This window comes from Aquarana catesbeiana, linkage group LG06 (assembly GCF_042186555.1).
Source record: "Aquarana catesbeiana isolate 2022-GZ linkage group LG06, ASM4218655v1, whole genome shotgun sequence".
NCBI classification, from domain to species: domain Eukaryota; kingdom Metazoa; phylum Chordata; class Amphibia; order Anura; family Ranidae; genus Aquarana; species Aquarana catesbeiana.
In genome coordinates, this window is record NC_133329.1 from 39434298 (window position 1) to 39506386 (window position 72089).

General features: G+C 44.3%; 1 protein-coding gene across 1 annotated transcript; it reads right to left on the reverse strand.

Annotated features, from left to right (window-relative positions):
* Nucleotides 1–4944: 4944 nt before the first annotated feature.
* LOC141148328 (interferon-induced very large GTPase 1-like) lies at nt 4945–59306 on the reverse strand. The gene is made up of 3 exons (XM_073635655.1): nt 59228–59306; nt 20234–20544; nt 4945–10668 (listed from the first exon to the last, which is right to left on the reverse strand). Exons 2-3 carry the CDS (start codon nt 20523–20525, stop codon nt 5960–5962), a joined length of 5001 nt encoding a protein of 1666 aa, XP_073491756.1. The 5' UTR covers nt 20526–20544; nt 59228–59306; the 3' UTR covers nt 4945–5959.
* Between the last annotated feature and the right edge of the window lie 12783 nt (nt 59307–72089).

Sequence of the window (72089 nt, forward strand, 5' to 3'; positions counted from 1 at the left end):
ATTCCTGCGTTTAATGGAAGGTGCATTAGGTGAAAGTCGCACAACTGGCTCCTTTCCACTGGCAGCATGACTTTGTCCCAACACAGCCTTAGCATAATTCCTAACTGGAACAGATGACACATTAACTGGCTGCATAGGAACCTCTGAAAACTGGTTTGGTAAATCACCCACCACTTGATCCTCCCTCCTCCCCTCCAGCACAACAGTCCTGCTCACCATAGTCCCAGAAGTACTACAGATACGTGAATAATAAATGATGTGCTCAAAAATAATCCAAGCAGTCCTCTATTATGACATGTGATGTCTATAAACAGAGGAACTTGGACGTGTGATGTCCAAAAAAAGAAAAAAAGTCATCAGTGCCCACCAGTCACCAGTGCCGTCTCATCAGTGGTCATCAGTGCCACTTATCAGTGCCCATCAATGCTCCCTCATCAGTGCCACCTGATAAAGCTTTGTGAGAACCCTGGATATACTGTACATGGTGTATGGTTTTGCTTTTTTTCCTAAGACTCAAACATGGTGTTGGTGGCAGTACCTTAATCCAAACCAAGCCTGTAAATTGATTATCTTATACATGTAGCACCCTCCTAGATAGGTGCTAGGATTAGGTAAATATAGTTCTGGCTCACTGTATTTCAGTGGAGCTGTGTTTTTGTTTTTAGGTAAATTTAGTTTGCCTCACTGTAATCAGTGCAGCTGCATGTGATAAGTTAGGTCTTCTCAGTGTTTCAACTGCTGCTGGTTTGATTGTTTCCTCTGTTTTGCAGAAAGCAGTAGAATCCTCTGAAACATAGGTGTGGAGCAATACAATTAGCAGTATGGATATTTATATAGCCCTGGTCAATCCCAAGGTGGGTGGCCCTGAAGGCTGGTGGGAGTGTGTGTAAATACCCTGAGACACAGAGTTTCTGGGTCTTTTTCTTCAGGAGAGAAACACAGCCCGGAGGGCTTGCTGCTCTCCAGGGCAGTGCTGTCATGTGCTTGCTGTTTGTGAGGCCTCAGGTGGGCGACTGGAGAGACTGTATGCTGAAGCTACAGAGAGCTGACTGAGGGGCTGTCATCTGAAGATCTAGTTTGGTATCACTGGAGAAATGGGTCACATGGATGTTGGCAGGAGGCAACTAACTTTCCCTGGAACTTGTGAGTACAAACTGCTGAGAGAAATCGTAGAGAATTTTGGGGCTGCTGCCACTCATCTGGTGTTAGTCAGCTGTGCGTTTGTTTAAAGGGGACATCGACTGGTGTCCTGAGGAGCTCAGTCTATCTAGTTCTACCCTTTTAACTGCTTCTACTACAAAGTCCACAGTTTGCTTGTGCAAGGACATCTGCTTCACTTTATTCTAGAAAGGAGTTCACTGTCCTCAACCTGTACATAGTTCTTTCTTTCGGAGTATCCCACTCAATTCCCTCAACCCTATCCCAGTGACTCCAAAAATAAATAAAATCAACAAGAACAAAAAAGAACACAAAAGAACACCCCTAGACTGATTTTTGAGACAAAGTGTGACTGTGATTGTGTGCCTGACTTTAGGGCAATCTACTGGGAAAAGAAACCGGGCAATTTCCAGTGGCTCTTTCAGGGGTAACGCTACATAAAATACATCTTCCCAATCACAAGAAGGAGGTCATGGAGGACAACAGGGTAACCTCACATTATCACTGAGCTAGAGTACTGCTAACACTTGCTCAGCTTATGCATCTACCTCAGTCAAGGCCTAGATGGTTGCAACTAGCGTTTACCTTCAGCGTTTTGCTTAACCACTTGCCGACTGCCCGCCATCCTTATACATCAGCTGTTTGAAGTGGAATATCGTTGTTATGGCAGCAGCTAGCTGCCATAACCCTGGTATCCACTTCTTCAGCGGGCGGTCGGCTTTCAGATAAAAGTGGTCTCAGTGGCGGATTCAACACGAGATTGCTTTTATCAGTGGCGGGAGAGGGCCCCCCTCCCGGTGCCCTCCGCCGCTTACCGGAGCCGCCGGCAGCGGCGGAGGCGATCGGATCCTGTCCCCTCTGAGGTATGGAGCTGAGTGAGGGGAAGATAGCCCCCACCCAGCTCCATACGATTGCAGGGCAGAAGCAACGTCAAAACGTAACTTCCGCCCATAGCTCTTTTTTTTTCATACAACATTTTTTTTTGTTTTTTTGGGGTTTTTTTAATTGCATTTTAGTGTAAATATGAGATCTGAGGCTTTTTGACCCCAGATCTCATATTTAAGAGGTCCTGTCACGCTTTTTTAATAGTACAAGGGATGTTTACATTCCTTGTAATAGGGATAAAAGTGACACAAGTTTTTTTTTTTTTAAAGAACAGTGTAAAAATAAAAAGTAACATAAATAAGAAAAAAAACAAAATAATTTTTTAATGCGCCCCACCCCGCTGAGCTCGCATGCAGAAACGAATGCATAAGTGAGTAACAACCGCATATGTAAAAGGTGTTCAAACCACACATGAGGTACCACCGCGATCGTTAGAGCAAGAGCAATAATTCTAGCATTAGACCTCCTCTGTAACTCAAAACATGCAACTTGTAGAATTTTTTTAACATCGCCTATGGAGATTTTTAAGGGTAAAAGTTTGTCGCCATTCTACGAGCAGGTGCAATTTTGAAGCGTGACATGTTGGGTATCAATTTACTCGCATAACATCACCTTTCACAATATAAAAAAAAGATTGGGCTAACTTTACTGTTGTCTTATTTTTTAATTTAAAAAAGTGTATTTTTTCCCCAAAAAAGTGCCCTTGTAAAATCGCTGCACAAATACGGTGTGAGAGAAAGTATTGCAACAACCGCCATTTTATTCTCTAGGGTGAAAAAATATATATAATGTTTGGGGGTTCTAAGTAATTTTCTAGCAAACAAAAACAGATTTTAACCTTTAAACACCAGATCTGAAAACGAGGCTCTGTCCTTAAGTGGTTAAAAAGGAAAATTACATCTGCCTTTCCTTCAGAGCTAAGCATCAAGTTGAAACCAAGGAGGCAATGATGCCATATGAAGATATCCAACATTTAGAATGAGATGAGATATTTTAGGGGTGATACGCTGCTGCTGGGGAAGAGGTGCAGAGAGTGGAGGAGAGACCTTTTTGGTGTTTATAGAGTTATATATAGTTGGAAAAGGTAGTTGGGGAGATCTTGATGCCAAATCTTGACCTTTACTGAGATGCAGTTTGGAGTCAGCTGACCGTCAGTAAGCAAGGAACCTGAAAGCAAGGAGGAGTGGAGGATGTTGAAGAGGGGAGATGAACTGCAGTGACATATTCAAAATGCATTAATTTGTCAGAAGCAAAACTACTTATTTTATCAGTGTCTCCAACACAGTTCATTCCTCTGCTGCCTCTTATTGTCAAAGAATTAGATGTGGAGCAGCTTGCTAGTTGTCTGTTGGGATCTCCGGTCTTGTTTTTTTCTATATATTGTTTAAATGAATAGAGTCAGACACAAACCCAAACACCACATATAGACAGAGGATAAGCTGAGACAATTTTGTGTTGTCAACAATGTACCAACTGTTTGGCGAAGGGTCTGTTCTAGCATAACTGTGTCCCCGGGCACAAAGCCAGCTCCATAATGGCATAATTTGACCCGTTTGGTGTGGAGGAACTCCCTTAACTGCCCTTAACCCTACTGGACACCTTTGTGATGAATTAGAACTGTTATTGGCGACCAGGTTTTCTCATCTAACATCAGTACCTGACCTCACAAATGCTCCTCTGGAAACAATTTCCCCCAGACACACTCCAAAGTCTTATGGAAAGCCTTCTCATTACAGCAAAGGCGGTTATAGCCTTAAAGTACGGGTTGTGGGGAGGGTGAAATTCCATACTTGTTTTTTTATTACAGGAAACCTCTGGACAACCACCAACATGAAGTTATTCATAAAGCAAACAATCTATTTATAGTTCCATGTTTTCTCTTCAGATGAATAAATTATATTCCATAACATTTTGGACCCATAGGAGGAAACAAACTCCTTCTCTAACAAAGTGAAAATTTGCTGCAGGCACACAATAGCTATTACATATTACCAAGTTTCACCCAACCCTGGCCCTCCCAACCAACCCTAAAATAGAAGTTAGCTCTTCAGTGCCGTGAAGTGATCGTTTTGTGTTTTTTCTTTAAGCCATAAACCAATGACCCACCAAACCCCATTTTGTATCAGGGAAGAATGTTTCTCTCATTGCTGAATGAATGCAAAGCCTTCTCTCATTGGATGAAGTGGAGAGGTGGCACAGTGATATCACAAGATACACTTCATCAATTTAGTTCCATTTAGAGAACACTTTGCATTTATTCAGAGGATGCAGAGCATTCTCTGAATGGTTCCCATACTGAGCGTCCAGCCTCCTGTGTTCAGTTTGCAGCAGGACAGCCAATCAGTCCAGGACCCAAAAGCAAGTGGAGATCATTGGAGTAGTGGTGTCTACTTGTGATTTCCAGCTTCTAGGGGCATCAGTCAGGTACTCTATATATGCATAGTTACATTGATCCAAGCTGGTCAATGTAACTATGCAAAAAATATCCATACCTGGAATTCTTCTTCTTTTGGTTGCTCTTGCAAAGACCTTCCGTGTGCACCTTCCTCGAAAACAGCCATTTTCAGGGTTCTATGCAGCCCTAGGATTCCCCCTGAGGTTTCGAGGGATTCTTTTAACTGTGAATACATGAATTTTTATTTGATGGTGTCTGCATAGTTACAGGACCAACACCACTTGGCAGAGTCAGTGGCATGGCACCAATTGCCTTTTCAGCTATCTGTAAGGGTGGCATTCTGACCTTGACTGTAAGGGGGCATTCTTCTCAATGGCCACCAATGTAAGGGTATTTTTCCACTGACCTTCAATTAACTGGTTTTAGCAGGGGTTCCGTTAGACCTGAAAATTAATTCATCAGTTCCTTTAGGGTAAAGGGGTTGAGAAAGGCTGCTCTAAAAGATAGTTATCAGTTGGGGCGGTTACCATTTTTGTTAAGTTGATCTGATCTGATTAATGTTGGCAGATATGTACGTCATTCTGATCTCTTCTACTTATTTCATGTTTTTCTTTGTTTTCTTCTTTTCATGTTTAACTTTATGGAAAATCAGTTTGCAAATGTGTTTAGCAAGTTTTATTGGTTAACAATGTATAATCTAGTTTGTACTGTATCTATTTTCAGTTATAACCGATTCCTTTTTTTAGAATTTATTTTGTAAATGGCATATTTTTGAATGAATGAAAGATTACATCTTTTTAAGTAATACAAGAACTTGATTATGGAAATTAATAACTATTAGATTAGCTTGCCTTAACATTTTATTAATAATCAGTCACATAAATCAGTCACATAAAAAATAAATTTTTCAATTGAAAAGTAATTAAGAAACAGCAAAATACCTTTTCTTACTAAACAAATTTCACTCATAGCGCACATTTTGTATTCAAATCACTTGTATCATTTCATTTTTATAGCAATGAAGATAGTCGGGGTTGATTTACCTAGAAATTTAGGCTGTTCATTTTTGCTTTAGGGAGGTGCACATTGCAAGGGAATTTTCCCCAGAGGTTTACCAGTGTTCTGTATGTTTCACAGTGACTAACACTTGCCATAAGCGGCAGAGAACTCACATTTCAATGGAGCAGGCCATTCAGAAAAGGGTGGGGGCAGAGCTACCTGTACTGCAATATGACATAGTAAGGGGTCTGTTAGAAGTGGACTTTTTAAGACTTATAATTCTAAGTCTCAGCTTTTAACACAGAGTTCTTTCTGGTTCTCCACCAGTGGAATAGGATGCTCATATGAAGATCTAGGCTCGTTGATCAGAGCCTCTAATTATTAAGAGGTACAAGTCAGTAGATGTAGGCAACTATAAAAGAAGCTGGAAGATTATAACGCGTTGAAAAATCAGTTTTAATACATGTAGCAGGTGGACAGCCTTTTACTGTTTTATAAATTGTTGTTGATAACATTGGGATGTTAGTCCATGTTGAACACTTGCAGTAGGTTGTTAAGAGCTTGAACTTCTGTGATTTTCTCCCAGTCTTTTGGTAGTTTGGCGGGTTTTGCTTTGTATTCTTTTGCAAACTGCTGATTAAAATAAACAAATATAAATTTCCAGTAATCTGAGCACTCAATACTGGGGTCAGGCTGAATGGTCCAATCTGGATAATATGTAAGGTACTCTTTGTATGGGTGCCATTTCCCTTCTGTATCTGAATTCCGAAAGTTGCTTGTGGATACAACAAGTGTGGAACAGATGTCCGTTGATAAAGTATCATCACTTTGCCACCTATATTGTCCCAATCCTGTTGATCTGTGGATAGATGCAAAGTGATACTTATGTTCTCCACCTCCTGCTTCACAAGGGACTTTACAGAATGGACACTGTTTGCCACAACCAATCACCTTCCTGAGCAATTCATCCTGAGGCTTCAATGTCACTTTGGAAAGTACAGACTCAATATCTAAAGATCCAAATTCTGTTAGAATTTGTTGCTCTGTCAATGGTAGGAAATGTTGAATGTCAGATGAAAACTGCTTAACTGCAGTTGTGTTATGGAAAGTGATCACTTTCATCTCATTCTGTGGTATTACCAGTTCCTTTTGTAACATGTCACAAACTTTTTCTAAAAATGATGATATAGTAGGCATTTCTATGCATGCTTTATCTTTAAGTACAGTATCTATTTCTATCGTTATGGAGGAGACAAGATTTTTGCATAAATTATTTAACTTGGCTGAGCTCGTGTACTTTTTGGAGATGTAACTTAGTATCCCCGATTCAGAAAATTTTTCATATGAACGAATGTATTCGACATATTTCTGGAAAGACATTTCTTCCAATAGCTTTTCGAGCATCTTACACTGAAAAAAGCTTCTGCTACTGAAAATGATATTTTCAGAACTGTGTAAAATGTCATCCACAATTTTTTCCCCAAGATGTTTATAGACATAGTTAGTAATTGCCGGTTTGATACATCGTTCACAGAACTGTCTAGCTCTGTTCTGGCTTTCACCTTTCTCTTGAAAAATACTGAGAAATACTGAGAAGTATTGAGGTCTCAGGCTTTCCAGACATTGTGTTGGGTCATTATTTTTTATAAATGTATCATGCAGTTGCTGAAACCTTTGAGCTGCATTTCCAAGAGTGATCAGTTTGATATCTAGCTCCAGTTCTCTTGAAGCATGAAGATTGGTAGTACTTTCAAGTTGTTTATTGATCTTGTACAGTAATTCTTGGCTGTAAGTGTCATCGTAATCCTCTGAAGTATCAGCTTTTTCTTTAACACATTTGTTGCATATATCTATTAGAGAGACAGCAAAATTCTCAACTCTTTCAAAAGTTTGACTCTCAATGCCCAATGTGTTCCTGACTCGAGCCAACCAAGAGTGATCAATATACTTTTCATCCATTTTAAAAGTTTGTTGACCATAATCTTGCAGACTGTTTATGCCCTTTAATTTTTCATGAACAGCAGGTCCTCTATTGCTCATGTCATGTCTCAGTTGCTGTAAAATTAATTGATCAATATTGTGTCTTTCTAATTTCTTTATCTTCAGGTCGTCCAATGTCTTCCTCCACATGGACTCAAATTCCTGTTTTGCTTTCAAATAACTTAGCTTATTCTTTTTACCAGTTTCTAAGAGAAAACTAATTTTATTTTCTATTAACTTTTGATATTGACTCTGGATGTTCTGGATCTCAAACTTGCCTTTCTGAATAGAAATTGCCTTGTTACATTTGTTCAGAGCATTTCTTTCAAGTTCTTGCCTTAGGAACTGTACACTCATTCTGAATTCTTCTCGATAACGTTCTATAAGATGAACATTTCCAGACTTACTGTCAAAATATTTGTCTAGCAAATCCAGCATTTTATTTTCCTCCTCAAAAACCAGCTGGTGAAGTTCTTTCACGTACTCTTCACTGAAATGCATCTCCAGACTCCCAGCCAACTGATTTTTTATATTATTTTCTGTGCTTGTGACAAAGTTGTAGACTTTTTTGCAGAATTCCCATTCCCAAAGGGAAAACTGCATAGACAGATTATTATAAGCATCAGCTACCAGGCTGTTTTTAAAACTGAAGATGAATTTTTCATGTTTTACTCCTTTCCACAAGCTATCTATCCATGTAATAAATCCATTTATGCTGCCGGCTGCATTTTGGGTTTTCATTAACTCAAATAAATACTTCTTCAGCTTTAGGACATTTTCACTGTAACCAGAGTTTACTGGAGCCATTGGAGGGACCCCTTGCCACAGACCAGGAATGTACCAGCTGTGTTTCTCCAAATCGTAGTCTATCACATCACTAAAAGATGTGATTCCATCTTGCTTCTCCATTTTTGCAGCCACTTTGGTCATTTCATCCAGTTGTTCCAGAAGTTTCTTCCTATCTCTCATGTTCTTTTCATGAGCAGACACGTCACTCACATTTTGGTGTACAAACTGGCAGTTGGGTTTCTTCCCTACTTTCTTCATCCGAAGAAAAGCATGGACCACAATCTGCAAAATATCTTTCATTTCAGTTGTGTTTTCCATGGCCATATTGACGATGGTGATATCACTCAACCCAACTACTAGTGTGGCCAGTTCATTGTCATGTTCATAACTGTCCTCTAGGGAGGCCAACTCTGGAGCTTTCAGACCCTCAGTGTCAATTACTATAATGAATTTACAGGGTAGTTGTACTTCAAAATCCTTTTTTACCTTTAGTAAAGTCATAAAAGCCCCTCTAGTACATCGTCCACTGGCCACTGGGAACTGCAGACCAAACATGGTGTTCAGAAGGGTGGATTTTCCTGTACTCTGCACTCCCAGGACTGTTATCACTCTAATTTGACTTTTCATTTCTGTCTTGTTGCTTAATACATTCAATACATCGGTTATCCACCTAATGGGGATGTTTGAGGCATCCCCATCTATGAGCTCCAATGGAAACCCGTCCAAAAGTAGGTCAGCAGCAATTTTTGGAAGATCTGTAAACTGTGCTCTCTCTGCTGGAATAATTTCTTCTTTAACCATAGAACACTCAGCCTCATAAAACTGTCCTAACTCACGGATGAAATGTTCAATTCCTAAAGAGCTGTCGGATATTTTTTGGTCAACCTCTTTGAGTTCCCCGGAACTCTTTGACTTGGTTTTGTATTTCTCTTTGTACTCCACTTGTAAGGCAGTAAGATTCTTCCTAGCGATGGTATCCAGTTCTAATTTCATCCATTTCAAAAAATATTGTTTCTGCACCTGAGACAAATGAGTGATTGCAGTTACAAAGAGCATTATAGGATTGGGTAAATCATGTTCATGTTGTTTTTTGTGCAGTGCAATACGTTTTTGTTCCAGTTCATTTTTATATTTTTGGGCATCTTTGTTACCTTGGTGTATCATTCTGCAAAGTTCCTTCTCTACTTTGGACAGCTGTTTCCACAGATCTCCCTGTAGTTTTAGCGTTTCCTTTTTATACCCTTCCACATCTCCTATTGTAGAGGTAATAACACATGCACATGCTCTTGCTTTTTGACAGTCAGGAAAGTTTTCATCCACATCTATCTGGAGCCCACTTGTCTGCATTTTCATACTTTCTAATGATGGTTGTTGTCTCTCTTTGTGTATTACATTTTTAAGGATGCTTTGTATCTTTTTCACAAATGCAGCATCATTTAGACTATTCCTTTTGACTATCAATTGAGTTTTACTAAGATGCAATGTTTCCATTAATTGTTTCAAACAATTCTTAGTTTCTTGGTTTATCTCTTTTCCAGGACCTGGGGTAACAATGAAATAAAATTCAGTGTCAGTGTTATTACAGCTCGACAACTGTCTCACTTGGTTCTCACAAATGTCCTCAACAAATATGAAGACAGCTGATGACACTCGAGTCAGAAATGTGAACTGGTTCCTGCTGGACTCCAGGTCTCCACGTAGGTTGGTCACTGAGATGGGTTCTTGAAAAACATCAGAATTATCACCAGGAAAGTACCATGAAACTTCCACCAGCCCATCAGATATTTTTCTCTTAATGTTACCACCTTCCATATCATGGTAGATAAAGAAGTTATGTTGTTGTTGGGCTGGGTTAAGGATCTGGTTCAGGGTTTTAGATTTGGATAATTTATTTCCCCCCAATCTGACAAAAGAGACAGTTGGCATGGGGATATTCACCACATTTTCCTCTCTGAACCCTTTACTGTCCAATAATGAATGAGGTCTCCACTTCTTTACAATGCCCCTCATTGCCCACAGCAAGAAGGTGCAGCGTGATCCGTCACCTACTGGGGGGAGCAGCAGAGGGACTGCAAACTGACACATGGACATTTTAGTTGCAATCTCTTGCTGTAGAAAACTGTCTGAGCAATGTAAGAGAACACAAAGGGCATCCAATGGGTGGATAGTACTTAAGGTATCATTCTCAACTTTAAGTACATCAAACCAATCATCATTATCATAATCATCATCATTATCTTCTTGACTAGTTGTTTCTTTTTTCAGCTGAGTGCTTCGTGAAGACATGTTCAAAGCCATGAGGTTTCTCAAAAAGTGCCACGGAATTTCGTTAATATTGTGAAGCTCAACATATTGCAGATCTTCCGATCCAATGCTCAGGACATCAGATAAGGTCACTTTAGAAGTCAAGTAATTTTTCATATTCAGCTGTTCTACAAGTTCTTGAAATTCGCTTTTCTTTTCTACAAGTAAAAAAAAATTCAATTAAAATTTCACTAAATACTGTGCTCTAAAATCAGTCTTATGAATATTGTCACCGAACCTAACACAATATATTGAAATAGAGACAGAGGCGGCTCTAGGCTTTGTGAGGCCTTAGGCAAAACCTAGACATGAGGCCCCACTCACGCCCATAATGGGAAAAATAATTAAAGCGATAAAAATGAACTGTATAAATTGTATATATTAAAAGCCTTAAACACTATGAACTATAATTTCACAGTTTCTAGAATTTTCTCTAGCAAATTATCATTAAACATATATATATATATTACATGCACACAAATATAAATACAATTTGTGCAGCTGCTACTAGTAATGTGTAGTAGTAGTAGTAGTAGTAAAATAAAAGTCAAAAATCATATTTCTTCATTCACATAAAGCTCAGGTTAATATAACCCAGCACAGAGTTCCCCCTTACATCAGAGTCTGCAAGATTCCCCCTTACAGTGCAAGGGGAAATGCTGCAGACTGGAGTAAGGGGGAACACTAAAGTAAGGGGGGCTCTGGTGACCAGAGATCACCTTATATCAGAGTGTACAGCATTCCCATTTACATCAGAGTTCCCCTTTTTATCAGGGTCCGTGGAGTTCCAACTTGCATTTAAAATGAGAACTCCAATGTGGGGAATAAGCTGGTGACCACAGACCACCCGCAGAGTGAATACACTAAGGTAAAAGGGGGGGGGTACTAATATAAGGGGGAACCTTTATATCAGTGCCCCCTTACCTTACTGTATTCACTCCCCCTTACATTACTGACCCCCATCAGACTATCCTTGCAACGCTGTCACTGACCTCATCTCAGGTGCACCGTACAGGGCTCAGCCAGACGGTCCTCTCTGGGCTCCAGCTTGGTGGCTCTAGTTTCATCCTATATTATCCTACTCCACACAAGTCCAACTCCTCTTGTGACCCCCCTCCTAGCAGTGCTCCAGCTCTTGACTCCTCTGTAACCCCCCCCCCCCCCCCCTAGAGACTGCAGACACAATAAAGAAGATGGTCAGAGGCTGTGCAGATATGATACAGAAAAAGGTCTGTGCAGACATGATAAAGAGATAGTCAGAGACTGCAGAAATTATACAATAGATGGTCAGAGACTGCGGGCATGATACAAGAGATGGTCAGACTGCAAACATAATACAAGAGATGGTCAGAGACTGCAGACATGATACAGGAGATGGTCAGAGACTGCAGACATAATACAAGAGATGATCAGAGACTGCAGACATAATACAAGAGATGGTCAGAGACTGCAGACATAGTACAGGAGATGATCAGAGACTGCAGACATAGTACAGGAGATGGTCAGAGACTGCAGATATAATACAGGAGATGATCAGAGACTGCAGACATAATACAAGAGATGGTCAGAGACTGCAGACATAGTACAGGAGATGGTCAGAGACTGCAGACATAGTACAGGAGATGATCAGAGACTGCAGACATAGTACAGGAGATGATCAGAGACTGCAGACATAGTACAGGAGATGGTCAGAGACTGCAGACATAGTACAGGAGATGATCAGAGACTGCAGACATAATACAAGAGATGGTCAGAGACTGCAGACATAGTACAGGAGATGATCAGAGACTGCAGACATAATACAAGAGATGGTCAGAGACTGCAGGCATGATACAAGAGATGGTCAGAGACTGCGTAAATTATACAATAGATGATCGAACTGCGGACATGATACAAGAGATGGTCAGAGACTGAAGACATGGAGGTTAAAATAGGCAGGGAGGAAATTAGACATCGCCTCCTCACTGCCTGTCAAATGCCTCTGAAAAGCGACCTAAGCATTGATCACTTCAGTGGAGTGGCAGTGCCTGCTAAGAGTGCAAGCCTTTGGGCTCACACAGATGCTCAAAATTTTTTTTGGGGGGTAGGCAAGCAAACTGAAAAAAAAACATCAAATGCAGCCACTGTGCCCCCATCAATTGCAGCCACTGTGCCCCCATCAAATGCAGCCACTGTGCCCCCATTAAATGCAGCCACTGTGCCCCCATTAAATGCAGCCACTGTGCCCCCATTAAATGCAGCCACTGTGCCCCATTAAATGCAGCCACTGTGCCCCATTAAATGCAGCCACTGTGACACCCGCTCCGCCCACTTGCTGTCTGACTGACACTTACCCCATCTTGGTGACGGGTCAGGCAGTGGGTGATGGCGGCGAGCTGTGGGACATGCAGTGGGTCAGGTGATGCCCCTGTCCTGTGTCCTCCATGGTTCCCATGCATCTCTTCTTCTGGTCTGCTAGATGTCCAATAGGAATGCCTGTGCCTTCAGCCAATCAGGTGACGGGTATTAGACCCGTACTTCCTGATTGGCGGAGAGGTGGTTCAGTGTTAGAAAAGAGAATATTAATTTGCTTTTTTAACACACCTGGGTGGGCTCATGGTGCAATACTCTGCGCTCTGAGTCCACCTTTTTTGAAGCCTATGGCACTAAGCAGGTGGTTTTAAAAAAAAAAAAAAACACACCCCCACCACTGTAATTCAGGCGCCTGGTGTTTGAGAAGGGGCCAGACACCTGAACAGGGGGTAGCCACGGTGGCCATGGATAGATTCATGCAGTGCATAAATCTATACATTTTACATACAGGGAGTGGCATAATGGAGGGGGCAGTGCCTGTGCGTCCTTAATGGACAGGCTGCCACTGTGCTGGCGGTTTTCCATAGCCGCAGTCCTTCAGAATTCTAATTAGATTGTGCGTTTTGCTGCATTTTCTCGAATTGCACCAAAGATGCAGCATGCAGGACTTCTTGTGCACTTTCAGAACATGCAGCAAAAATGTACAACCTAATAGAAGTCTATGGGACCGGGGGTAACATGCAGAAAGACTGCCAGTACACCAGCACTGCAGCATGCCAGTGTGAACCCACATCATAACATCTAGGAGGGCAAGGTACTGTCAAAGGCTGTAATATAACACTTAAGCTGCAGAGAGGGGAAGAGACAGCAGGAAGGGAGGGAGGGAGGAGAAGCTCACTTGTCACTTACTCGGACGCAATGGACACTAGTCCCAGGAGGCTCACTTGTTTTTTTTTTTTTTAAAGACTGTGGTTGCTGAGCTCAGCCGACTGCTCAATTTTAACTTTCCCGCCCACACATCCTCTTCACAGACAGCACACGGGCTGCCCGGAGTGTGGGCGGGGAAAGAAAAAGCAGATCCATCCAGCCTCTGCCAGTGCTTCGTGTGCAGGAGGGAGGGGCGGGGCTAACACAGACTGTCAGCCCTGTGACAGAGCTCATCACTGGCTTGCAGTACTGAATCCGGCCGTGCCCTCCACCCGAGCAGCCACCCTCGGCCAGCTCAGCGGCCTTTGTGCAGGACATTAGAGCAGCCCAGGGGGCAATTGCATCCCCGCCCATGTGCATGGCCGTGCTTCCTCCCCGCCTCCTCCTCTGTGTCCAGGAAAACATCACAGCAGGAGGAGGAGGGGGCGGGGTCAGTGCGCAGAGCTCCGTATGTGTGTGTCAGCCGGGGAGAGATACCACTTTGCGGCTGCCATACGAAGCGTTGCTCGTGGGAACCAAGACACCCCACGGGCATGCAGGGACTCTGATTCGCCAGGACTATCCTGGGGAGGTTGAGCTACAGGCAAATTAGGCTTTTGCGAGGCCCCTTAGATTGCGAGGCCTTAGGCAAAGGCCTAATTTGCCTAATTAGAGAGCCGCCTCTGAATAGAGATACTGTATATACCGTGTTTCCCCGAAAATAAGATCGGGTCTTATATTAATTTTGGCTACAAAAGCACACAAGGGTTTATTTTCAGGGGATGTCTTATTTATTTACAGTATGTACAATAATCTACAATATTCATATAAAATCATGTCATCATGACGATCTTAAAGTGGTTGTAATCCTAAAATATACATATCTATATATATAGATCGATATCTATCTATCTATATATATAGATATCTATCTATAAATATAGATAGATATCTATCTATCTATATATATATATATATATATATATATAGAGAGAGAGAGAGAGAGAGAGAGAGAGAGAGAGAGATATCCTGATCCTTTAAAGCATGATAGATAGCACAGTGCTTGTGCTGTATCATTTACCCCTCTCCATGTTCTAAAAAACCTGGAATAAAACAATAAAAAGTTTTTAATCACTTGCTGACCAAGATGACCTTGCAGACCGATGACGGCGGCAGGTCGGCTCCTTCCCATGAATCGCCGTAGATGTACACCGGTCCCTTTAACAGCTATGGAGGGCGCGCACCTGTGGTGCAGCGCTGGAGCCGATGTCCGCCGGCCACCCATGATTGCTTTGTGCACTGGTGCAAGTCATGTTGGAACAGGAAGGGGCCATCCCCAAACTGTTCTCAAAAAAGTTGGGAGCATGAAATTGTCCAAAATGTCTTGGTATGCAGATGCCTTAAGAGTTTTCTTGCTTTATGCACTGGTCCAAATCATTTGGTGGAGGGGGGATTATGATGTGGGGTTGTTTTTCAGGGGTTGGGCTTGGCCCCTTAGTTCCAGTGAAGGAAACTCTTAAGGTGTCAGCATACCAAGACATTGACAATTTCATGCTCCCATCTTTGTGGGAACAGTTTGGGGATGGCCCCTTCCTGTTCTAACATGACTGCGCACCAGTGCACAAAGCAAGGTCCATAAAGTTATCGATGATGGAGTTTGGCGTGGAGGAACTTGACTAGCCTGCACAGAGTCCTAACCTCAACCTGATAGAACACCTTTGGGATGAATTAGAGCATAGACTGTGGGCCAGGCCTTCTCATCCAACATCAGTGCCTGACTTCACAAAAGCGCTTTTGGAAGAATGCTCAAACATTCCCATAGACACACTCCTAAACCTTGTGGACAGTCTTCCCAGAAGAGTTGAAGCTGTTATAGGTGCAAAGGGTGGGCCAACTCATTAATGAACCCTACGGACTAAGACTAGGATGCCACTAAAGTTCATGTGCGTGTGAAGGCAGGTGTCCCAATACTTTTGGAAATATAGTGTATAAAAGAGCACCTATCACAAGTTGGTAAAGTGCAGATTTTGTCATTTTTGATACAATGCCCTTTTATCTGCTCAATCAGTGAAAAAAAAATTGTTACACCTTGTGAGCTGACTTCAACCTGTGCCTCTACTGAGTGCGCTTAGCATTGTTCTTAACTACAGTATATTTGTGTGCTACAAAACATATCTCTTATGTTATGGATAAGAGAGACAGGTGCTCTGTTAGTTCTGAAACACATCTAGGCATTGGGTGACAATGCTACTCCTCCATAGATACATTATGGTGAATGAGCGTGATTGCATTAGGGCAGTTGTATGTGCAGCCAAGGGTTTGTATAGCTATTACAGTTGTTATTATTTCAAATGAGTTTGGCTCCCTCTAGTGTCCTCTTAATGTTGTTAGGACTTTCTTTTAATTCCTGAGAAGGAACGCAGCAAAGTATTGTGGGAAATGTAGTTTGGAGGAGAAAGTGACTCTGTTAGCCGGATCAGCCCTGAACTGCAATACAGACAAGGCAAAGCACGCAGCACTGCATGCTGGGAGCAGTAATAAAAGGATCAGCGTGGCCATCTTTCAGCCTCTCTGGACACCATTCAAAACCTCAGCCTCTGTGGTACTTCAGAGTAAAGCCCTGCCAGCTTAGCAAGCGGATCGGTTTGAAGCACCAGAACATCTGGAAGTTTCCTGCACTTCAGCCATCCGGAGTAGCAGTACAGCGCGGCAGCGCCATCTTTTCACCATACTGAGACATCAAGAGGGGAGTCCGGACAGAGCCTTACAGCCTCTGGGTCTATTGTGATGAGAGGGCACCTGCCCATTTCAGTAAAGTGCACACTTAGCTGAGTGAGTTATTTTACAGACTGCTGTTGAGACTTGTAGTTCTACGGATGTGAATCTACTTCTTCGCAGGCATCATACAGCTGAACTCTGGGGTTTGTTATTCCCTGTGCTGTAAGGTCAGTACTGTATTACACTCACACATAAGGAGTAGGGATAGGCTTCGAGTTCAAGTCAAACTCATGTTCGACTCAAACATCGGCTGTTCGCCAGTTCGCCGAACAGCGAACAATTCGGGGTGTTCGCGGCAAATTCGAAAGCCATGGAACACCGTTTAAAAGTCTATGGGAGAAATCAAAAGTGCTAATTTTAAAGGCTTATATGTATGGTATTGTTATAAAAAGTGCTTGGGGACCTGGGTCCTACCCCAGGGGACATGTATCAATGCAAAAAGAAGTTTTAAAAACGGCCATTTTTTCGGGAGCAGTGATTTTAATAATGCTTAAACTGAAACAATAAAAGTGTAATATTCCTTTAAATTTCATACCTGGGGGGTGTCTATAGTATGCCTGTAAAGGGGCGCATGTTTCCTGTGTTTAGAACAGTCTGACAGCAAAATGACATTTCAAAGGAAAAAAGTCATTTAAAACTATTTGCGGCTATAATGTATTGTCGGTCTGACAATACACATAAAAGTTCATTGATAAAAACAGCATGGGATTTCCCCACAGGGGAACCCTGAACCAAAATTAAAAAAACATGCGTGGGGGTCCCCCTATATTCCATACCAGGCCCTTCAGGTCTGGTATGGATAATAAGGGGAACCCCGCGCCAAAATAAAAAAAAAATGGCATGGGTCCCTCCAAAAATCCATACCAGACCCTTATCCGAGCATGCAACCTGGCAGGCCACAGGAAAAGAGGGGGGACGAGAGAACGCCCCCCCCTAACCAAATAAGGCCACATGCCCTCAGCATTGGGAGGGTGCTTTGAGGTAGCCCCCCAAAGCACCTTGTCCCCATGTTGATGGGGAGAACGGCCTCATCCCCACAACCCTTGCCCGGTCGTTGTGGGGATCTGCGGGCGGGGGGCTTATCGGAATCTGGAAGCCCCCTTTAACAAGGGGACCCCCAGATCCTGCCCCCCATGTGAAAAAGTGTCAAAAAGGTTAAAAAAAACACAGGAGACGGTTTTTGACTAGTCCTTTATTAATTTCTTTATTAATTTCTTCTTCTTTCGGCTTCTTCTTCCATCTTCTTTCTTCTGGTGTTCTTTCGGTATTCTACTTCCTCCATCTTCTTCTTCATCTTCTTCTTCCTCCACTCTTCTCGTCCCGCATCTTCCTCCAGGCTTCTTCTCCGCTCCGTCCGCACGATCCGCCTCAGTGGGAGTCTTCAGCCGTGTGACGCTTCGCTTCTTAAGAGACTTCTTATATAATGGAGGGCTGGGCCACCCGGTGACCCCGCCCCCCTCTGACAACATGGGGAAAGTCACAGGGAAGTCCCGTGAATTCCCCGTGCGTCAGCCCCCCGTTATATAAGAAGTGTCAGAAGAATCAAAGCGTTACGCGGCTGAAGACTCCCACTGAGGCCGATTGTGCGGACAGAGTGGAGAAGAAGCCTGGAGGAAGATGCGGGATGAGAAGAGTGGAGGAAGAAGAAGATGGAGAAGAAGAAGATGAAGAAGAAGATGGAGGAAGAAGAAGAACACCAGGAGAAAGATGTAAGAAGAAGTGGAAAGAAGAAGAAATTAATAAAGGACTTGTCAAAAAACGTCTCTTGTGTTTTTTAACCTTTTTGACACTTTTTGTGAAATGGTAGGTGTATCCCATTACCAATTCACATGGGGGGGGCCGGAATCTGGGGGTCCCCTTGTTAAAAGGGGCTTCCAGATTCCGATAAGTTCCCTGCCCGCAGACCCCCACAACCACCGGGCAAGGGTTGTGGGGATGAGGCCCTTCTCCCCATCAACATGGGGACAAGGTGCTTTGGAGGGCTACCTCAAAGCAGCCTCCCAATGTTGAGGGCATGTGGCCTGGTACGGTTCAGGAGGGGGGTGCTCTCTCGCCCCACCCTCTTTTCCTGTGGCCTGCCAGGTTGCGTGCTCGGATAAGTGTCTGGTATGGATTTTAGGGGGGACCCCACGCCATTTTTTTTTAAATTTTGGCGCGGGATTCCCCTTAAAATCCATACCAGACCTAAAGGGTCTGGTGTGGATTTTGAGGGGGACCCCCATGCCATTTTTTTTTAAATTTTGTCGCGGGGTTTTTCCTTAATATCCATACCAGATCTGAAGGGCCTGGTATGGAATTTAGGGGGACCCCCACGCCATTTTTTTTTAAATTTTGGTTCGGGGTTCCCCTGTGGGGAAATCCCATGCCGTTTTTATCAATTAACTTTTATGTGGATCATTGGACCGACAATTCATTATAGCCGCGAGTAGTTTTAAATGACTTTTTTTCCTTTGAAATGTCATTTTGCTGTCAGACTGTTCTAAACATGGGAAACATGCGCCACTTTACAGGCATACTATAGACACCCCCCCGGTACAAAATTTAAAGGAATATTACACTTTTATTGTTTCACTTTGTTTCACTTATTATTAAACTCACTGCTCTCGAAAAAACGGCCGTTTTTAAAACTTCTTTTTGCATTGATACACATCCCCTGGGGTAGGACCCAGGTCCCCAAACACTTTTTATGACAATAACTTGCATATAAGCCTTTAAAATGAGCACTTTTGATTTCTCCCATAGACTTTTAACGGGTGTTCCGTGGCTTTCGAAGTTGCCATGAACACCCCAAAATGTTCGCTGTTCGGTGAACTGGCGAACAGCTGATGTTCGAGTCGATTGATTTTTCATGTTCGTGTCCCATAGACTTTAACGGTGTTCGCATGTTCGAACAAATTTTTTGCCTGTTCGCATGTTCTGATGCGAACCGAACTGGGCGGTGTTCGGCTCATCCCTAATAAGGAGGGTTTTACAAGTGGCATATTTCTGCAGCTAAGCAGTTATCAATGTACCATTTATTCTACAGTTTGCTTTTTCTCTTTTGCCTTGTGGATTACAAATACTGCAGTTTAAACTACAGGCTAGCTGAAGATATCCGGAGTCAAGGAACTTTTATCATCTTCTATTTCTTCTGCAAAGCACTGCTGTTCTATTTTTAATTTGAACGTTGAATTACAACCTAGGGGGAGCCATTGAGTACATGTTAGATATTGCATTGTATTATTGAATGTAAGGAGCATTATATAGCAATTTTGTGTGTGTATTGAGGCCTCAGTGGGAAGGTGTTTATATATATATATATATATATATATATATATATATATATATATATATATATATATAGGTATATAGGTATTGAAGGATATTGAACACTTGTCCCATTGTACAACTGTCTACATATACTCCCTACGGTTATTATTCAGTCTATAGTTTTCATACCCAAATTGAGTGCTACCAACTGTCATTTATTGTTTGTGTTTATTCATATGGTTCATTGTGTTTATTATTTACTCTAGTAAACTTTCTGACTGAGTGGTTCAGTGACATTGTGTGAGTTTCTCATTGATAACATCAGAGGTAAGAGAGGATCTGCAGAGTCGGGGTAGCCAGTGGGGTATAAAGTCATTTAGTACCGCTACATATGTTACTTGCAGAATCACAAGGCAAAAAAAGAAAAAAAGAGCATCCATTACATCTATGGCGTATATAATAATGTTTTTTTTTTAAACTCCTTAGGAAATGACTTACCCTTTTGATGGTAGAGAAGCAAATTGGACAATTCAGGGAACCTGGTAATCATAACCTGCAGATGATCCAGAAATATTTTTGAAGATGATTCTCCCTTCTGTAGTATAATATCTATCATCTTCCCACTTTTGACAGGAATATTGTCATTAAAGAGATCCAAGACTTCATCCAAGGATAGAAGATCGAGTGACTCAAGCACCTTGTACAAACTATATTCCTGCTTTTCAAATATAATTATTAATTTATCCTTTATATTCCTTAATGTCTGTGAGGCTTCCTCACTAGAAGACATGTTGTGCTGTATTCAAAGTCTGCAAGTAAACAAGAACAAATAAAATTTTAATACATTTTTTGTAAACCATTAAATATATTATTTAGAAAGGAGCTTTAAATTTGGACTGAACCCATGTTTAGTCTGAATTGTACATGTTCAGCATTTGGGCAAACTAAATGAGATGTTCAGCAACCCACCAACCTGATCTTCTGGCTCCACTGGGCGGCCAAACACCCCATTCTTGGCCATTTTCTGAACATCAGGAAAACCAAATTCATGCCCATGCTCAAAGAACTGCACATGCATGCGGAACAGTGCATAGAACCAGGGTCGGACGGTGGCAATCTTCCAACCCTCCCGCCACCCCCACCCTTGGGAGACGGAAGCCACCAATTCACTGATAATGTGCCTTTGAGAAAGCTGCTTTACCTTATGGAGGCTGGGAGAAGGAAGAGCCAGAGCTGCTCTGACGAGCACACAGGGAGACATTCTCCTCCCGGCCAAACAGAAACAAGAAATGTGTCCTGAGACATGATTGGCCAGGGAGTCTTTAGACTCCCTGGCCAATAGGGGCTTCCCGAATTGCCTGGGAGGAAAATTAGGAAGACAATAGTGAATATTCACTCGCTAATGACACAAGAGCCCACCCTTCTTTGAAGCCAATCAGAGCCTCTGGCTGTAATCAAGTGCTTAAAAAAAAAAAGACCCCGACAGAAACCATGCGTCCAGAGCCCTGCATGTAGATTAGGGGGCCAGACGCATAGATGAGGGGGCGGCGCCCCTGCGCCGCTTGTGTAGCGGCCACCACTGGAGCTCAGTGGTCTTTTTAAAGCACTGCAAGACTCAAGATCATTGCTGAGTGGTCGTCAGCTCCTGTGACCCATTAACAGACCCTGCTTGTTCCTTTGATATACCTGGTTTGCTTTCTAATGCCGCGTACACACGATCGGAATTTCAGACAACAAATGTTCGATAGGAGCTTGTTGTCGGAAATACTGATTGTGTGTAGGCTCCATCGGACATTTTTTGTCGGAATTTCCGACAACAAAAATTTGAGAGCTGGTTCTCAAATTTTCCGACAACAAAATCCGTTCTCGTAAATTACGAGCGTGTGTAGACAATTCCGATGCAAAATTCCATGCATGCTCTGAATCATGTAAGAGACGGAAGCGCTCGGTCTGGTAAAACTAGCATTCGTAATGGAGATAGCAAATTCATCTTGCTGGAAATTTTTTAATCTTTCAATGCAGCGCATTCTCTTCTTCTTTATTTATGCTAGAATTATGAAGTTATTTTGCTGCTGATATTCACGCAAACTGATTTCTTTATTATTTCTCGTGATCTCCTGAATAATATTTGTTATTTTTTTCGACAGATCTCCATAATATTGTTTAGAATTTATTTTTCTAGTGATCTCCTTTTTTTTAAAAAATCAAGAGCTCCTGTTTTTTTTTTTTTTCTAGTGACCATAATATTTTTTGTCATTTTGTGTGTCAAGTTACCACAATACCATTATGATCTTGTATTTTTTAACCTCAAGGAGGTTGGTTGGTGTTGGTGTCCCTTGTTAATTTGACCTTGTATTTTTGAAATGTACCTGCCTACTCACAAACAAACTGTCCTTTTTTAATTCAAGCACATAGCCAATGATTTGTGCAAAAAAGTAGACATTTATTAAGGGGTCATAACAAAATAAAGAGTAAGGCAACTCTGGATAAACCGGTGAAATTAACGAAGCCTTTGTACCCCAAGGCACACATCAACTATTTGACGTGCAAAATTGGTAGCCTGAGGAGTCCATTTAATAGGGAGCACAATCTGGTCCAGGGCTCTGAGAGATCAGGAACAGCAGCAGATGACATATATGCCCCCAGGTTGTGGGCTTACAACAGCCTGCGTCTTTTGCCAGACCAGACTGAACCCAGGCCATCACTCTCTTGTCTTCCTTACACGCTTGCTTCCATGCTTGCTTCCAGGCTGTGGCTCTGGTGTTGGATTTGTGGCAGGTGGTGGAGGAGGTGGAGGAGTAGGATGGTCCAACTCACACAGGTGGGTTTTGCTTGTGAGTTCGCCCCAAACCCTTATTTAGGGCCATAAATATCACTTCCTCACAAATGAGGCGTTGGCCCACCTCCATTTCCTGCATTTTGTTGGTAGCCATGCAGGCATAGGCCTCCAGAAGAATGGGGGGGTTCTGAGGGCTGGAGAAGCCTGCCGAATTAACGCAAGTGCTGACTCCTCCCCTTCCTGGGCCTTTTTTGTTGAAGGTGGAGGGGAGGGACCTGGGATTCGATCAGGTTACTGGGCCGGCCACCTCCTGGCTGCCACTTACCCCCGCCACCTCCTGGCTGCCACTGAGGCTTTCCTGTGTATGAAAAAGGGACATAATTTTAGTTTATTGTTCATCAATCACACACAATTTTGAGAAATCTGTTTACCAATGCTATACCTGACTCAAGCTGGGCTCCTTCACATCTTCTTCCTGTGTGGAAGGCCCACGTTGGACATCAGAAGCCTGGGGTGGAAGGAAGAGTGGAAGGAAGGGTTGAGAGTGATGGCCTGATTTCAGTCTGATCTGACAGTTTGTCGTAGTACCACAGCCTGGGGAGATAAATGTCATCTACTGCTGCTCCTGATCTCATGGAATCCTGGACCTTCTTGAGCTCCCTATTCTAAGTGCTCCTCAGGCCACCAATTTTGCACTTCAAATAGGGGATGGTTGCCGTGGGGATCTGCGGCTTCACAAATTCCAGCAATTTATCCAGTGCTGCTTTCCTCTTTAGTCGATTTGTATAAAAGGGGTGTTTTGTCTGCCACAGACAGGGCAGCTCTCTGTAAAAATCAATGAGTTGAGGAAGGAACCTTCATTCTTCAACATGATCATTGAATCGATCTATTTTTTTTTTTTTTCCAAAAAAAGATTTTATTAAAAGAAAAATAGTACAATATGACAGTATCACATTATCATCATACAGTTGTACAAAAGATGGGGAATATACATAGATTCTTACGATTGGGACAAAAGTAACCGTGAATTGACTAGTAACAGAGATTCTCTTGTTGATGATTTACGATATACTATGTCTGCGCGGGAGGGGTTTTATATTAAATCTGGTAACATATTGAAATGACTATCGAGAGGCTGAAGTTTAATATTGTGGCATAAGATGTTTCTTCTTCTTTTTCTCCTCCCCTTTTCCCTCCCCCTTCCTTCAAGTCGCTGTCATGTTTCTCAGAGGAGGATTCCCAATCATTGGGTGATGGCATAGGGAATTGTATGACATTTCAATCCACGTCTAAGGTAGAGGTGTTGGTTGGGAGCTCTACTAGGAGATCCAAACCGTGTAAGGGGCCAAAAGGGGTTGTAGGTGGACAATAATAAATATATAAAAGAAGAAAAGAAAAGGGAGGAAAGGAAGAAAAAATAAAAAGAAGGTGGGGGGGTGGGAGTAAAAGAGGAGAGAAGGGGGGGGAGGGAGGGGTGACTAAGAGACTTGAGGGGGGGGAAGGGAACAAAGGGGGGGGGAGAAGGGGGAGGAGGGGGAGGATAAGGGGGCTAGAGGAGTGCCTGTCTCCCCGGTCTCCGCCACTTGTGGTATAGGTTCGGTTTGGTGTTGTTTTAAGGTGGAGCAGGTCAGGTTTGTTCGATCTCCACTCTTGGAAAGTGAAATTGGGCTAATTTTGACGTGTGGCCCCCCATACTCGTCCCTTGTTTAGGGGTGGGGGGTCCATGTCAGCCGGGAGAGAAGAATAGGTATAGGAGTGGTGAGGTTGAGAGGGCTGTGCAATACATATTGAGGGTGGTGGGTGGTGAGTTTGAATGGGTGGGTCCAGGTCAACAATTATGTCATCAGTGTTAGGTATCTGTCGGTTGACCGAAAGTGGGTCCAGCATGCCCACGTCTTAGAGAATCTATCTGGGGAGTCTCGTGAGATGGAAATAAGTTCTTCCATTTCTGCTATTTTATCAACTTGTGTGAGCCATTCTTGGATGGTCGGAGAATGAGGTGTACCCCAGTGTCTAGGTATGCACATTTTCGCTGCATTTAGAAGGGGTAAGATCAATGTTTTACGGTAGTACAACGTGGATAAATCTGAGTGATGAAACAGGCATTGTGTTGGTGTGTGGTCTACGTTATAGGTTGAAATTGATTCCGTGAGTTCTCGGACTTGCGTCCAGAATGATTGAATAGCTGGGCATGCCCACAGGATGTGTAACAGTGTGCCTGGTTCATCCCCACATCTCCAGCATTTGTTGGGGAATGAGGGGTTAATTTTATTCAAGATAGCTGGGGTTCGGTACCATCGTGTCAGGGTCTTATAGTTATTTTCCTGAATGGATACGTTCAGGGAGCCTTTATGGGCAATCGTGAATATGTGTTCCCATTGGTCTTCTTCTAGTTCTGTTTGTAATTCTCTTTCCCAGGATTTGCAGGCTTTCCCTTCTTTGGAGGAGGTTTCAGTAAATAGTATAGCGTATATACTGGAGATTAAATGTTGTTGGGGATTGGATTGAGAGCATAAGTGCTCAAAAGGAGTAAGTGTTCTGGATATAGAAGAGTCGCGGTTGGCTTCCTTTAAAAAATGTCGAATTTGAAAGTAAGTCCAGAGCGGTAAAGGGTCCCTGGTGGTGGCGGGTGTCAGTGTGAGGCGATCTAGAAAAGATCCGTCTCGGAAGAACTGGTGTGCCAGCATGTCGGGGGATTGCCATTGATTCGCTAGGAATTGTATGGACATGCCCGGAGGAAAGGCAGGGTTCTGTCTTATAGGAGTCAAAGGGCCTGGGGAGGATGAAATGTGTAGCTTACGGCATGTTTCCCTGAAACAATCCAGGGTCGGTCCAATGAGAGGGTGTTCTTTGAGAATGGAGGGGATGTGTGTCGATGCCAGCCAGGGTGCGGATTTTAGTGGAAAGGGGGACAGTGATCTTTCCAGTCTGACCCAGTCTTTGAGTTGGGTGTGTAATGACCAGTCCACAATACGGGTAAGGTGGCAGGCCCAGTAATATTTTTTCAGATCTGGAAGCCCAATGCCCCCCTTTGTCTTGGGTTTTGTCAGAAGATCATGTGCGATTCTCGGAGATTTTTGTTTCCATAGGAATTCAGTACAAAGCCTTCTATAGGATAAGAAAAATGACGGGGGGAGTTTGATGGGGATAGCTTGTAGGATATATAGAATGCGGGGGAGAATATTCATTTTAATAATCGCTGCCCGCCCGAACCAGGAAAATTGGGGTTTGTTCCAATTTTTGAGATCAGCAGAGATCGTTCTGAGGATGGGAAGATAGTTTTGTGCAAAAAGGTCTGATAGGTTCGTTGTAAGGTGAATGCCAAGGTATTTAATTGCGTTTTGTCGCCATTGGAAAGGGAAGTTGGATTCACACTGCGCAACTGTTTCTTTTGGGATAGTGACATTTAGGGCGTGTGATTTGGTGAAGTTTATTTTAAAATTAGAGATGCGTTGGAAGAGGTGGAAATCTTTTAATAAGTTTGGAATAGAAATGTGGGGCTCGCTAAGGGAAAGCAGGATATCGTCGGCGAAGGCTGCTAACTTGTAAGTGCGGCCTGCTATGGGTATGCCTTTAATATCCTCATTTCTCCTGAGGCAGTTCAGGAGAGGTTCAAGGGTCAACACAAAGAGGATAGGGGAAAGTGGGCATCCTTGCCTCGTTCCGTTGGTTATGGAGAAGGCGCTTGACAGATGTCCGTTAATCCTAACTCTGGCCGTGGGTGTCGTGTATAGCGACATGATTGAGTTAAACATGCGATTATGGAGGCCTAAGTGTCGTAGCACTGCCCCCATGTAGTCCCATGCCAGTCTGTCAAACGCCTTCTCCGCATCCAATGATAGAAAGAAACCTTTATGTTTATTAGTTGTCATCCAGTGATGGAGATTTATGGCTTTAATAGTGTTATCCCTTGCCTCTCGACCCGGAATAAAACCGACTTGGTCTCCATCTATCAGTGATGGCAACAGGGGAAGCAGGCGGTTGGCTAGGATTTTTGCATACAATTTTATGTCGACATTTAATAGGGAGATCGGCCTATAATTACTTACTAGGGTCGTGTCTTTTCCCTCCTTTGGTATAACTGTAATGTGGGCTTCAAGGAGTCTATGGAAGGGGAGCGTGGAGGAGGACAGGGAGTTGAAGGCTTTGAGAAAGGGGCCTGTGAGTGTCTCTATGAAGGTCTTAAAGTATACGGCTGTGAAGCCGTCTGGGCCCGGACTCTTTCCGGCTTTTAGCTGTTTGATTGCATTTTTGAGTTCAGCTTCTGAAATGGGGAGTTCTAATTGGCGAGCATCTTCTCTGTCAATCGGTTTAGGGCAATGTTCCTTTAGAAAGCTTTTAATGAGGGATCGTCTATCTTTGTTATTGGATGCACCGTCGGTAGTTGTGCCGAGATTGTACAGTGCGGAGTAGTACGCTTCGAATTGGGAGGCTATGTCTGGGGCTGTGACTTTCGCTCTACCTTGGGCGTCGTTGATCGTGTGGATATTGGAACGTGCTTTGTTTTTCTGAATGGCTCGGGCCAGATACTTTCCGCTTTTATTTCCAAATTCATAGAACAATTTCTGTTGTAGGATGAATTTACGTTTTGTTTTTTGTGACAGTTCTGTGAGTAGAAGTTCTCTCGTTTGTGTAAGTTCTCGATATGTTTGTTGGGCCTGAGTCTGTTTGTGAGCTAGTTCTAGGGTTTTAATCTTCTGGATCAGGTTTAGGATACTGGCTTGGTGGGCTTTTTTCCGCGACGTTTTGAGGGCAATAAGCTTGCCCCTTAAGACGCATTTATGGGCCTCCCACTGTGTTAGTGGAGATGTGTCTTCATTGTCATTTTCGATAAAGAAGTTGTGTATGGTTTGTCTAATGTCTGTGATATCTCCTTCTGAGGTCAAGAGTGTAGAGTCTAAGCGCCAGATTTTTGAAACATTCTGATGTTCAGGGAAGGTCAGTGTCATCGTGATGGGGTGGTGATCAGATAGGACCATTGGTTCAATTGTCGCATGGGAAAGGAATGGAAGGTCTGGTTGGGAGAGGAAAAGATAGTCAATTCTGGAATATCTGTCGTGAGGGGCGGAGAAGAATGTATAGTCCTTGACATTGGGGTGGAGAGTGCGCCATGTGTCATGTAAGAGCAGGTCGTTCAGTTGCAGTTTGATTTGGCGCAGAGTTCGGTATGGCAGTGATGTGGATCCTGAAGAGGTATCTAGGATTGGGTATAGGGCTACATTAAAGTCTCCTCCGAGTATTGTTAGACCGGCAGAGAAGCCTGATAAAAGTTGGGAGATCTGTCTAAAGAAGCTGGATTGTGCAGAGTTGGGGCTGTAAATATTAGCTAGAGTTACAGGACGGCCCTGTATCTTGCCTTTTAAAACGATATATCTGCCTTCCTTGTCAATAAGTGAGTCATTGAGTTCCCATGTTAAGTTTTTGGAGATCAGGATTGAAACTCCCTTGGTCTTTGCTTGTGGGTTGGTAGAATGGTAGGAGTGAGGGAACCAGTGGTTTGTAAGCTTAGGAACCTTGTCTGCACGAAAATGGGTTTCCTGGAGGAAAACTATGTCGGATTTTAGTTTGTGCATCATAGACAGAACTTGGCTGCGTTTTTCTGGTATGTTGAGCCCTTTTACATTTAGGGATGTCACTTTTAGTGTGTCGTGTTTGGTGGTAGGTGGTGTGTGCGACATGCTTTAAAAGGATGTGCTCTAATGTCGGTTTAGTCAGTCTACCTCTTCGGGTATGTTAGGGGTGGATCGTGGGAGTATAGATGGATCAGGAGGAGTCGCGGAGGCGAAGTGGAGGAGACGGAGACCGGGGAGGCAGTCAAGGGGTGTGCGGGAAGTGAAAATGGGGGGGGGGGGGAGAGGAAGGAGAAAGGTTAGAAAAAGATCAAGAAGGATATGTGAGATCTGGGTGTACCGGAGGTAAAGAAGGGTTCAGAGACCCTTCTTATGGGATAATGTGTTATCCGGTGTAAGTCAACGGGGAAAATAGGTTCCCGTTGTGTGGGGAGGTGGAGGGAGCCGGTGGTGACGGGTTAGAGATAGAGTGTAGTCCTCTGGTCCTCAGAGGGGTGTGGGAGGTTAAGATAGAGGAGTGAGCCTGTAGGTTACAGTATTAGTCTTGGGGATTATGGATCAAATGAGATGAGGGGGGGTCTTAGATTTAAATTAGCGTCATTGCCTAAGATAAAGTATCGTGTGAGGTCTTTTAGGGCAGGTGAATGAATCCGCCTGAGTAGGGGAAGTCGGCCCTAGCTATTGCGGGGAGATTGGAGCGGACGTCTAGTTGTGAGTCGTTTAGATAATTCGAGAGACAAGTAAGGGGTCATCTGTACCATCAATCTTATAACATTAACCAGACTATATATTTAGTAAACAATTCTAGCGTTGTTTATGCTTGCCTTACTCTCCGGGTAGGCCTCCAGCCTGTGTGATCGAGTCCCACACTGTATAAGAACAGATAGTCTGAGATTTCACCATAAAGGTGGTCTGGCCTGGTTTACTCATGTGTCTTTACATCAGGATGTGGAAGTATCGAGACCCATGACCAGGCGGAGTGTGGGGTCTTTCACACATGCCGGAGGTCCCCCTCGGGTTCTTTTGCTTGGTTGCCAAAAGACAAACATGTCATGTTGCGTTGAACTATTAATAACGAAACGAGAGTATTAAAACAGGTAAAAAAAAGTAGAATGAGAAATCATAACAAGTTACGTGCCCTGGCCTTAGGCTTGCCCTATGCTGGGTCAGCCATACATTTGGTGAGGTGTCTGTCAAGATTCACCATAAACCTTAGGACATTGTGTTACGAACATTCAGATAAAGACAATAACAGTAATGAAACTAGTATCTCCTAGCTGGAACATTAGCTTCCTATGGGTTTCAACTTAGCTGAAGATAACTTAATAACTCTTTCCGGCCATATATCAACCAGATGAGCGGCTCCACACAGAGTAGTGTTGTTATTATGGGCATTGGGGAATGCCGGTTATGTCTTAATCATCATCTTAGGGGATGCCTAGGTTTAGATACCCGTTAATCATTTGGGTGATCTCTTGGATAGGTGGGTGGGGGGGGGGGGTACCCGAGCATATGAGAGTCAGCTCTTAATGTTGGGGGTATAAGAGTAAGGGTAGGGTATGTGGAGCTTGGGCGGAATTAATGGTGTTGATGAGGTTCTGTGTGGAACCGCCCCTCTAGGGATGAATCAACATTACTGACAGACAACATCATCATCAAGCAAGTGTCAGCATCGGTTCATTTTTCAGCAAGGGTGTCAGTTAAGATAGGGGGGGGGGGATCTAGCCTGGGAATGTGACATATGTCTGTCACCTTAGGGAATGGTGCTCGCCTGGGGAGGTTCAAGGCGACCCATTTGGGGGATGGGTTATGGGGGTGACATATTGGCGAGGTGGAGATCGAATAAGGAAAGGAGCTATTGTAATTTGGGGGGTTATATAACTGTCACAAACAAAAGTTAACTTCGTGCAGGTTCCTGTTATACTTGCGTGTCCAATGTTCCATTGCTTGAAGACTGTGTTAAATTAGCTAGGTGAGCATACTGGTACTAAGGAAGGGGGTAGAGGGGTGGGGGATGTTTTCACAGGTAGGGCCAGTCTGTGGGGCTGAACAAAAAGCGTCCATTTTGGGCTAGATGCGGGGGAGGTGAGGGATTGTGGTGGTTCTTTGAGTCCAGCTGTCTTGCTTCTGGGTTGTAGGGGGATCAATTGTGGGAAATCGGATGGTTATACTGTGGAGTGACGTCTGTCTTGCGAAGGCCTTCGTGGTGTAGGGGGTGGAATGAGTTCAGGCGATCAATCGAAGATAGGGGTGGGTCACCCCATTAGTCGGCACCGCCGTGGCGAGGTCTTCTGTGGGCAGGAGAAGCTGTGGGGCTGTTGTCTGTTGGGTTCCTGGGTCCTGTGGAAGTGTTGGCCCTGGGAGAGTTGGCTCTGCGTCTTCTTATGTGGAACTCATCACGCACAGGGATGGCATCCATGGAGCTGGACCTTCTGAGTTGTGGAGGTCTGAGAGAGCGGTACCAGTCGGGCAGTTCAATGCAAGGTATGTTCAGAGTCTCACAGAATGAGGTGAGATCTTCAGGCACTCTCAGGTTAGCCGTTCGCCCTTGTGTTGACGCTGAAAGGCAGAAAGGGAATTTCCAGCGGTATTGAATTCCGTTCGTGCGTAGTATATCAAGGAGAGGGCGTAAGTCTCTTCTATTTTGTAGGGTGATAGGTGATAAATCTTGAAAGATTTTTATTTCTGAGCCTTGGCATGAAAGATTGCGACGGTCTCTGGCCCTACGAAGGATTTCTTCTTTCAGCTTAAAGTTAACTAGGCAGCATATCACATCTCTGGGAGGGTCAGTGTCTCTACCCCGTGGCCTGAGAGCCCTGTGTAAGCGTTCACAATCAATAGGGGTCTCGGGGGGTCTGCCTAGGAGATCGTTGAAGACAGCTACGGTTGCCTGGGTAAGTTGTGTGTGATCGATCGATTCTGGCATGCCTCTTACCCGTAAGTTGTGTCGTCTGCCGCGATTGTCCAGGTCTTCCATGTATCTGTGCAGGTCTCTGAGTTGGACGGAATGTGCCTGGGATGATGCCTGAAGCCTGTGGATGGAGTTCTCATTTTGAGCTGTTGCTTCTTCTACGGTGTCCATGCGGACCGTCATGGAGTGGATGTCTCTCCTCAGGTCTGAGATGACCGATGCGAAGGTGGCTTTGATATCCTCTGCCACTATTCTCAGGTCCCCCATGTTTAGGGGGTGTGCTGTGACCCCATGCCGAGCGGGCGATTGAGTCCTGTGCCTGCCAGAGGGGCTGAGGCTGGAGGAGCGCGCTGTGGCCGAGTAGGCCTGAGATGAAGCCGGGGCCTCGCGTGCCTGCGTCCGGAAGATCTCCGGAATGCTGCGGCCTGCCTGTGAGTCGGGTCTCCGCGGGGATCGGGAACGGGATGGGGACGGGTTCCCCTTAGATTTCCCCATGTTTTGGCTAACGGATGGCTCTTTGAGGCTGCTGTGAAACCCTCTGAGGACCGGAGCTCAGGGATTAGGCGTCCATTAAAGTCCGGCGCCAAGCCACGCCCCCCGAATCGATCTATTTTATCTGCAAGATACAACACAAACCCTAATGTCAGGCTAAACTCTCCTAATATTGTCCCAATATAGGCCTCAATCTCTAAGCAGTATAGGCCAATGATGCCCCAAGTTAAAATTTGACCTTCGTTAGAACGATTGGCGCTTCCGATACTTCTTCCTCTGCTCACAGATTGTACTTACGAAGCACGCGTGTTCCGCTTTTTATACACTGCGCATGCGTTAAACTCCGCCCACCGCTGACCTTCTTTCTAGCATTTTCCTCGCCCCTTCTTTTTCGGCGCAGTGGGAGAGCACATGGCGGAGAAAGAACAAGTGCATGCAGACAGCAGCAGCAACGACGAAAGGCCGGAGCCACGAACGTCCTGATCCCGGAGGAGATTTAAGGCCTCAAATATGTCCTTTGTAGAGATGGTGGAGATGGTGGACATCTTGAAAAGGGCCGAATATGATGGAAAGCATGGACCTTACCAAACCCAAATGTGAGAAAGGCCAAGATCATGACTAAAGTTGTGAAAAGTTTGCACAGGAATTTTGGGGTACGATGATCCAAGGATCAATTGAGGAAATGCTGGTCAGACCTGAAATTGAGGGAGCATGATCAGTAGAGAAGGATCAGGAAAATGCTTCTAAAAAGTAAGTAGTTGTCTTGTGTTCCTATAATTATTATTACTTTTGTGCTGCTCCATTTTCTTTTCTTTACTGTTGTACAGTTTAAAATGGCAACTTTCAGGTTCGTGGGCACAGTAATTGTTCGTAGTAAACATTGTTCGTCCGCCCACTAATACAATGTTTTTGGCAGATGCAGGTTAATTACATTTGGTCATGCTTATTTGTACTCAAAGAAGTTTAATACATTGTTGTCTAGATGGGTTTGTAACTAGAATGAAATGTAAACTTGATTCAGTTTAAGGAGAGGACGCTCAGCAGCTGTTTACACATCTGGATGCAGGAGCACTAGTGTGGGACACCAGAACAAACTTTTTAGGGTGTTCCACACAGGTGCTCTAGTGGATACTAGGGGTGTCTACATGTGTGAAACTTTACCAAAAAAGGTAAGTATTCCAGCTTTCAGAAAGGGAAAAAATCATGTTTTCAGCTTGGAACTCTGCCAAAATAGACAATTGTATGACACTTCCAAGCAATGTTTCATATTCCTATTTCTGCCCTCAAATATCTGTGTGCTAATTATACCTTTTTTTTATTCATAGGGGAGAAAAGACTCAGGACATCTGAGGACACCAGGGACCCCCCACCTCCTAAAGAAGGGGAAATCCCCACACCACAACCTGAGGATGTGGAGGATTGAGAGGTTTATGAAGTGGGTGAAATAGTGACCACAACAGGTGAGTGTCTGAGACCACAGCTTCAGGTAATAGATGGATACCTGCATATTTATAATACATGGTATGTTTTTTTTATTTTAGGTGATGTCGATGTTGTGGAAGAAGAAGCACATTTTAGAAGTGCAAGTGCACAGATCCTCATCATCGGGGAGATCATGGTGTGCAATAGGGATTTACAGAAGATCAAGGAAGACATCAGTGATGTGGAAAAAAGACTCAACAACATCATTGATGTTTTAGGCAGAATCTAAAACACACCAACATTTTACAAATTGTTTTTATTTTTCTAAATTTTCTAAAAAATTTTGAAAGCCAAATTTTGAAGATGCACACAGTGTGTCAACATGTGCTATCTGCCATTACAGGATATCAATGTATGCATTTTGTGGGTGCAACCTCTTCCTCAAAACTCAAGTAGCTGAGAGGAAGGGGTTGTACCCCCGAAACACGTCCATTGATCCCCCATGATGGGAGTTAGCACATGTTGACCTTAGGCTTGGGAATCAGGAGGGAAATCCCCATTTTGACTCCCAATTTGTGTGCATCTTCAAAATTTGGCTTTCACAGGGGTGACATCACTCCATCTGATGAAGGCAATATCAACACAGTTTGGACATACTAATGTCTGATATTGCCTTCAATTTATCAAAGTTGAACGTTGTAAGTTCCTGAGTTGTGTATTGTTTTATGTTTTTAAAAACATGCCTGTTTACCACAAAAAACTATATTTCTAATGTCTAAAAAAAAATTATTGTAAAAATATGTTGGTTTGTTCAAAAACCCTTTTCTAAACGCACATGTGAATGTGCACAGAGTAAAAAAAATTCTACTCAACAATGTGTGGCTTCTTCTTTCAATGCTCAATAGCAGTTTTTTGAGTAAGTTGGTGTTTACAGTGGCAATGGGAGTTATCTACTAAAGGCAAATCCACTTTGCACTACAAGTGCACTTTCAATGCAGTTTCAAGTGCACTTTTGCAGTGCACTTGTAGTGCAAAGTGGAGTTTCCTTTAGTAAATAACACCCACAGTGCTTTATAATTTGCTTTATAATCAGGCCATTTTCATCACTCCAAAAAATTAATTAATCGTGCTGAAAATGATGAATATTTTTATCAGTAATGCATTACATACATTAACAACAAAAACAAGGTGTGTGTGTAGCATACCCACAACATAATAGTTAGCTGAAGAAGAGATTGTCACCTCATGTATCAAAGAAATTACGTTTGCACTATTGAAGAAAATGGCCAAAAAGAAAAACCCATTGGATAACCTAGGAGACAGCTAAAAGAAACACAAGCAGTAAATCAAAGGAAATATTTTTCAGTTTACAATACAAATTTATTTAAAAAATGTTTTTTAAACATTTTCTGGCATATCAATGGCCCCCCTACCTACAAAGTACTACATATATTTTAGACGGACCTCACGGGCGCTTTGGGGGGGCAAGCCAGGACGGCCAGCTTCAAGCGCCATCAGGGTTTGGTCTTGAAATCCAGCCTCAGGTCCAACTGAGGCCACATAGTTCATCAAATTTCTCCCTAAAAAGTTGTGGAGAGTGCAACATGCAAGGATTATATGGTTCCGTTTATATTCCACCATGTTGATTGGCATAAGGAATAGGCGGAACCAGCTGGACATTATCCCAAAAGCATTCTACACCACTCTTCTGGCTCTGGCCAGCCGGTAGTTAAAAACCTACTGGTCCGGGGTGAGGGTCCTGATCAGGAATGGCCACATCAGGTGATCACCCATCCCAAACACTTCATCAGTGACAAAGACGAACGGCAGACCAGCCACATTATCTTCCGGAGGTGGCAATCCCAAGACACCAATCTGGAGCCGTCCGTAGAACTCGGTCTGGGCGATGACTTCACCATCCGACATCCAGCCATTCTTCCCCACGTCCACATAGAGAAACTCATATGTTGCCGACACCACCACCAACATCACAATACTATTAAACCCCTTATAGTTGTAATAGTAATGCCCTGTACACACGGTCGGATTTTCAGACGGAAAAAGTGAAATTGGATTGTGTTGTCGGAAATTCCGATCGTGTGTGGGACTTTTTCCGTCGGAATTTTCGACACACAAAGTTTGAGAGCAGAATATAAAATTTTCCGACAACAAAATCCGATCGTTTAAATTCCGATCGTGTGTACACAAATCCGTTGCACAAAGTGCCACGCATGCTCAGAATAAATTAAGAGACGAAAGCTATTGGCTACTGCCCCGTTTATAGTCCCGACATACGTGTTTTACGCCACCGCGTTCAGAATGATCGGATTTTCTGACAACTTTGTGCAACCGTGTGTATGCAAGACAAGTTTGAGCCAACATCCGTCGGAAAAGATCCATGGATTTTGTTTTCGGAATGTCCAATCAATGTCCGATCGTGTGTACAGGGCACATGACATTGAGTTGGGGGGTGGGACTATGTGGACGTATTTCCCATCTATTGCCCCTCCGCACTTGGGAAAGTCTCACTGCTGGGCAAATTGGGAAGCCACAGTCTGCCATTCCTGTGGCATTGAAGGGAACTGTGGAGTGAAACAAAAAAGAAAAAAAAAAATTTGTACTTTTGCACATAACATTGCAAGCAGATTAGACACAAACATTCTTGGCCAACATCAGTATAACATTTGTTTGGATTATTTAACCACTTGACCAGGGCAAGACTTAGGGTGGTGGGCTTGATTCACTTTTGGGCCCTACCTTCTATACATTACTTTAAACATTTAGTTTTCTTTTAAGCGCGCCACTCTGATACCATTTGTCCGCCATTACATCACTGTCTAATGCAGACAGGTTTTCTCAATGGCAGTAAATGAGGCACTACGTCACTGCCAATAACCAATCAGCAAACCTCAAGATAAGAGTTTAAGGAATTTTAAGGAAAAAAACTATTTAAGGAAAAAAACTTTTTGCACATAACATTGCAAGCAGATTAGACACAAACATTCTTGACCAACATCAGTATAACATACATCAATGCAGCCTTGCACAGCGTCCATCTGCATGCTTGTCCAGTGTCATTTGCAGCCTTGTCAGTGTCATTTGCAGCCTTATCAGTGCTATTAACCTGAGGTATTAATATTCCCCCCGGCCTGTGCCCCCCTCCACGACTTTTCCATCAAAATCAACAATGCAATTATCAGTCCCTCCCCTCCCGCCAGGGTACTCGGTGTAATCCTAGACTATGACTTGTCATTTCAGCCTCAAATCCAATCGTTGTCAAAAGTTTGTAGAATTCACCTCCGTAACATCTCTAAAATTCGCCCCTTTTTAACAAATGAAACCAACAAGCTCCTCATTCACTCCCCTGTTATCTCTTGCCTTGACTATTGCAACTCCCTTCTCATTGGCCTGCCTCTCCATAGGCTCCTTCCCTCTTCAGTCTATCATGAAGGCTGCTGCCAGACTTATCCACCTTACCAACCGCTCAGTGTCTGCCAACCCTCTTCTCCAATCCCTACACTGGCTCCCAATCACCCAGCGAATTAAATTCAAAATACTAACCACAACATACAAAGCCATTCACAACTCTGCCTCGAGCTACATCACCAATCTTGTCTCCAAATATCACCCAAATCATCCTCTCCGCTCTTCTCAAGACCTTCTACTCTCAAGCTCTCTCGTCTCCTCCTCCCATGCTCATCTCCAGGATTTCTCCAGAGCCTCTCCCATCCTCTGGAACTTGCTACCTCCACCTGTCCGGCTATCCCTTACTCTTGCTACCTTCAGGCGATCCCTGAAAACTCATCTCTTCAGGAAAGCCTATAACGTCTCTAACCTCTCTAAATCTCTTTTACCACTTCCATCAGCTCATTCCCCACAGTTACAACCTTTTGTACCACCTGCCCCACCCTATTAGATTGTAAGCTCTTCTGGGCAGAGCCCTCTTAATCCTCCTGTATCTTATTGTATTATAACTGTATTGTCTCCCTTTTATATTGTAAAGCGCTGCTCAAACTGTTGGCGCTATATAAATCCTGTATAATAATAATAATAATCAGGGTAATTTGCAGCCTTGCAGCCTTGTCAGTGTCATTTGCAGCCTTGCAGCCTTGTCAGTGTCATTTGCAGCCTTGCAACCTTGTCACTGTCATTTGCAGCCTTGCAGCCTCCATTTGCAGCCTTATCAGTGTCCATCTGCAGCCTTGTCCATGTCATTTGCAGCCTTGCCCAGGCTGCAGTTAAACTGCAGTGACTTGTCAGTGTCCCTGCAGTTTAAATATGGCGCCTCCGAGATACACAGAGCCGATCCTGTGTATCTCTGCTCCTGACGGCTTTTCTCGGCTCCTCTCACAGTCCCGCCCAGTCCCGCCCTATGATGGACATAACACAGGTCCAATGTTGGAACTGGGTGTGACTGTGAGTGGAGCCGAGCACCGCTGATATACATACATAGCCGAGTGTACTCGGATAGCTCCGCTCACAGTCACGCCCAGTCCCTGTGTTATGTCCATCATAGGGCGGGACTAGGCGTGACTGTGAGCGGAACTAGCCAAGTATAGCCAAGTACACTCGGCTGGGGCCCACGGGGCCCATGGGCTTGAGCCCAGTCAAGCCCAAAGGTAAGTCCAGCCCTGCACTTGACAACTGGGCACTTAAACCCCTTCCTAACCAGACCAATTTTCAGCTTTCGGTGTTCTCACATTTTGAATGACAATCACTCAGTCATACAACACTGTACCCATATGAAATTTTTGTCCTTTTTTTTTAAAACAAATAGACCTTTCTTTTGGTGGTATTTAATCACCATTGGGTTTTTTATTTTTTGAGCTATAAAAGAAAAAAGACTGAAAATTCTGTAAAAAAATGAATTTTTCTTTGTTTCTGTTATAAAATATAGCAAATTAGTAATTTTTCTTCATAAATTTTTGGCAAAATTTATACTGCTACATATCTTTGGTAAAAATAAGTACAAATTGGTTTATATTATTTGGTCTTTGTGAAAGTTATAGAGTCCAAAAGCTATGGTGCCAATCTCTGAAAATTGATCACACCTGAAGTACTGACGGTCTAATTTCTTGAGACCCTAACATGCCAGAAAAGTACAAATACCTCCCAAATGACCCCTTTTTGGAAATAAGACATTCCAAGGTATTTAGAAAGATGCATGGTGAGTTTTTTGAAGTTGTCATTTTTTCCCACAATTCTTTGCAAAATCAAGATTTTTTTTCTTTTTCTTTTTTTTCACAAATTTGTCATATTAGCAGATATTTCTCACACACAGCATATGCATACCACAAATTACACCCCAAAACACAATCTGCTATTATTCCCGAGTATGGCGATACCACATGTGTGAGACTTTTACACAGTGTGGCCACATACAGAGGCCCAACATGCAGGGAGCACCTTCAGGAGTTCTGGAGCACCCAGGCCGATTCTGACATTTCTCTCCTACATGTAAAAATCATCATTTATTTGCTAGAAAATTTCATAGAACCCCAAAACATTATACATGCCCTAGAGAATACAGTGGCGATCGTTGCAACTTTTTATCTCGCACGGTATTTGCGCAGCAATTTTTTGAACACTTTTTTTGACAAAAAAAACAGTTTTGTGCTTTAAAAGAAAACAAAACAGTAAAGTTAGCCCAATGTTTATGCATGATGTGAAAGATGAAGTTACGCCGAGTAAATAGATACATAACATGTCACCCTTCAAAATTGCACACGCTCGTGGAATCGCACCAAACTTCGCTACTTAAAAATCCCCATAGGCAACGCTTTAAAAAAATTTAAAATTTTTTACTGGTTACTGGGTATGACTGGGTATGGCTGGGTATGGCAGAGTATGGATGGGTATCACCGAGTATTGCAGAGTATGGCTGGGTATTGCAGAGTATGGCTGGGTATTGCAGGGTATTCCAGGGTATGGCAGGGTATTGCAGGGTATGGCAGGGTATGGCAGGGTATTGCAGAGTATGGTAGGGTATTGCAGAGTATGGCAGGGTATTGCAGAGTATTGCAGGGTATTGCAGGGTATTGCAGGGTATTAGGGTACGGCTGAGCATGGAGGGATGGCTGAGCATGGATGGATGGATGGCTAGATGTGACTGCAATTGTCACAGAGCAGCGCTGTGGGCACTACAGATCCAGCCCACAGCGCTGCTGCCACCGATCTCTCCCCCTTTCCTCTCACACTGTACGGATCGGTACACAGAGGGGAGAGAGGAACCGGCATCATAACATGACGCCGGTTTGTTTACATGTGATCGCTCTGTCATTTGCAATTACCTATCAAGATAATAGGAGAACAAGACTTTAAACAGTGCCATTTGAAAGTATTCAGGCAGGCCCTTTCACTACATGCTTTGGTGAATTCATCCAGAAATATGACCACAAAAGAGGTAGGTATAGTGTGTATGGGTTTGGCAAATTCAGCAGATAGAGGATTGGTATCGGATGACTTAGTGGTTGGGGAGAGGGAAGGTTCCAAATGGTTTTGGGAGCCAAAAAAAGCCTCTAGCACTCTGCATGAATTTAAGGACACAAATAACATTTGGGCACATTTTAGGGGGTGTTTAGGGTAAAGCACTAATATGCAGCTAACAAAATACATTGTTAAGTGACTAGGCTAGGTGTGTATGGGTCCAGGATAGCATGCTGGGGAGGTTAGTAAAGGCAAATATGCATGAAGGACAAAAAAGGAACTTTAAAAACTTCCAGCATGAATGAGGACAAAGGGGGCATTCGCAGCATATTACAATCATGGTAATTAGGGAATGATGAAATAAATACAATACATTAGCAAACATTAAAAACATATAATGTAATGTTAAAGGAGACATCTTACCTTAATATAGTCCTTATGCAGGACCTGTATAATGGCAGAACAGGTCTCTGGAATAATGATCCCCAGAGCCTGGGGGGAGATGCCTGTCGAAAACTTGATGTCCTGCAGACTTCTCCCTGTCGCCAAGTACACAAACGTGGCGACTAGCCTCTGTTCAGGAGTGATGGCTTGCCGCATTCAGGTGTCCTGCTTCGTAATATAAGGTGACAGCAAAGCCAACAAACAGTGAAAAATGGGGTCCGTCATCTGGCGATTATTCCTAAAATCATCAGGATTATTCTCACGGATCTCACGCAACAAAGGCATATGAGAGAATTGGTCAAGCTGGAGCAACCAATTCTTTGTCCATGAACTCCTTCCCGCCCTGTTCATGGATTGGGCTTGGGTCAAAGTAAGAACCCCAACACCAGGCCTCTGCATAGCACAAACTGTACGATGAGTACGTACCTGCAACATGGCTTCAAAACGGTCGGCTGGTCAGAACGAACTAACAGAATGCACTGAAAATCAGAAAGGCCTGAGAAGAGCGAGCTGAAAATCAGAATCGATCGGACAAGAACGCACTGAAAATCAAATACATTATATAAAAATACGCACTGAAAACCAGATGCGAATTGAAGAACAGATACAAACCCACAAGCACAAACTAAAGAGCAGTAACGATTTGAAAAGCACGAGGCTGAAAAGCACAAATTGTCTCTCACCAAACTTCTACTAACACGAGATTAGCAGAAGGAGCCCAAAGGGTGGCGCACTGGCTATTGAACTTCCTCTTTATAGTATGTATGCTTTGTACGTCACCGCGTTCTTGACGATTGGAATTTCCGACAACATTTGTGCGCCCGTGTGTATGCAAGACAAGTTTGAGCCAACATCCGTCGGAAATAAATCCAGGATTTTGTTGTCGGAATGTCCGATCGTGTGTACGCAGCATAAGTGTTATCCTGATCCCTCCAGTAATTAATCTCTGATTTGTTTCTTGACTCCACATCCTGCTTGTTGCTTTGGCACATTCTCTTATATCTAAAGGTGTACCTCTGCTGCCCAATTGTTACCAACTTCTGCCTGTCCGACCATGTTCCTGCCTTCTGCTTCTGCATGCCCTATGATGACATCCGGCACGAGTTCCTTCTACTTTACCGCAAGATCCAATTCCTCTGCCGGCCTGGACTTACCACAGATAACCCTGTCACTCCTTGTCCTGTCCTACCCTATTATTATACTTGGGGACAAACAAGACAGGAGGTGTAAAGCCCCATACACACTATTAGATTTTCTGCAGATTTTTGTCTTCAGATTTACCAAAATCATATAATATGAGGTCAAACCTTAAGAGTTTCAATTAAGCAGGCCCTTGCACCATATGGTTTTGGTAAATCTGAAGACAAAAATCTGTAGAAGATCGAATAGTGTGTATGGGCTTTAGGGAGAGGTCTCTCATCAGTTCAGTCCTTACCAGGCACATGACACATGTGTAGTCTGTTTCCATGATGTACAGGCATCAAAACCACAAGACAAAACAAAACCATTCAATAAATGTTTGCCACTTTGGGTGACTAAGGCCTTGTTCACTAGGGATGAGCTTCGTGTTCGAGTCGAACCCATGTTCGACTCGAACATCGGCTGTTCGGTCGTTCGCTGAATTGCGAACGATATGGGCCGTTCGCGCCAAATTCGTGTGGCGCGTCACGGCCCATAATTCACTGCGGCATCACAGTGCATTGCTTGCTGATGATTGGCCAAGCATGCACTATGACCCGTATGCTTGGCCAATCACAGCGCCGCCTGAACAGAGAGCCGTAATTGGCCAAAGCCAAGGAGGCTTTGGCCAATTATGGCTCAGGGGATTTAGTACACGCCCACACTATATAAGGCCGCCTGCACGGCGGCCCTGTGTAGTGTGTGTTCCGGCGTTGAAAGAGATAGACAGAGAGACAGTGTCATTTGATTTGAGTTAGATAGATTAGGCAGAACAGTCAGTCAGTTAGCTGCACTTACAGTGTATTGTGTATATATATGCATCCCAGGTGTTGCATATATATATATATATATACACTGTATTCAGTTTAGCTAGATCCGTTCCTGTTATCTTCTAGACTATTTACATTTAGTGCAGTGCGTCCTGCTCACAGTGTTCAGCTAGATCCGTTCCTGTTATCTTCTAGACTATTTACATTTAGTGCAGTGCGTCCTGCTCACAGTGTTCAGCTAGATCCGTTCCTGTTATCTTCTAGACTATTTACATTTAGTGCAGTGCGTCCTGCTCACAGTGTTCAGCTAGATCCGTTCCTGTTAAATTCTAGACTATTTACATTTAGTGCAGTGCGTCCTGCTCACAGTGTTCAGCTAGATCCGTTCCTGTTATCTTCTAGACTATTTACATTTAGTGCAGTGCGTCCTGCTCACAGTGTTCAGCTAGATCCGTTCCTGTTATCTTCCTACTGACAGGCAGGCTTGTCTTGTTACAGTATTAACAGCTACCTAAAGAAAATTACTGGTGTTCTTTTGATCCTATTAGTACCACGGTCAGGCAGCTAGACTATTTACATTTAGTAAAGTGCGTCCTGCTCACAGTGTTCAGCTAGATCCGTTCCTGTTATCTTCCTACTGACAGGCAGGCTTGTCTTGTTAAAGTATTAACAGCTACCTAAAGAAAATTACTGGTGTTCTTTTGATCCTATTAGTACCACGGTCAGGCAGCTAGACTATTTACATTTAGTAAAGTGCGTCCTGCTCACAGTGTTCAGCTAGATCCGTTCCTGTTATCTTCTAGACTATTTACATTTAGTGCAGTGCGTCCTGCTCACAGTGTTCAGCTAGATCCGTTCCAGTTATCTTCCTACTGACAGGCAGGCTTGTCTTGTTACAGTATATAAAGCTACCTGAAGAAAATTACTGGTGTTCTTTTGATCCTATTAGTACCACGGTCAGGCAGCTAGACTATTTACATTTAGTGCAGTGCGTCCTGCTCACAGTGTTCAGCTAGATCCGTTCCTGTTATCTTCCTACTGACAGGCAGGCTTGTCTTGTTACAGTATATAAAGCTACCTGAAGAAAATTACTGGTGTTCTTTTGATCCTATTGGTACCACGGTCAGGCAGCTAGACTATTTACATTTAGTACAGTGCGTCCTGCTCACAGTGTTCAGCTAGATCCGTTCCTGTTATCTTCCTACTGACAGGCAGGCTTGTCTTGTTACAGTATATAAAGCTACCTGAAGAAAATTACTGGTGTTCTTTTGATCCTATTAGTACCACGGTCAGGCAGCTAGACTATTTACATTTAGTGCAGTGCGTCCTGCTCACAGTGTTCAGCTAGATCCGTTCCTGTTATCTTCCTACTGACAGGCAGGCTTGTCTTGTTAAAGTATTTACAGCTACCTAAAGAAAATTACTGGTGTTCTTTTGATCCTATTAGTACCACGGTCAGGCAGCTAGACTATTTACAGTTAGTGCAGTGCGTCCTGCTCACAGTGTTCTGCTAAACCTACAAGTTAGTGGGGTGCGTCCTGCTCACAGTGTTCAGCTAAACCTACAAGTTAGTGGGGTGCGTCCTGCTCACAGTGTTCAGCTAAACCTACAAGTTAGTGGGGTGCGTCCACCTCACAGTGTTCAGCTAAAGCTACCTGTAGAGGGTTGGTGGTGTTCTCATACTACAGGCAGGCAGTTGATTTTGCTAGCTGCAGTATATATATATATATATATATATATATATATATATATATATATATATCCCAGCTTAGTGCAGCTACAGGCCATTAGTATGTCTGGAAGGCCAAGAAGGAGAGGCAGACAGTCACAAGCCAATAAGAGAGGGCAAGCAGGCTCTGTGTCTAGTGCTGGTCGTGGAGATGGTGCATCCTCATCAGCACGTGGCCATGGGACACGCTTGGCCTTTTTTTCGGCAGCTGGCCGTGTTGAGCCGCAACATGCGGAAGACTTGGTCGAGTGGATGACCAAGCCATCCTCATCCTCCTCATCCTCTCTCACCCATGCCCAGGGTGCTTTGTCTGGCAAAGCAGCGGCCTCTTCCCTCAGCTCAATGTCATCAGTGACTCCTTCCCTAGCTCCACCATGTCCTCCTGAGGAGTCCCTCGAACTGTTTGACCACAGTGTTGGGTACATGCTCCAGGAGGATGCCCAGCGTTTGGAAGGCTCTGATGATGATACTGAGCTCGATGAAGGCAGTAACATGAGCACGGACAGAGGGGGTGCCCAAGAAGGACAGCAATCTGGCAGTCATGCTCCCCCTGCTGCAGCATACTGCCAGGTTTGCTCCAGTGATACATAGTTACATAGTTACATAGTTAGTCAGGTTGAAAAAAGACACAAGTCCATCCAGTCCAACCATTAAAAAAAAAACAAAAAAAAAACGTACAATCCAATATACCCAATACTATACCCACAGTTGATCCAGAGGAAGGCAAAAAACCCCAGCAGAGCATGCTCCAATTTGCTACAGCAGGGGAAAAAATTCCTTCCTGATCCCAGAGAGGCAATCGGATTTTCCCTGGATCAACTTTACCTATAAATGTCAGTACCCATTTATATTATGTACATTTAGGAAAGTATCCAGGCCTTTCTTAAAGCAATCTACTGAGCTGGCCAGAACCACCTCTGGAGGGAGTCTATTCCACATTTTCACAGCTCTTACTGTGAAGAAACCTTTCCGTATTTGGAGATGAAATCTCTTTTCCTCCAGTCGTAAAGAGTGCCCCCTTGTCCTCTGTGTTGACCGTAAAGTGAATAACTCAACACCAAGTTCACTATATGGACCCCTTATATATTTAAACATGTTGATCATATCCCCCCTTATTCTCCTCTTCTCAAGAGTGAACAAATTCAGTTCCTCTAATCTTTCCTCATAGCTGAGCTCCTCCATGCCTCTTATCAGTTTGGTTGCCCTTCTCTGCACTTTCTCCAGTTCCCCGATATCCTTTTTGAGAACTGGTGTCCAAAACTGAACTGCATATTCCAGATGAGGTCTTACTAATGATTTGAACAGGGGCAAAATGATATCTCTCTCTCTGGAGTCCATACCTCTCTTAATACAAGAAAGAACTTTGCTCGCTTTGGAAACCGCAGCTTGGCATTGCATGCTATTATTGAGCTTATGATCTACCAAAACCCCCAGATCCTTCTCCACTACAGATTCCCCCAGTTGTACTCCCCCTAGCATGTATGATGCATGCATATTCTTAGCCCCCAAGTGCATAACTTTACATTTCTCAACATTAAACCTCATCTGCCACATAGTCGCCCAATTAGACAGTGCATTGAGGTTGGCTTGTAAATTGGAGACATCCTGTAAGGACGTTATTCCACTGCATAGCTTGGTGTCATCTGCAAAGACAGAAATGTTACTTTTGATCCCAGACCCAATATCATTTATAAAGATATTAAAGAGTAAGGGTCCCAGCACTGAACCTTGGGGTACACCACTGATAACCTTAGACCATTCAGAGTAAGAATCATTAACCACTACTCTCTGAATTCTGTCTTTTAGCCAGTTTTCTATCCATTTACAAACTGATATTTCCAAGCCTGTAGACTTTAACTTACACATGAGCCGTGTGTGCGGAACTGTATCAAACGCTTTTGCAAAATCCAAATAAACCACGTCCACAGCCACCCCTCTGTCCAAGGTTTTACTTACCTCTTCATAAAAAGAAATCAGGTTTGTCTGACAACTTCTGTCTTTCATGAACCCATGCTGTCTGTTGCTTAAAATGTTTTTTTCCAGCAAGAACTCGTCTATGTGGTCTTTTATTAAACGCTCCAGTATCTTCCCGACTATAGAAGTTAAACTAACAGGTCTATAGTTACTTGGTAAAGACTTTGATCCCTTTTTAAATATAGGCACCACGTTCGCCCTGCGCCAATCCAGCGGTACTATTCCCGTCATTAATGAGTCCCTAAAAATTAGATACAATGGCTTTGAAATTACAGAGCTCAATTCTTTTAGGATCCGTGGGTGGATGCCATCAGGTCCAGGTGCTTTATCCACCTTTATTCTGTCTAAATATTTCTGGACCATATCCCTTTTGAGCCATTGTGGATCATTGGGGGCTGTGTCAATACCACCCCCATTATGGACATGAACTTCCCCATGCTCTTTTGTATACACAGAGCTGAAGAAAGTATTTAATAAATTAGCCTTCTCCTTGTCCCCAGTCACCCACTCTAGATTATTTTGTAAAGGGCCTACATGCTCAGACCTGACCTTTTTACTATTAATATATTTGAAGAATTTTTTGGGGTTTGTCCTACTATTTTTTGCGATCTGTCGTTCATTTTGAATTTTTGCACCCTTGATTTCCTTTTTACATATTCTGTTAAATTCTTTGTAGCATTTAAATGACACTAGTGTTCCTTCATTTTTATATTTTTTAAAAGCTCTTTTCTTATTGTTTATAGCTTTTCTAACTTTGACCGTGAGCCACATAGGTTTTCTTTTTAGCCTTTTAAACTTATTGCCCATGGGAATATACTTTGCAGTGAGGTCCCAAACAGTCTTTTTGAAGAATTCCCATTTCTGTTCTGTGTTTATCGATGCCAACATTCCCTCCCAGTCTAAGTCCTGGAGAGCAGCCCTCATACTTGGAAAATTTGCTCTCGTGATGAGGAGGGAGGGGATGATGAGGTCACTGACTCAACATGGGTGCCATATAGGAGAGAAGGAGGAGGAGGAGGCGGCACATCACCAACGAGGCAGGATGCCCTCCAGGGGCCAGCCTAAGGGCAGCACATTGACTGCATCACATGTGCAGGGCGCTGCAGTCTCTGCGCGTTATTCAAAAAGTTATTTGGTGTGAGCCTTTTTTGAGACGAGTGCATCAGATCGCACCGCTGCTATTTGCAACATATGTCTCAAGCGTATCTCACGTGGCCAAAACATCTCCCGCTTGGGTACCACATGCTTGACCAGACATATGTTGACCTGCCATGCAGTTCGTTGGCAAGCGCATCTAAAAGACCCACACCAAAGAACAAAGAAGACCTCTCCTTGCTCCTCATCAGCTGAGATTTCCAACCCCACTAGACCTTCAGTCCTCTCTGAGACCTGCACTGAGAGGAATGAAGGTGTAGAATTAGGTGTGTCACAGCCAAGTACTTGTGGGCAATCTGCTTTTGGTACACCGACGTCAGATTGTACCAGGCAAATTTCCCTGCCCCAGCTGCTCCACCGCCGAAAGAAGTTTGCTCCCAGCCATCCACATGCCCAGCGGTTGAATGCTAGCTTGGCAAAATTGCTGGCACTTCAACTGCTGCCTTTTCAGTTGGTAGACTCTGCCCCCTTCCGTGAGTTTGTGGAATGTGCGGTTCCTCAGTGGCAGGTACCCAAACGCCACTTTTTCTCACGGAAGGCGATTCCGGCTCTCTACCGGCATGTGGAAGGCAATGTCCATGCCTCGCTGGACAGGGCGGTCAGCGGTAAGGTGCATATTACCGCTGACTCATGGTCCAGCAGGCATGGACAGGGACGTTACCTAAGTTTCACGGCGCATTGGGTGACTCTGCTGGCAGCTGGGAAGGATGCAGGACAAGGTGCAGTAGTGTTGGAGGTTGTTCCGCCACCACGCCTCCAAAATGCTAATGATTGTGACACACCTCTCTCCTCCACCCCCTCCTCTTCTTCTTCCTCCATGGCCTCTTCCTCGGAACCAGCGGTGCTCCGTAGTCGTTCAAGGGGCTACGCAAGTACGCAGGCCAAAAGATACCATGCGGTGCTTGAGCTGGTGTGCTTGGGGGACAGGAGCCACACTGGGGCAGAGGTTCTGTCAGCTCTGCAGGGGCAGGTTCAGAGGTGGTTGACGCCACGCCAACTTAAGGCAGGAATGGTGGTTTGCGACAATGGCACCAACCTCCTCTCTGCCCTCCGACAGGGACAAATGACCCATGTGCCCTGTTTGGCTCACGTCCTTAACTTGGTGGTGCAGCGGTTCTTGGGCAGGTACCCGGGCTTACAGGATGTCCTGAGGCAGGCCAGAAAAGTCTGTGTGCATTTCCGCCGGTCATATAATGCCAGTGCTCAGCTGACGGACCTCCAAAAGGAGTTTAACCTGCCCAAGAACCGCCTAATCTGTGACATGCCCACCAGGTGGAACTCAACGTTGGCCATGCTGCAGCGGCTGCACACGCAGCAGAGGGCCATCAATGAGTACCTGTGCGACTATGGCACCAGGACAGGGTCAGGGGAGCTTGGTTTTTTTTCCCCACGCCAGTGGGCCATGATCAGGGATGCATGCACTGTCCTGTCACCATTTGAGGAGGCCACGAGGATGGTGAGCAGTGACAGTGCATGCATCAGTGACACTGTCCCCCTTGTCCACCTGTTGGAGCACACGCTGCGTGGAATAATGGACAGGGCACTTTCGGCAGAACAGAGGCAGGAAGAGGAGGACTTCCTTAGCTCTCAAGGCCCCCTTTATCCAGACAGTGTTCCTGCGTGCCCGCCGATCACACAGGAAGAGGAGGAGGAGGAGGAGGAGGAGGAGGAAGATTGTGTCAGTATGGAGGTGGAGCCTGGCACTCAGCATCAGCAGCAGTCTTTAAGGGATCAGTCCCAAGAAACACATGGACTTGTACGTGGCTGGGAGGAGGTGGCTGCGGACCATGTCGTCCTTAGTGACCCAGAGGACTCCGGACCGAATGCCTCAGCAAACCTACGCTGCATGGCCTCCCTGATCCTGCAAAGCCTGCGTAAGGATCCTCGTATTCGTGGTATCAAGGAGAAGGACCAATACTGGCTGGCAACCCTCCTTGATCCACATTACAAGGGTAAGGTTGCGGACCTTATCTTGCCATCGCAGAGGGAGCAGAGGATGAAACATCTTCGGGAGGCCTTGCAGAAAGGTCTGTGCAATGCGTTCCCAGAGACTGGGAGGTTACAAACTCCTGTTTCTGGACAACGTGTTGCTGAGGCTTCGGTCAGTCAAAGAAGGAGCGGTGGAGAAGGTGGCCGTCTGACCGATGCGTTCAGACAATTTTTTGGTCCGCAGCCCCAAGGTATGATCGGTTCCAGCAACCATCGCCAGCGTCTGTTTTACATGGTGCAGGAATACCTAGGGGCAAGATCAGACTTGGACACCTTTCCCACCGAAAATCCTCTGGGTTACTGGGTCTTGAGGATGGATCACTGGCCAGAGCTTGCACAGTATGCAATTGAGCTACTGGCCTGTCCTGCATCCAGCTTTCTTTCGGAACGCACATTCAGTGCTGCTGGAGGCGTGGTAACTGATCACAGGGTGCGTCTGTCCACCGACTCGGTCGATCGACTGACCTTCATAAAAATGAATCAATCTTGGATCACCACCAGCTACCAAGCACCTAATGCTGATGTAACCGAATAATTTTTTTTGAAATCTCAGATCCCTTCAAAGACTGCCTATGCTGATGCTGAGTGACTATCCCTGAGTAATTATCCTCTTCCTCCTCAATCATCACGCTGATAGCTTGTAAGAACATTTTTGGTTCTGGGCGCCACCACCAGTGCCTAAGGCACAATTTTTCAGCCCCTGTTTAACAGGGGCGTGTAATTACAATTTTTGATGTAATACTTTGCAGCAGGGCTCGTTCCTGCATTCTAACTAGAGTGTCTGTGAGGGGTTGCAGTGTTGTGGCACCAGCACCAGTGCCCAAGGCCCAATTTTTCTGCTCCTGTCTAACAGGGGCGTGTAATTACAATTTTTGATGCAATACTTTGCAGCAGGGCTCGTTCCTGCGTTCCAACTAGAGTGTCTGTGAGGGGTTGCAGTGTTGTGGCACCAGCACCAGTGCCTGAGGCCCAATTTTTCTGCCCCTGTCTAACAGGGGCGTGTAATTACAATTTTTGATGCAATACTTTGCAGCAGGGCTCGTTCCTGCGTTCCAACTAGAGTGTCTGTGAGGGGTTGCAGTGTTGTGGCACCAGTACCAGTGCCTAAGGCCCAATTTTTCTGCCCCTGTCTAACAGGGGCGTGTAATTACAATTTTTGATGCAATACTTTGCAGCAGGGCTCGTTCCTGCGTTCCAACTAGAGTGTTGGGGCATGTAATTACAATTCTTGATCTAATATTTCACAGCAGGGCCCTGTGAGGGCTTACAGTGTTGTGGCCACAGCAACACCTAAGGCCCAAATTTCTGCTGAGTATATAGGGCAGGACCCTACTTTCAAACATCTAACTTATAAACGACTCCTACTTGCAAACGGAAGGAGACAACAGGAAGTGAGATGAAATCTACCCCTAGGAAGGGAAATTCTCTCCTGTAAGAGTTAATATGGGAAAAAAAATTCTCCTTTCCACTGATGCTTTCCAATCCTTGTTCCACAAAAAAACCCAAATTTTCAAAAAAACATTTTTCATTGGGACAAAAAGTGAGGTGAAATCTTCTGAAGAGGAGGAAAGACAGCAAAACAAATGTCACAGGGGTGATAACCCTTCCCTATGTTTTCCAAAAAGCTTAAAAAAGATTTTTTGGCTGGAGCTAAACACGTTAAAAATGTACCCGTTCAAAATTACAAACAGATTCTACTTAACAACAAACCTACAGTCCCTGTCTTGTTTGCACCGCCTGTATACTGCTGTTCAGAGTATATAGGGCCTGGTGGCCCCACACCTTTCCTTATTTTAATTTGGGTGCGGGGTTCCCCTTAATATCCATACAAGACCCAAAGGGCCTGGTAATGGACTGGGGAGTACCCATGCCGTTTGTCTCACTGATTTTCATCCATATTGCCATGACCCGACATTACATTAAACCTGCAAGCAGTTTTAAATGAGATTTTTTCCTTTAAAAATGACATTTGGTGCAGGGACTGTTCTAAACACGGGAAACACGCGTCACTTTACAGGCATACTATAGACACCAAGCAGTATATTAAAAAACACAACAGGTCTCCTATAAAGGATAGAGATAAATGTCTCAACATATGCCTCAAGGCTGATACACAGACCAGTTCTACATACTGGAAAGGTCGGCATAGGTTTGTGGGTGACCTGTTAATTTCCCAAATGCCTGGTGGGACCACTGTCATGGTGGTCATCCTGAGCTGGTAAGGAGCCTCATACCTCACTTGGGTGCAAGTCACTTTGGATGTTGGATTCACCTGTGTCACACTTCTCCAGAATATATTCATTTTGACCATCCACTTACTTCACTTATGGACTTTTTTTCTGCAATAATTTTGGGACTTACTTTATCACTTTTTTATGCTTTATAATATTTTTTCACATATGACATATGTTGAGACATTTATCTCTATCCTTTATAGGAGACCTGTTGTGTTTTTTAATATACTGCTTGGTGGATTAATCACTTTTGTATGATTTTTTCTAGCATGTTTTATTAATTCATTTAGTTTTAGCGCTGCACTTATTTTGTATTTTTTGGTGTTTGGAGTTTAGTATTGGACTTTTTTAGTGCTGGCAGCTTTTACACTTCACATATCATTTTACACTGTTCTAGCGCAGCGTTAACCCTCTCCTTGGGTTTTTTTGATCTTATACTATAGACACCCCCCAGGTACGATATTTAAAGGAATATTTCACTTTTTTTTTTTTACTTTAAGCATCATTAAAATCACTGCTCCCGAAAAAACGGCCGTTTTTAAAAGTTTTTTTTGCATTGATACATGTCCCCTGGGGTAGGACCCGGGTCCCCAAACCCTTTTTAGGACAATACCATGCAAATTAGCCTTTAAAATGAGCACTTTTGATTTCGAACGTTCGAGTCCCATAGACGTCAATGGGGTTCTAACGTTCGTGCGAACTTTTGGTCCGTTCGCAGGTTCTGGTGCGAACCGAACCGGGGGGTGTTCGGCTCATCCCTATTGTTCACATCTAGCGATTTTGGGATTGTGGGCGGAATCACCGGCATTCTGCCCACGATTCCAAATTGTACTGCAATGCTGGCAAAACGCAGTACCCTTGTTCGGGTGCCATTCATTTTCAAAGGCACCTAGACACGGTGCAGGTTTGGTGTGATAAATTGTGCTGCAATCCTGGCAAATCAGGCTCCTGCTCTTGGATGACATGCTTCACATGATGCAGTTTGCCACGGTTTCAGCGTGATTTGTGGAGTGACAAAACTGCACCGCATTTAGGTGCCATTGAAAATGAATGCCACACAAAAAAGTGTACTGTGTTTTGGCAGCATTGCAGTGCAATTTGGAATCACTGGCAGATTTGCGATGATTCTGACTGTAATCCCAAAGCGCTAGATGTGAACAGGGCCTTACTCAAACACTGGTCCTTCACTAACTGTCCTAGAGCAACTTACTACTGCCCAGGCACCTAATGCCCCGTACACACGGTCGGATTTTCCGACGGAAAGTGTGTGATAGGACCTTGCTGTCGGAAATTCCAACCGTGTGTAGGCTCCATCACACATTTTCCATCGGATTTTCCGACACACAAAGTTTGAGAGCAGGATATAAAATTTTCCGACAACAAAATCCGTTGTCGGAAATTCCGATCGTGTGTACACAAATCCGACGGACAAAGTGCCACGCATGCTCAGAATAAATAAAGAGTTGAAAGCTATTGGCCACTGCCCCATTTATAGTCCCGACGTACGTGTTTTACGTCACCGCGTTTAGAACGATCGGATTTTCCGACAACTTTGTGTGACCGTGTGTATGCAAGACATCGGAAAAAATCCTAGGATTTTGTTGTCGGAATGTCCGAACAAAGTCCGACCGTGTGTACGGGGCATTACTGTCACAAAGAGCGAAATAGTCCTTAGTCACACAGACTAATGCCCCTTGTACACTGATCCACTGTGGATTCTCCGCTGCACAGGTCCAGCGCAGTGTACACGCGGTTTTCATACAGGTTACTTGCACTTTCCCACAGACTTCTATTAGATATGGTGCAATTTCTGAAAAGCGCACCAAAGATGCAGTACACAGGACTGTTGGTGCGCTTTCAGAAAAAGCACCAAAAACACCCAAGCTAATAGAAATCTTAGGGAAAGCGTAGGCAACTCCCATGAAAAATGCGCGTACACAGCTGTACACCCGTGCTGCAGGTTAATCACAGCAGATCAATGTGCAACCACAGCTAATCTCACCACACAGATAGTTTGCTGCTCCCCAGTCTGCCACGGGTGCCATGCGCCACTTTACAGGCATACTATAGACACCCCCCAGGTAAGAGATTTAAAGGAATATTTCACTTTTTTTTTTTCACTTTAAGCATTATTAAAATCACTGCTCCCAAAAAAACGTCCATTTTTAAAACTTTTTTTTGCATTGATCCATGTCCCCTGGGGCAGGACCCGGGTCCCCAAACCCTTTTTAGGACAATACCATGCATATTAGCCTTTAAAATTAGCACTTTTGATTTCAAACGTTCGAGTCCCATAGACTTTAATGGGGTTCTAAAGTTTGCGCAAACTTTCGGTCCGTTCGCAGGTTCTGGTGCGAACCGAACCAGGGGGTGTTCAGCTCATCCCTAATAACCACCATAGGTTAAAGCCAGTTTAGGCATCTGACTGCTCGTAGGTAGCAGTCAGATGCATGGCAGATTAGAAGCTACTAGGGACTAATGCTGGCCATACACATACAGAATATCGGCCAAAACTGGTTGTTTTTGGAAAGAACGTTTGACATTTGTGCCATTAGTGAACCCAACTTTACCGATGATATCAACCGTGGGGTCTGACTAATGTCAATGGATCCAATGCAAGAAATTTTAGTGTATATGTGTATGTTATAATGGAAATGAAAAGAATATTCTGTCTTGTATAATTTATATATTTTTTTATTGCTATGGAACGATCACTACAATCATGGAAACGATCATGTAAACAAGTTTATTCTATCAGTTAGTGGACAATTCGCTTTCGACTGACAAATAATCGTTTAGTCTGCAAACAGACAAATTTCTGTACGTGTATGGCCAGCATAATATACAGAGTAGATAAGCAGAGTCTGAGGCTCCAGTGTTACAGCTTCTGCTGGTGGGAAGCTGTGTTCCAGGCTGGTTAGGCAATGATTGGAGAGTCTCCTCATCATCACTGATCCTATCTTTAGGTAATCGACATAAAGCTGGATCATAGTCATGATCATCCTCAGGGGTCTCTGCAAATGGACTTTGCTGTAACATTTATCTGGAGGTACAGTATCTTCATTAATAACTCTTCCTAAATAAGTTTTACATGTACAGTATATGTGCTTTCTTTCCCTTTCTACACTCTTTAGAAAGTGCAGATCATGTTACAAATCTTTCTTTCTATTTCAACAGCACATGGTGCATAGTTGCCAACATTGTAAAAAAAATGATAGGGACACTTTTTTGGCTGTAGGCGGAGTCTTATTATAATTAGGGGGTGGGGCATGCATTTGTAGGCGTGACATAGCAAAAAAAGAAAAATGCCTGGGCGTGGTTTACATAAAATAGTGGGTGTGGCTTATATGGGTGTGGTTCAAATGGGGGCGTGGTTAGAGTCTGAGATGAATGAGAGATGGAGAAAGAAAGGGGAAAAGAGGAAGGGAGAGACAAAGAAGGAAAGAAGGAGGGAAGGAGAAAGAACACGAGGAACGAGAGGAGATGTAGCTGAACACAAGGGGAAAGCTCTCACGGCGGCGGCGGCGACCATTTTGTTGAAGCCAGGAGCCAGAACTGCTGCAGAGCCAATCATTCCCATTTTTCCATTGACAAAAGGCAAAATCCCGAATCAGGATGGCCTCCGATCGGGGGCCCAAAATCGGGATTGTCCCGGGAAAATAGAGACTGTTGGCAACTATGATGGTGTGTGTAGAGTCTTGGCTTACACTGTGTGTGAGCTGATTTGAGGAAAGGGACATTTTAACTGTGGGCAGCTGAATCTGCTGCCTGTTCACTTCCTGGATTTACAGACACACAGAGGCACACCTCCAGCTCTGCAGCTCTCATTGGCCTTCTTATGACTCATCCCCCCTCCCTTCCTGGCAAACTCTCACAAGAGTGAGAGAGAGAGCTGTGCATGATGTCATAAGCCTAGGCTAATAACCAGAAAAGAAACAGGAAGTGGGCTGTATAAGGTATATACTGACAGAAAAAAAATGTTTTATTATCCAAAGTTAAAACAACAACAAGGGCAGATGATTTAATAGCTAGAACGATGAAAAAATGACTGAAGTTCCGCTTTAATGACCAAGCCATTTTTTGCGATACGGCACTGCGTCACTTTAACTGACAATTGCGGGGTCGTGCGACGCTGTAACCAAACAAAATTGATGTCCTTTTTTTGTCACAAATAGAGCTTTCTTTTGGTGGTATTTGATCACCTCTGCAGTTTTATTTTTTGCGCTATAAAGAAAAAAAGAGCCATGCTTGGCGCTCGCAGTCCACTCAGCTGTGTTAGGAAAGTAAATGACTATTCACTTTCCTAACACTGAACCACCTCTCCGCCAATCAGGTGCTCAGGTCTGTTACCTGTCACCTGATTGGCTGAAATGACAGGCATCGCTATTGGACGCCTATCAGGAGGAGAGGATCGGAGATGAGTCAGGAGAGGAGACGCATGAAGGACCCCGCTCCTCACCATCACCCACTGCCCCACAAACACAGGGTAAGTGCTGGGCAGACGGCAAGCTGGTGGGGGGCACACTGGCAGCATTTAAAGGGCACACTGGCAGCATTTAATGGGCATACTGGCAGCGTTTGATGGGTACACTGGCAGCATTTGATGGGCACACTGGCAGCATTTGATGGGCACACTGGCAGCGTTTGATGGGCAGTTGGGCACACTGGCAGCATTTGCTATGCATACTGGCAGCGTTTGGTGGGCACACTGGCAGCATATGATGGGTAGTTGGGCACACTGGCAGCATTTGATGGGCACACTGCCAGCATATGATGGGCAGTTGGGCACACTGGCAGCATTTTATGGGCAGTTGGGCACACTGGCAGTATATGATGGGGACACTGGCAGCATCTGATGGGCACACTGGCAGCGTTTGATGCCATAGTGGCGGCGTTTGGGCACAGTGGTGGCGTTTGGGCACAGTGGCAGAGTTTGCCACAGTAGCTGCGTTTGATGGCACAGTGGCAGCGTTTAATGGGCACACTGGCAGCGTTTGATGGGCATACTGGCAGCGTTTGGCACAGTAGCTGCATTTGATGGTACAGTGGCTGCATTTGTAGCACAGTGGCAGCGTTTGATGGGCACAGTGGCAGCGTTTGATGGGCACAGTGGCTGCAATTGATGTTTTTTTTTAGCACCAGCCGCCACTGCTACAGGACAACCCATCCTCACCTTTTCTCCATTATATGGAGGAGGGGTGTTTTGTTATTCATAAATGGCAGCTGAGAAAGGTGATAACATTGTTCGATATATCAGTTCAGTGCACAAAGACTGGAATTCTGGCAGGGTCAACAGATTTTTTATTCTTGCAGATTATGTAGTGTTCAAATGCATATTATGACACAGCTAATCACAGTACAGGCAGACAGTAGTCATTTATAAAATGTCCTTCAGTATCCAAATAATGTCTAAACAGTGCAATATTTCCACTTTTATAGTGAGTCTTCCTCTATAAAATGCTCTGCGCTCATAAATCATTAAATGCCTTAGTGCTCAAACGCCACAATGTGGTGAGTGACCAGTACTCCTTCTTTATCCGCACTCACCAGACAAGATAGACCATCTGCTAGCTTAAGAGTCTAATGTGCCTTTTCTGGTGAGGGGTGTCTCCTTCCTGCTCTTCAACCGTCTTCCAAATACCTGTGGTGATCCAATGGTGTGGGGTATATGGTTATAGACGAAGGGCAGTGCCACTTGCAATAATAGAAATCAAAGGGGGAGAGGGAAATCTCAAGTGTAGTAACTTAATTATTAAAGTGGTTTTAAAGGCAGAAAGTCTTTTATCTTAAAGAGGAAGTAAACTCTGTGTTTTTTATTTATTTTTTTCTTCTCTGTAAAGTAAAGGCATAATGGGCTAGTATGCATCGCATACCAGCACATTATGTGACACTTACCTGCAAATGGAGCCGGCGTTGTCCCTGCTGCAGGCTGCATCCTCCTTCATCCGTCTTCCTTCCGGGGCCGTGGACTCCGGCTGTGTGACTGGCCGGAGCCGCGTGACATCACTCTCGCGCATGCGTACGGGAGCTGCCGGTACCGACATACGCTTCTGAAGAAATGGCAAGGGCAGCCGTTCCTTCAAAGCGCATGCACCGATGACATCATCGGCACAGTAAACTGTTAATATCTCCTAAACGGCGCACATTTAGGAGATAATTACAGTACCTATAGGTAAGCCATTATTCTATTTAAAGCCTCATGCACACTGGGCGTTTTTACAGCTGCTGTTTTTGGCTTCAGAATTTTTTTTCTACAGTCAATAAACTCTCCAGCATGTTATACTATTTTGTCCATGCACACATGGGCTGTTATCAACTGTTTTTGGCTGGGAGGTTTTTTGGCTGTAAAAAACCAACAAAACTAGTGGGTTCTGAGAGGCAGTTTTCAGCTGTAAAAATGCTCTAACGTCAAAAAACGCAGAAAAACACACAAAAATGTGTCTCACCAGCGTTTAACATTTTTGATCCATTGAAAAAAAAAAACGCTATTGAAAAACTTTGAAAAACCCACTGCAAAGCTACTGACGTTTTTTATAACATTATTATAACGTCCAGTGTGCATGAGGCCTTAAATATAAGTGCACTGCGCTTAAGATGCAAAATGTCCAATGATAGTGCTGCTACTTAAATCACATAAAACATAACACAAGATGAAAACATAATTTTATAACAGTGTATATATATATAATATTCCACAGTAATGCTCATAAATTCAAAAAAACAAACGTGTCAAAAAAGACAAAGCAAATAAATGTCTTTAGATAAGCAGTGAAAAAATCTTGTTAATCCACACAAAAAAACAGTCCTTTTCGAAAAGTGCAACCTCTTTATTGCATTGTATGCATTAAGATAAAAAAACTTTCTGTGTGCAGCAGCCCATTCAGCCCCTCTTATACTTACCTAAACCCCATCTCGATCCAACAATGTTTCTCGAAAGCCTCAGGGGTTGGGCTTGGCCCCTTAGTTCCAGGGAAGAGAACTCTTAAGGCATCAGTATACCGAGATATTTTGGACAATTTCATGCTCCCATCTTTGTGGGAACAGTTTGGAGATGGCCCCTTCCTGTTCCAACATGACTGCACACCAGTGCACAAAGCAAGGCCCATAAAGACACGGATGAGTGAGTTTGGGGTGGAGGAACTTAAATGGCCTCAACCTGATAGAGCACCTTTGGGATGAATTAGAGCAGAGACTGCGAGCCAGGCCTTCTCATCCAACATCAGTGCCTGACCTCACAAATGTGCTTCTAGAAGAATAGTTAAACATTCCCATAGACACACTCCTAAACCTTGTGGACGGCCTTCCCAGAAGAGTTGAAACTTTTATAGCTGCAAAGGGTGGGCCAACCCAATATTGAACCCTACGGACTAAGACTGGGATGCCATTAAAGTTCATGTGCATGTAAAGGCAGGCGTCCCAATACTTTTAGTAATATAGTGTATAACAGGTTTGTTATTTTTAAACAAAAAAAAAAAAAAAGACATTAATAGATCAGGGATGTAAATTTTACTTACATAAATAAAGAATGCATCCGCTTTACAATAAGGCCCCTATTTTTAGCTGCTCTTTACCGTCGTATTTGCGGGGGTATTCAGCCGCTAGAGGGCGCTTTTAACCCTGGCTAGCGCCCGAAAAAGGGTTAAAACCACCCACAAAGCACTGCTGCAGCAGCGCTTTGCCAGCGGTATAGCCGCGCTGCCCATTGATTTTAATGGGCAGGAGCGGTATACACACCGCTCCTTCACCACTCCAAAGATACTGCTAGCATGACTTTTTTACCATCCTGCCAGCGCACCGCTCCAGTGTGAAAGCCCTCTGGCTTTCACACTGAAGAGACAGGAGCGGCTCTTTCAGGGCACTTTGCATGTGCTATTTTTAGCACTGTAGCGCCTGCAAAGCGCCCCAGTGTGAAAGGGGTCTAAGAGGTAGAAAATGAAGAGGACAGAAGCTCCAACTCAGTCCAGGAAAGCTGCTGTTTCATGTGCGTTCCATGGACTGGACGCAACGTCACCAGGAAAACCAGAGACTGACACCAGTTGTATTAGTGTTTACACATATCACAATTTTCTTTCTTCTGACTTTTACTCAGTCAGTACGGGGGAAGCTACAACCAAGAAAGTCTATGGCCTTCTATGCTTCTATGCATCCTATCCAGCGGCTCCCGCAGGGGTAGCATTACATTATCCATTTTCAAAGTGAGTTTTCTATGGTAATAGATCTCATTATACACATTCGCCATTTGTGGAAACCCAGTCCAAAGTCCAAATATACTACCACATAAATATATCCACAGCCATCCTTGTGTTTTGCTCTCTTCTTCATACAAAGAATATAGATTTTTTGACAATTTTGGTCTTCATAAATCAATGCTGGCTATCACCCTGCACATTTTATTATAATTGCATACTTTCTACTTACCTTGTACATGTAGTCCTGGTTGGATGATAAGAGTAGAGCCAGGTAGAAATCTCAACACTGATGAGCTTCACGGTTTCCTGGTCTTTATAAAATCTGAAATGTAGGTGGGGTCAATGCAAATAAAAAAGAGAAAGGAAACAGAATTTGCACTGATGGCATCCATCCAAACAGCAATATAACCAGCTGTGCTGGCCACATTAATTCTTCTGAAGATAATGGTGACGTGTAGAAGATATTGTCAGGGAAATTCTAAGCTTCTCCCTATAAGCAAATAATTTCTTTGCGCTTAAAAGCAAAAATACAGCTCTCTCATATAATGCAGGTGTAGCACCCTCTACCTAAAGGTAGGTGCTAGTGTGGCATTTTCAAATACAGGTCCCAGTGCAGGTAAATTTTGCCAGGCCTGTGCTTTCAGGCTGGGCCTGGTTGTTGTGATTAGGAGTGATCAGTGTAGTGGGGGGTGTGGCCACCTACACTCTGGCTCAGAAATGCCTCCCCTGCTTTCAGAGGTATTGTTCTGGAAGAGAGGTTGGACTTGAGACCTGAGTGGCAGGCAGCTCATGTGGGGAGCCCTGACCAATCGTTAACTTGCATTGGGAGGGGGCAGGCCTCTCATAAAAGCTGGGGTCACATGCTCTAGGGGGAGTTGAGAGTTCCAGAAAGACAGTATGGAGTAGCAGGTGCTGTCCTGGGCATCCCCATGTGCAGAGGAAGGGTGGGAAAGCCCTCACCAGAGGAGTTAAAGATAAGGATCTTCACCGTTTCTGGAAACATCAGGTTGCTGTGATCAGGGAACACAGAACTTGGATGTACAGAGGCTCGAGCTGAGGAGGTAGCGGTAAAGCGGAGGAGAGTGGAGCAGCATTCTGTGACCGGGGACACAGAACTGTTAGGGAAGCAAGATCAGTGTAACACAAGAAGAGGAACTGGTCAGAACAGTATAGAAAGCTGGAGCCAAGGAACATAGCGTTAGAAACACTGAAATGAGGAAAAGCAATAGTCCATTCACGGTCATATGTCAGGTCATCATGTAGGGGATACCGTGTCATCTCCGGCCTTTCAAAGACTGTGTGGGCCTATAATTCTCGTGAACATCAGGAAAAGGCGGGGACAGTTTCTAGCTTTTAGTTCGCAGGGATAATCTCACAAACGTCTAACTTTGAAGAGTTATTCAGAGTGACTTTTCAATGAACTATTGGAAGGGAAGAGAAACAGGACCTTAGTATAGTATTTCATCAAGGACTATATCTAGAAGCTAAAGAAGGGATAGTCTGCAGAGGAGTGTAATTAGTGTTCTTACAAGGCCACGGCCAATGAACATCTATTTGCTAATTGTAGTGCATAAAAGGCCATCTCATGCTATCCTTCCCCTATCCAAGTTATATTACTGAAAATAAAATCAGCAGAAAACTATGAGATGGACTATTCTTTGACTTTAATGGTGAACATGGGAGTATGGCAGAGGAGTGACTGGCAGATTGCTACAACCAAATCAGCAGCCCTTACGGGGGTTGGACTTGCTAGTTGCCTCGGCTCTCCCAGCCTCCCAGACCTTTCTCTGGTCTCACAGGCCCTTGTAGCCCTCCCAACCTTCCCAGTCCTTCAGACATGAAAACCTAGAATCGTGCTATAAAACAAAATAATTGATAAATGGTATGATCATACACTAACCAATCTGTTGAACGATCAATACCAAGATTGATAAAAGTGAACAAAAGTGTGCAAATTGAAAGTACTGGATATAAGATATCCCACCTAATGGTGTAAAAGTGTCACGCTAACGTAATCAATAAAAAGTATATTGTATTTGAGCACAAAGAAATGATAGCAGAGAGGCCAAAACATTAACCCCCTTAAATAAGTCCAGTACTAAATAGTGTCTTGAATGTTGAATAAACTTGTGAAGGGAATCCACCACCGGTGAGTAAGGGGTAGCTGCTTACCAGAAGCCCACGACCCCCCACTACAGAGGGTCAAGTGAAGCCTGTGTAAAAGGAATCCTTGCAGGGCACGTCAGATGGATCAGCTATAGACCAGGATTAGAGATGATACAGCGGTCTCCAAAGCTCTTTAGGGGTTCTCAATATTCAAAACTCTTACTAGCAGCTTCCATGGATTGAATGAAGATCTGAAGATCTTCATTCAATCCCTCTCTTTCCCCCTGCTCTTTTGAAGTGCACTGCATTTGTCTTTTCTCTCTAGCTTGTCTGAGGGTCGCAGTCATTTATCGGTCTCTTGGACCAGTGCCACGCTTTCTAGATGACTTCTCTGCATGGCTACCCTACTTTCTCTCCTCTGAAGTACCTGCCATCATCCTAGGTGACTTTAACATTCCAGTTAATACTGCAACCACTTCTCAACTGCTCAACCTAACCTCCTCTTTTAACCTAACACAATGGACACATACCACCACTCACTCCAACGACAATACTCTCGATCTCGTATTCTCCCATGGCTGCACTCCCTGCAACCTCTCTAACACCCCCTTTCCTCTCTCTGATCACAACCTTATCTATTTCACACTCTCCTTTTCTCCTACCTCCCATGCTTCCAACCCACAAACCACTACCCGCAGAAACCTTCGTACTAGACGTACTTGCTCCTCTTTCTACACACAGAACCAGGCCCCATCCGCCACAACCCTGGCAAACAGACGACACCAGAAGTCTCAAGAGATGCAGCCATGCTCTTGAGCGAATATGGTGTAAATCTGAGTCCCTGCAAGACTTTACCCTCTACAAATCTGCCCTTCTCAAATACAACTCCTGCCTCCACACTTCTAAACAAACCTACTACAACACTCTCATCAAAACCCTCTCATCCAAACCTCATCAACTCTTTTCTACCCTTAATTCCTTACTTCGCCCCCCACTGCCCCCACCCACCAACTTGCTTACCGCTCAACAGATTGCCAACCATTTCAAAAGCAAAATCGATACCATTCCCAAGGAGATATCCAGCATTCAACTTCCTCCCCTACCCAACACATCAGGTCCAACACCACACTCAATACTCTCCTCCTCCTGCCCAGTTATCAACGATGACTATGAAAAGCTCCTCTACATGGCCCACCTCACCACCTGTTCCCTGGACCCTGTCCCCTCACAATTACTGCGACCACCTTCCCACTCTATCCTAAACTCCCTAACCCACATCTTTAACCTCTCCCTCTCCTCCGGCACCTTTCCTTCCCTGCTCAAACATGCACTGGTTACCCCCATACTTAAAAAACCCTCACTAGACCCCACCTGTTTGAATGACTTAAGACCCATCTCCCTGCTCCCATTTGACTTCAAGCTCATTGAACGCCTTGTCCATGACCGAATGAGTCGCTACCTCACGGACAATAACCTTCTCAACCCCCTACAGTCTGGCTTCCATCCACAACATTCTACTGAAACTGCCCTACTAAAACTCACCAATGACCTACTAACTGCTAAAACCAATGGGCATTACTCCATACTCATACTCTTAGACCCCTCTGCTGCCTTCGACACAGTTGACCACCTGCTCCTCCTTAGCAAATTACACTCCCTTGGCCTCTGTGATTCTGCTTTATCCTGGTTCTCCTCCTACCATTGCAATTTCAATGTCACTTACAACTCCATCTCCTCTACTCCTCTTCTTCTCTCTGTTGGGGTACCCCAAAGCTCTCTCCCTGGGCCCCTCCTATTCTCGCTCTTTACCTCTTCCCTGGGCCAGTTGATAACCTCCCATGGCTTTCAATACCACCTCTACGCCGATGACACCCAGATCTATCTCTCCAGTCCTTAACTCACCCCCTCGATCTCCTCACGGATCTCAAACTTACTGAATGACATCTCGGTATGGATGTCACACCACTTTCTCAAACTCAATCTTTCTAAAACTGAGCTTGTAATATTTCCTCCTTCCCGGTCCCCCCCATGACTTTACCATTAAGATCAACAGCACAACCATTGGTCCCTCCACACATGCCAGGGTGCTGGGTGTCATCCTTGACTCTGACCTCTCCTTCAGCTGCCACATCCAATCACTGGCTAAATCCTGCCGCCTTAACCTCCGCAACATCTCCAGAATTCGACCCTTCCTGACTAATGACACCACAAAGCAACTTATTTACTCCTTGATTATTTCCTGCCTTGACTACTGCAACTCTCTCCTTAATGGCCTACCCTTACACAGGCTATCCCCCTTCAGTCTATTATGAATGCTGCTGCTAGACTAATACATCTCACTAATCGATCTGTGACTTCTGCCCTTCTCTGCCAATCCCTTCACTGGCTTCCCCTATCCCACCGTATAAAATTCAAAATGCTAACCACAACATACAAGGCCATCCAGAACATTGCCCCCCAGCTACACAACCAACCTCATCTGCAGATATCACCCAAATCGTCCCCTCCGCTCCTCCCAGGACCTCCTGCTCTCTAGCTCCCTTGTTACCTCCTCCCATGCTCGTCTTCAGGATTTTTCCAGAGCCTCTCCCATCCTCTGGAATTCCCTGCCCCGTATATCCTATCAGCCCCTAACCTGTCCACCTTTAGGAGATCCATGAAAACTCACTTATTCAGGGAAGCCTATCCCACACCCACCTAACAACCCCATCAAATCATTCCCCGCATCTATTACCTTTTGTACCACCACCCTCTCCCTTTTAGAATGTAATCTCTATGAGCAGGGCACTCCTGTCCCTTCTGTATTGTACTGTAATTGTGCTGTCCCCCCTCTACATTGTAAAGCGCTGCGTAAACTGTTGGCGCTATATAAATCGTGAATAATAATAATAATAATAATAATAAAGCAGTGCTTCATCCTAGATTACATAGTATAAGTTGGAGTGAGGAAAATTTTACTTTTTTGGCACAACAACACTCAGAAATACGTTTAAAAAGATAAGTATTTTATTGGACATACAAAAAATTCATCAAAAATCCTTTATTACTATTTACTAGACATATAACAGTCTTATTCACTGGAATATACTCTAATAAAAAGATGGAGACAACCAAGTAGCTTGAACCACAGGTATAACATAGGAAAACATAGCCCTACTGTAAGCTACCCATTCATAGGGTGATGATATCCAGTTTAAGATTCAGTTCTCAGCTCGACATGTTTCGCGCAGACTGCGCTTCTTCAGGAGTTTATAATATTAAAAGCGATATTTCTAAATATAAATAAATAGGGTACAATCAATCTCAGGGTCGCAGTCAAACAGTTGTTATATATACATTGTGCACAAAGTGCCAGTGAACCTGGCTGTACTTACAAAATGATCTACAATAGAAAAATAAGGCAGATGGGGGGGGGGGGGGCAACTAGACAGAAAGAGCACAAGAGGTCCCCAAATAGGTAGAAGTGAGGCACACCTAGGGATGATAGCGAGGATCAAATAGCAATCTTTTGTCAATAAGTGTATAAACATTCACTAAGCAAACATTCACCAATGGAAAATGCTACTTACTTTAGTTCTAGTGGTAACTTACGGATAGAGCTGGTAGTAGTGTATGAATTGCCTAAATTTTGGGTAATGTCCTAGCGGTTAATGAAAATTAAAGGGGTTGTAGTGCACCAGCCCCCCAGAGCCCCCGTTTTTACTTACCTGAGCCTGAACATTCCTGCGCCGAAAACGAGCACACCCACTCAAGCCGGTGTCTCGGGTCCTGATTGGATAGATTGATAGCAGTGCAGCCATTGGCTCCCACTGCTGCCAATCAAATCCAATGACGTGGAAGCCGGGGGCGGAGCCGAGTCCTGCTGTCTGTGTCAATGGATGCAGCAGGACACGGGAGTGCGCCTGCAGGGTGCCCCAAGGGAGAGCGCTTTTCCGACGGGGCACTCGAGAAGAGTAGGAGCCAGGAGGGCTACAGAGGGACCCCAGAAGAGGAGGACTGGGGCCACTCTGTGCAAAACCAACTGCACAGAGGTGTTAAGTATGATGTTTGTTTTGTTTTTGTTTTTAAAACAAATCTTTACATATCTTTTAATGTATTATCAAAGCATAGCCGCATTAGCTGAACAGCAATACTTAAAGTGGTTGTAAACCCTTACAGACCACTGCAGCGTTCTGGAGTGCAGTACATACAGGGTTCATGAGTGTACTGCGTACAGAGTGCAAAGATCAGGAGTACCCCAAGTACAGAGTGTAAAGTATAGGAGAGTGCTAGGTACAGCGTTCAGAGTGCACTTCATACAGAGTGAAGAGCTCAAGAGTGCACTGCAAACAGAGTTCAGGAGTGCACTGTGTATACCGTGCAGATTACAGAGGTGCGCCACGTACAGAGTGCAAAGATTAGGAGTGTGCTATATACAAAGAGAACAGATTAAGATTCTACTACGTAAAGAGTGCAAAGTTAAGGAGAGCACTAGGTACAGAGTGCAGGGTTCAGGAGTGCACAGAGTTCAGTCGTTCGCTACGCAGAGTGAGCAGAGTTCAGAAGTGCACTGCGTACAGAGTGCACTACAGAGTTCATGAGTGTGCTACGTACAGATTGCAGGGCTCAGGAATGCATGTCTCACAGGACAGTTTACAACCCCCCTTCCAGTAAGAGCTCTTTCACCCTCAAATCCTCTCTTCCCCACCTACAAAGTATCAGAGAGAGGGGCTGCTACAGAAGAGCAGCTACAACTTACATTAGGAGTGCAATGTTAGGTGGGGATAGGGGGCATTAGTGCAAAGAGGGGGTATAGGCGATGATTTTGGTGCCGAGTTAATGGGGCATTGATGCTAAATGGGGGGGTGGCAATGTGCTCATTTCTAACTTGGGAGAGAGTTGGAACACTGTTGCTAAGTGGGGGGGGTGGGGGGTAGGAGTTTGGGATACGTGGGGGGGAGAGGGGGACAACTTGGGATAAGTGGGGGATATTAGGGATACATGGGAGGATAGGAGAAACATTTGGGATAAGTGGGGGGACAGGAGGGACATTGGGGATAAGTGGGGGGGACATTTGGGATACGTGAGAGTAGAGGAGAGGCATTGGGGATAAGTGGGGGGAGAGGGTGGACATTTAGGATAAGTGGGATAACGGGGATAAGTGGGGGGGCAGGAGGAACATTGGGATAATGGGAGGGACATTGGGGATAAGTGGGGGACAAGAGGAACATTGGGGGGACAGAAGGGACATTGAGGATAAGTGGGAGGACAGGATGAATATTGGGGGGACAGGAGGAACATTTGGAGGACGGGGGAACATTGGGGATAAGTGGGGGGTGCAGCGAGTGACAACATCCATAGGACGGAGTGACACTGGCACCGGATGCTGCACTGCGCCCCCCTTAATTTTGCACCCGGTGCCACAGCCCCCTCTGCACCCCCCACGCTACGCCACTGCCTGTAGCTACCCCAGATATCTCCTAAACCGATTTAGGAGATATCCCCTGTATCAGCATGTGCCAACGTCATCGGCATATGTGCACTGAAGCAACAGGATTGCTTCAGCTCGTGTGCCGTTACCGGCAGCTCCTGCGCATGCGCGGGAGTGACATCATTGCGGCTCTGGCCAATTACAGTGCCGGAGCCCGCAATACCCAGAAGTAACTCCGGGAGTGATATCGCCGGCCGGAGCGGTGTAAGGGGACCGCTACGGGGGCTTTGATCTAAGGTGAGTATTTCATAATGAGCTAGTATGCTATGCATACTAGCTCATTATGTCTTTGTCTTGCAGGTTTTGTTTTTTGTTTTTTGTGAGTTTACAACCACTTTAACACCTATTTATAGATAGAATGCGAGGGTTAAGCTAACTAGACATTGATTCTTTAAACTCTTACCTCTAAATAACTGAAGCTGACTATACTGTTTCTAAATGCAGTCTACATTGGCATAAAAGCTTTCATATGTATATACACCGGCAATGGCAATTGGTATCAATCAGTAAATAGTAGAGAGCTGTATCATCCCTTATTGGGGAATCTTCCCTCTATATCTGTTACATGTCTACTAAATAGTAATAAAAGATTTTTTATAGATTTTTTTGTATGTCTAATAAAATACTCATATTTTTAAACATATTCTTGAGTGTTGTTGTGCCAAAAAAGTATTATTTTCTTCACATATACTATGACATTATGTTTAATCTAGGACCATTCTGTGATCTGCAAATTAGCTTTAAACTAAATAAAATACCCTTACAATGTTTTCATGAAAGAAGCCTGCAACTTCCATTTGTAGGCTGCATTTAGAAAGAAGGAGCTTTAAGCTCCTAACCAGGGATGGGTGAATGGTTCAGCCTGAGCATGAGTTCGGGCTGAACATTGGTTGTTTGCCTATTCCACAAACATCCAAATTATCGGGGCCTTCGACCATTTGTTTGGCCCGCCGAATGACTGAATGGCTTCTTTTATGCTTGCCATTTGGTAAGCTGAATCAACAACTACGGTGGATTGGCACTATTGTCTATAGGTGCACGGTGGTGGTGTTTATGCTCTGGAAGGATTCTAAAATTTGTCACTTGATGTCATTTATATGGACTTTAATTTAATTTCTAGCGCAGCTTTCTTACAAGATTTTTGAACATTGGTGTGATCGCACTGCATGCTGCTGCTTATTGCTACGTTTTTGTTAGCGCGGTTTTCCTACCTATAAGAGTCAGGTAAGCCTGTGTTATCTCTCCCAGGGATGGTCTGCTCTGCTGTCACTGAAGCGGGTTAGTTCTCCATGGCCATGATGCTGTTGTTTAAATCCTTTTACCACACCAGTAGCGGAACTCCAGCAGCTCTGTGGACGGACACACGTACAGGTTACACCTACAGTACGAATGACTATGGAGCTGTAGTCACCAGGTGTAACCTGTACGTGTGCCCGTCCAATTTTCCACAGCTGTTATACATAAAGATTCCACCTTTATCATTAACTTGCAGGTGTGCAGAAGCCTAGGTTTACATTGGAGCAATTTGCCATGCGATTCAGATCAAATCGCATGACTATTGGCAGCAATGGCACTGTTCCAATCGATGCAACATTTTTTTGTGGCGCCGCACCAATTTGCCAAAGTAGTTCCTGCACTACGTTTGCCAATTTCAGGTGTGTCCTCAATAGACATTTGTGTATGAAGCCACACGGATGTCTATCAAGTCGCACCTGAAATCACGCTGACCTTGCTACTTTTAAATCATGCTACTTCAAGTGAAGTAGCGCGATTTCAAAGTAGCATCAATGTGAACCACAGCAAAGAGATTCATTTTTTGGTACACAAATACATATTAAAATAAAATATAAGAGATATTGTACTTTCCCAAAACCACCACCCACAAAAACTACAGAGAAGGAAAAGTAGAAGAAAAGAAAAAAAAAAAAAAAAAGAAAACACCACAACAAAGCTCAATAATGTACTTTTATTTTACCAGCAGAAAAACAAAAAAACAAAAAATGTACATTTACTAGCTTCAAAAAAATTTGGACAGAGTATATGGTGCTACATTTAGCAATGGGAATTTTAAGGGCCCTGCTCATAGGAGCTTACAATCTAAAATTTGACAAAACCTTAGAGTGGACACAGCTTTAATTTCAATGTATAACAGGCAACACATCACATTTTTACCTGCAAGATTATAGAAACATACTTAACAGTCATTCTTACAAAGCATTCCAACATAATATTACAAAAGACTTATTCAAAACACCCACCACCAGCCCACAATCCACACATACATACATTGGTGACCATGTTTTGCTTGAAGCTGCATTTCGGTGTACACGATTAAATGAGATAAAAAAAGAGTAGGTTAGCAGATGCTTCCAAACGATGTTTGCATGATCAGACAGGAACAATACACGCACAACATTGACAGCATGGTCACATAAACGCACTTTTGATTGAAAAAATGCACAAGAATTTCATCAAATCTCCCAATATCATCCCTTCTCCCCCACAAATCACAACAAAAAACCTGACCTTCTCAGGCCAAACGAAACCCCCTACTGCAGGCCTTTAGATAAGAGAGGTTGTATTGTTAGCACACTGACACACCCAATAGAAGTACACGCCCACCAGTATCTTCCAATCTGTCTCTTCATGTATGTCTAAAGTGATTGCACCTGATGAGCAGGAACACATAATAGTATTCACAACTGTTTTAGCCCTTGGCTATGTGCATCAAATCTCCAACTACAGGACAAAGGTCAAAGTCCATTTGCATCCACATAAACAAAGCAACAGTTTTCTAAGCATGTGTACCTGTGCCATGTAAACCCTAAAATTTGAAATGTCCAAGTCCCTGGGCATGATTAGTGCTAATTAGGGATGAGCTTCGTGTTCGAGTCGAACCCATGTTCGACTCGAACATCGGCTGTTCGATCGTTCGCCGAATTGCGAACGTTATGGGCCGTTCGCGCTAAATTCGTGTGGCGCGTCACGGCCCATAATTCACTGCGGCATCGCAGTGCATTGCTGGCTGATGATTGGCCAAGCATGCACTATGACCCGCATGCTTGGCCAATCACAGCGCTGTCAGTAGAGAGAGCTGTAATTGGCCAAAGCCAGGGTGGCTTTGGCCAATTACGGCTCAGGGCATTTAGTACACACCCCACACTATATAAGGCCGCCTGCACGGCGGCCCTGTGTAGTGTGTGTTCCGGTGTGCTGAGAGATAGAGAGAGAGAGAGACAGTGTCATTTGATTTGAGTTAGATAGATTAGGCAGAACAGTCAGTCAGTTAGCTGCACTTACAGTGTATTGTGTATATATATGCATCCCAGGTGTTGCATATATATATATACACTGTATTCAGTTTAGCTAGATCCGTTCCTGTTATCTTCTATCTAGACTATTTACATTTAATGCAGTGCGTCCTGCTCACAGTGTTCAGCTAGATCCGTTCCTGTTATCTTCTAGACTATTTACATTTAGTGCAGTGCGTCCTGCTCACAGTGTTCAGCTAGATCCGTTCCTGCTATTTACATTTAGTGCAGTGCGTCCTGCTCACAGTGTTCAGCTAGATCCGTTCCTGTTAAATTCCTACTGACCGGCAGGCTTGTCTGGTTACAGTATATAAAGCTACCTGAAGAAAATTACAGGTGTTCTATTTGATCCTATTAGTACCACGGTCAGGCAGCTAGACTATTTACATTTAGTACAGTGTGTCCTGCTCACAGTGTTCAGCTAGATCCGTTCCTGTTATCTTCCTACTGACAGGCAGGCTTGTCTGGTTACAGTATATAAAGCTACCTGAAGAAAATTACAGGTGTTCTATTTGATCCTATTAGTACCACGGTCAGGCAGCTAGACTATTTACATTTAGTACAGTGCGTCCTGCTCACAGTGTACAGCTAGATCCGTTCCTGTTATCTTCCTACTGACAGGCAGGCTTGTCTGGTTACAGTATATAAAGCTACCTGAAGAAAATTACAGGTGTTCTATTTGATCCTATTAGTACCACGGTCAGGCAGCTAGACTATTTACATTTAGTACAGTGCGTCCTGCTCACAGTGTTCAGCTAGATCCGTTCCTGTTATCTTCCTACTGACAGGCAGGCTTGTCTGGTTACAGTATATAAAGCTACTTGAAGAAAATTACAGGTGTTCTATCCCAGCTTAGTGCAGCTACAGGCCATTAGTATGTCTGGAAGGCCAAGAAGGAGAGGCAGACAGTCACAAGCCAATAAGAGAGGGCAAGCAGGCTCTGTGTCTAGTGCTGGTCGTGGAGACGGTGCATCCTCATCAGCACGTGGCCATGGGACACGCTTGGCCTTTTTTTCGGCAGCTGGCCATGTTGAGCCGCAACATGCGGAAGACTTGGTCGAGTGGATGACCAAGCCGTCCTCATCCTCCTCATCCTCTCTCACCCATGCCCAGGGTGCTTTGTCTGGCAAAGCAGCGGCCTCTTCCCTCAGCTCAATGTCATCAGTGACTCCTTCCCTAGCTCCACCATGTCCTCATGAGGATTCCCTCGAACTGTTTGACCACAGTGTTGGGTACATGCTCCAGGAGGATGCCCAGCGTTTGGAAGGCTCTGATGACGATACTGAGCTCGATGAAGGCAGTAACATGAGCGCGGACAGAGGGGGTGCCCAAGAAGGACAGCAATCTGGCAGTCATGCTCCCCCTGCTGCAGCATACTGCCAGGTTTGCTCCAGTGATGAGGAGGGAGGGGATGATGAGGTCACTGACTCAACGTGGGTGCCTGATAGGAGAGAGGAGGAGGAGGAGGAGGAGGAGGAGGAGGAGGAGGAGGAGGAGGAGGCGGCAGCACATCACCAACGAGGCAGGATGCCCTCCAGGGGCCAGCCTAAGGGCAGCACATTGACTGCATCACACCCCAAAGCTCCACATGTGCAGGGCGCTGCAGTCTCTGCGCGTTATTCAAAAAGTTCTTTGGTGTGGGCCTTTTTTGAGACGAGTGCATCAGATCGCACCGCTGCTATTTGCAACATATGTCTCAAGCGTATCTCGCGTGGCCAAAATATCTCCCGCTTGGGTACCACATGCTTGACCAGACATATGTTGACCTGCCATGCAGTTCGTTGGCAAGCGTATCTAAAAGACCCACACCAAAGAACAAAGAGGATCTCTCCTTGCTCCTCATCAGCTGAGATTTCCAACCCCACTAGACCTTCAGTCCTCTCTGAGACCTACAGTGAGAGGAATGAAGGTGTAGAATTAGGTGTGTCACAGCCAAGTACTTGTGGGCAATCTGCTTTTGGTACACCGACGTCAGATTGTACCAGGCAAATTTCCCTGCCCCAGCTGCTGCACCGCCGAAAGAAGTTTGCTCCCAGCCATCCACATGCCCAGCGGTTGAATGCTAGCTTGGCAAAATTGCTAGCACTTCAACTGCTGCCTTTTCAGTTGGTAGACTCTGCCCCCTTCCGTGAGTTTGTGGAATGTGCGGTTCCTCAGTGGCAGGTACCCAAACGCCACTTTTTCTCACGGAAGGCGATTCCGGC

Coding starts and splice junctions, on each gene's coding strand:
- LOC141148328 (XM_073635655.1), bottom strand. CDS start 20,525: ATGTCTTCTAGTGAGGAAGCCTCACAGACATTAAGGAATATAAAGGAT. Junction 10,669..20,233: donor GCTTCTCTACCATCAAAAGG/GTAAGTCATTTC, acceptor TTTTACTTGTAG/AAAAGAAAAGCGAATTTCAA.